Here is a 72089-nt window from a genome sequence, read left to right on the forward strand (position 1 = left end):
CTGCAGATTTACTCCAGCATTTTGTGTCTATCTTCGGTATAAACCAGCATCTGCAGTTCCTTCCTCCACACGTGTTTCTCCAGCACTTTGTTATCGAGTCATACAGCACGGAAACAGGCCCCTCGGCTCTACTTGCCCACACCCGCCAACATTTCCCATCTACACTAGTCTCACCTGCCTGCGTTTGGCCCATATCCCTCTGAAATCTTCCTATCTAAATGTTACTTAAACATTGGGATAGTCCCTGCCTCAACTACCACCTCTGGCAGCTGGTTCCATCCACCCACCACCCTCTGTGTGAAAAAGTTACCCATTAGCTTCGCATTAAATCTTTCCCCTCTCACCTTAAACCTATGTCCTTTCAAAACCTATCTAATGGAGATGATACCCTTTTAAATAAATGGATTAGTAGCAGGATCAAAATAGGAAGCAAGAATTTCTTGCATTGACAATTATCACCAATAATAAGTGTCTTGGCTGATATTTGCTCTGTAAATGAAACAGATTAGCCTGCTGTAACATCGCCTCTAATTGTGGGACCACCCTGTGAGCTATTTATTGCGTAGTTTCCCACTTGTAATCACAAAATGTGCTTCCTTGGCTGGCCGATGCTCTGGGACTTGCTGTTATTTGTGTCAGCAACTTACTCCAGCACTTTGAGTCATTTTTTTGTAAACCAGCCTTTGCAGTTTCTTGTGTCTACATTTTTGCAAGATGCGTTTTATTTTATGCCTTAATGTCTCATTGCACTCGTAAACCTCCCGATGGAACATTCTAGAACAAACTTAAGCTGCTCAGGGTGCAGAGAAGATTTATGAGGATGTTGCCAGGACTTGAGGGCATGAGCTATAGGGAGAGGTTGGAAAAGATAGGAGATTATTCCATGGAGCACAGGAGGCTGAGGGGTGATTTTATAGAAGAGTATAAACTCATGAGGAGAATAGATAGGGTGAATGCAGACTCTTTTACCCAGAGTAGGAGAATCAAGAACCAGAGGACTTAGTTACAGGTGAAGGGGGAAAGAATTTATAGGAATCTGAGGGGTAAATTTTTCACACAGAGGGTGGTGAATGTATGGAACAAGCTGCCAGAGGAGGTAGGTGAGGCTGGGACTATCCCAACGTTTTAAAATACATTTGGACAGGTATGTGTGTGTATAGGAAAGGTTTAGAGGGATGTGGGACTAGTGTAGATGGGGCATGTTGGTCAGCATGGACAAGTAGAATGTATTGTTGTGAGAATAAATCACAGGCATCCTAATAACACAGAGGGTTGTCAAAGTAACGCCAAGTGACGGAATAACTCAGCGGATCTGTGGAGGACATGGACAGGCAGCGGTTCAGGTCGGGTCCCATCTTACATCTGTGGAGGACATGGACAGGCAGCGTTTCAGGTCGAGTCCCATCTTACATCTGTGAAGGACATGGACAGGCAGCGGTTCAGGTCGGGTCCCATCTTACATCTGTGGAGGACATGGACAGGCAGCGTTTCAGGTCGAGTCCCATCTTACATCTGTGGGGGACATGGACAGGCAGCGTTTCAGGTCGAGTCCCATCTTACATCTGTGGAGGACATGGACAGGCAGCGTTTCAGGTCGAGTCCCACCTTACATCTGTGGAGGACATGGACAGGAGACATTTCGGCTCTTACATCTTGAGTGATATGGAGACACAAAGAACTGCAAGAGCTGGAATCCTGTGCAAAACACAAAGTGCTGGAGGAACTCAGTGGGTCAGGCTGTGTCTATGGAGAGAATGGACAGACAATGTGTCAGGTCAGGACCCACATTGATGTATTCCGCACATGGTGTGAGCAGTTGAGTATATTCAACATTTTCTGTTTTATTTCTGTTTTCTCAAACTGGTTTATCTTTGCGTTTGATGGACACAAAATTGTGGAGTAACTCAGCAGGACAGGCAGCATCTGTGGAGAGAATTGAATGGGTGACGTTTCACAGAGTGCTGGAGTAACTCAGCGGGTCAGGCAGCATCTGTGGAGAACATGGATAGGTGACGTTTCACAGAGTGCTGGAGTAACTCAGCGGGTCAGGCAGCATCTGTGGAGAACATGGATAGGTGACGTTTCACAGAGTGCTGGAGTAACTCAGCGGGTCAGGCAGCATCTGTGGAGAACATGGATAGGTGACGTTTCACAGAGTGCTGGAGTAACTCAGCGGGTCAGGCAGCATCTGTGGAGAACATGGATAGGTGACGTTTCACAGAGTGCTGGAGTAACTCAGCGGGTCAGGCAGCATCTGTGGAGAACATGGATAGGTGACGTTTCACAGAGTGCTGGAGTAACTCAGCGGGTCAGGCAGCATCTGTGGAGAGAAGGAATGGGTGACGTTTCGCATCTAGACCCTTCTTCAGACCTCAGACCGCAGCAAGAGAATCTTTGCGTTTCCCTGGTCTGAACCTTAACTGTTTCTCCTTCAACAGAAACTTCCAAACTTGAGAATTTCTCGTCTACTGCTCTTATTTCATTCAATGAAACACCATATATTTTCTATGAATAATATTCATCAATCACTTATCAGTACAATTTCATAAAAATATTCACGTCCCATAACAATGTCCACAAATTGTGCAGCACGGTGGCACAGCGGTAGAGTTGCTGCCTCACCGCATGAGAGACCAGGGTTCGATCCCGGCTATGGGTGCTGTCTGTCTGTATGGAGTTTGTTCGTTCTCCCCGTGATCGCGTGGGTTTTCTCCGACATCTCCGGTTTCCTCCCACACTCCAAAGACGTACAGTTTTGAAGGTTAATTGGTTTGTTATAAATGTTTAAACAAATTGTCCCTCATGTGTGTAGGGTAACGCTAATGTGCAGGGATCACTGGTTGGTGCGGACTTGTTGGGCCGAATGGCCTGTTTCCGCGCTTTCTCTAAACTAAACTAAATTCTCATTCAGAATCTCGACTCTGCCTAGGCGTGGTGTTACACTATCGCAGCAAGATAGAAACTGCTGGAGAACCGGCAGGTCAGGCAGCATCTGTGGAGGCAAAAAGATAATGGGCCTGTCCCACTTACCCGACTTTTTCGGCGACTGCTGGCACCGTCATTGGTCGTCGCAGGTCGGCAAAAATTGCCAACATGTTGAAAATCCAGCGGCGACCAGAAAGACGCTACGACTCTTTGGGCGACTGAGGAGACGACTCACGACCGTACAGGCGACATGTCACGGGGTGAAGCCTGTATGGTCGTGAGTAGTCGCTCAAAGAGTCGTACCTTGTTCTGGTCGCCGCTGGATTTTCAATATGTTGAACATTTTCGGCAACCGGCTGTGACTATGGCGGGTGCCGGCAGTCGCCGAATAAATCGTGTAAGTTGGACAGACCCAGTAGTCGAGGTTGGTGCTGTGGGACAGGATGTGTAGAGGGGAGTGAGCCAGTGAGAGGGGGAGGTGAGGCAGAGAGTGGCAGGTGATCGGTGGAATCAATGCTTTACCGATGATGCCCAGTTTCCCCAGAGTTTTATGTTGATTAATTTTACATTCCTTTGGCAATTTAAGATAATGATTGTGCTTTATCTTCATGACTGATGAAGGCCACATTGTCCTCCATTAGTCAGGGTATTGAGTGTAGAAGATGGGACGTCCCAGGATGCCGGGACTGTCATACGCTGAGAGAATGGAGCGGCTGGGCTTGTATACTCTGGAGCTTAGAAGGATGAGAGGAACTCTTATTGAAACATATAAGATTATTAAGGGTTTGGACACGCTGGAGGCAGGAAACATGTTCCCGATGTTGGGGGAGTCCAGAACCAGGAGCCACAGTTTAAGAATAAGGAGTAAGCCATTTAGAACGGAGATGAGGAAACACTTTTTCTCACAGAGAGTTGTGAGTCTGTGGAATTCTCTGCCTCAGAGGGTGGAGGCCTGTTCTCTGGATACTTTCAAGAGAGAGCTAGATAGGGCTCTTAAAGATAGTGGAGTCCAGGGATATGGGGAGAAGGCAGGAACGGGGTACTGATTGGGGATGATCAGCCATGATCACATTGTATGGCGGTGCTGGCTCGCAGGGCCGAATGGCCTACTCCTGCACCTATTGTCTATTGTCTATTATGTTGCAGTTGTACAAGACATAGATGAGGGCATATTTAGAGTATTGTGCTCAGTTTTTGCCATAGGTAGGGTGTTGTTAAGCTGGTAAGAATGCAGAGAAGGTTGCACAGGTTTCTGCCAGGTGGAGGTTGGGCACGTTGGGACTTTATTTCTTGAAGTGCAGGAGGCTGAGGGGTGAGCTTATACAGGTGAATACAATCATAAAGGGAATAGATAAGGTGAATGTACAGTCTTTTACTCAGAGTAGGGGAGTCAAAAAAACAAAAAGGACATAGTAATAAGGTGAGAGGGGCTTAGGACGAAGCTGAGGGGCAACTCTATCACACAGTTGGGTGTATGGAACGAGCTGCCAGAGGAGGTAGTTGAGGCTGGGACTATAACAGCATTTAAAAGACACTTCGACAGGTACCTGGATAGGAAAGGTTTAGAGGGATATGGGGCAAATACAGCCGGCACTAGTGTAGAATGGGCACCTTGGTTGGCATGGATGAGTTGGGCGGAAAGGCCTGTTTCTGTAGTTTGACCCTGTTAGGATATTAAACTAACTACACCACATCGCTCCAGGGTTAGACAGTGCTAGATGTGCACTGTTTGAGGGTTGAATGAAGCTTGCTGGGTGGGGAAGTGCCAATGCCTCTGAAAGAACACACAGGGACAGTTGCCAGCGTTCTTGAGTCGCAACTACCTGTGGAATGGGATCCTTGCATAGAATCATACAGTGGGGAAACAGGCCCTTCGGCCCAACTTGCCCATACTGGCCAATATGTTCCAGCTACACTCGTCCCATCTGCCTGCATTTGGTCCATATCCCTCTAAACCTGTCCTATCCATGTACCTGTCTAACTTAAACATTCTTAAACATTGGGATAGTCCCAGCCTCAACTACCTCCTCAGGCAGCTTGTTCCACACACCCACCACCCCTTGTGTGAAATAGTTACCGCTCGGATTCCTATTCAATCTTTTCCCCTCCACCTTGAACCTATGTCCTCTGGTCCTCGATTCCCCTACTCTGGGCAAGAGACTCTGTGCATTGACCCCAGCGTTTCTCACCGGAGTTCCCCGGAACGCGAGGGTTCAGCGAGAGGTCGCTAGGGGTTCCGGGAGAAATAGTGATAAATAGGCTAATCATATGTAAATGCATTTTTGAGTCATTTCTGTGTTTAACTCTACCTCCCCCTCCTCTACTCGCCCCCTCTATTCCCCTCCTCCTCACTCTTCCTTTCCCTCTTCACCTACTCTCCCCATCCCTCCCACACCTCTCCTCACCCCTACCCTTAGTCACTCCCTCCCTACTCCCCTCCTCTCCCTCTATCTCCTCCCCTCCCCCAGGATCTCCAGGTTGCCGCTTCTCTTCCTTCTTGCGTTCGTCGGAGGAGCATCAGCCGTCGACGTGGAACCTCGGCTCGGCTCAGGAAGCTCCAGCAGCTACTGCCGTGCCGGCGTGTAGGCGGAGGGAGAGCTCCAAGAAAAGAGGGTATCACGGGGGAGGGGGGCAGGAACCAGCGATGGGGACCAGAGAGGAAGGGGCTGGAGCTGTGGGGCATGGTGATGGTGGTACGTTTGTGACTCACAACGGACGCTGGACGCTCTCCTCCGCGCGGATCAGATTTCCCGTTTTCCCTTTGACGACATCTCCCGCCCCGTGGCGGGCTGCTTCTGGTCCCTCCGAAAATTGTGTCCAGTTGGAGACCTCTGCCAGCCACCTACAGCATCCCACAGCTCCAGTAAAGACTTGATGGCTCAGGAAGGGGCAGACCGTCCCAGGGAGTGACAGGAGAAGAGACTAAATCATGCGGCGCTGACTGGCAGGAGAAGGGATCAATCTGCGCACGCGCGGTATTTACGATGTTTAAACCTCGCTAGCTTTTATAATATACCACCGATTGGAACAAAACATGTTGCACTCGTTGCACAGGAGAACGGTGAGTGAGCTGGCGAAAAATCGTAGCGTTATCATGTACCGTTTTTGCACAAAAAATGCGCAAACTGGAACAGCACAAGATCAGAGTTTTAGTTATGTGTTGATATATAATAAATTTTATCTAGGGGTTCCCTGAGACATGATAATTATTTCAAGGGTTCCGCAAGGGTAAAAAGGTTGAGAAACACTGATCTACCCGATCTATTCTTCTCATGATTTTATACACCCCTCACTCTCCTGTGCTCCAAGGAATACAGTCCTCTCCCTGTAGCTCAGACCCTCGAGTCCTGGCAACATCCTGGTAAATCTTCTCTGTGCCCTTTGCAGCCTGACCACGCTTTCTAAAGGACGAGAATGTCAGGGTGAGGGGCAGGTGATGCTGCCGAACCCACAACACCTTAGCCCACACTCCTGCAGAAAAACTTCCCCGAGTCCACCTTTTTTTTTTCCCGTGAAGTTAAAAGTGGGAGAGTCAGCAGGATTATGTTTTTTTAAGATTTTTTTCAACAGATCTCAGCATTGGGAGACTGTCAGCCTGTGAAATCCGTCCTTAATGCAGTGTAAGATTGGATTGCCACTGCCCCATGACACCAAATGTGCAATTTGCACAATATTCTGAAATATAAGTCTGAAATCTCTTAACTTGATATATTGCCTGTGCTTTCGCCAGCAAACTTTCTCCATCCCCCCGTGTCTTTTGATTTCCATTGAATATTTCAGACTTTTTTTAACCGATTATATATACATTTAAAAACTATCCTGAGTCCCCACTCTGTCAGATCGTGTGGGAAGACCAGCACGCAAGTCAACCTTTGTCCTGTCATTTTGGAGATTCAGGCTGGTGTTACGGTGTACGTTAGCAGATAAAGCTGGACACTTCTTTGTTGAGTCAAGTTTGCAAAATGCACTCTTTTATTCATCAATTTTAGCGTTGGAAGAAGAATGTAGAAGGGTTGTTTGTATCAGGGAAGTGAAGTATTTCTGCAATGAATTGTTTTTTATAAGATGCAGCACGGAAACACACCCTTCAGTCCACCGAGTCCGTGCCGACCAGCGATCACGCGTTCACACTAGTTCTATGTTATCCCACTTTCCCATCCACTCCCTATACCTAGGGGTAATTTACAGAGGCCAATTAACCTACTCCCATCAGGCAAGAGGTACAGAAGTGTGAAAATGCACTCCTCCAGATTCAGGGACAGTTACTTCCCAGCTGTTATCAGGCAACTGAATCGTCCTACAACAATGAGACAGCGGTCCTGAGCAACTCATTGGAGCCCCTCGGACTATCTTTAATCAGATCTTAGTGCACTTTATCTTGCACAAAACATTAGTCCCTTTATCATGTATTTGTACACTGTAAATTGCTGTATTGTAATCATGTATAGTTATAGGATATGCAATGGAAGACATTTAAAGACTGCATGGATGAACTACAAAAATTGTTCATCCCAGTTTGGCAAAAGAATAAATCAGGGAAGGTAGTGCATCCGTGGATAACAAGGGAAATCAGGGATAGTATCAAAGCGAAGGATGATGCGTACAAATTAGCCAGATAAAGCAGCATACCAGAGGACTGGGAGAAATTCAGAGACCAGCAGATGAGGACAAAGGGCTTAATTAGGAAAGGAAAAATAGATTATGAAAGAAAACTGGCAGGGAACATAAAAACTCACTGCAAATGTTTTTATAGATATGTGAAAAGAAAGAGATTAGTTAAAACAAATGTAGGTCCCTTGCAGTCAGAAACAGGTGAGTTGATCATGGGGAACAAGGATATGGCGGACCAATTGAATAACTACTTTGGTTCCGTCTTCACTAAGGAAGACATAAATAATCTGCCGGAAATAACAGGGGACCGCGGGTCAAAGGAGTTGGAGGAATTGAGTGAAATCCAGGTTAGTCGGGAAGTGGTGTTGGGTAAATTGAATGGATTAAAGGCCGATAAATCCCCAGGGCCAGATAGGCTGCATCCCAGAGTACTTAAGGAAGTAGCTCCAGAAATAGTGGATGCATTAGTAATAATCTTTCAAAACTCTTTAGATTCTGGAGTAGTTCCTGAGGATTGGCGGGTAGCAAACGTAACCCCACTTTTTAAGAAGGGAGGGAGAGAGAAAACGGGGAATTACAGACCAGTTAGTCTAACATCGGTAGTGGGGAAACTGCTAGAGTCAGTTATTAAAGATGGGATAGCAGCACATTTGGAAAGTGGTGAAATCATTGGACAAAGTCAGCATGGATTTACAAAAGGTAAATCATGTCTGACGAATCTTATAGAATTTTTCGAGGATGTAACTAGTAGCGTGGATAGGGGAGAACCAGTGGATGTGGTGTATCTGGACTTCCAGAAGGCTTTCGACAAGGTCCCACATAAGAGATTAGTATACAAACTTAAAGCACATGGCATTGGGGGTTCAGTATTGATGTGGATAGAGAACTGGCTGGCAAACAGGAAGCAAAGAGTAGGAGTAAACGGGTCCTTTTCACAATGGTGGGCAGTGACTAGTGGGGTACCGCAAGGCTCAGTGCTGGGACCCCAGCTATTTACAATATATATTAATGATCTGGATGAGGGAATTGAAGGCAATATCTCCAAGTTTGCGGATGACGCTAAGCTGGGGGGCAGTGTTAGCTGTGAGGAGGGTGCTAGGAGGCTGCAAGGTGACTTGGATAGGTTGGGTGAGTGGGCAAATGCATGGCAGATGCAGTATAATGTGGATTAATGTGAGGTTATCCATTTTGGTGGCAAAAACAGGAAAGCAGACTATTATCTAAATGGTGGCCGATTAGGAAAAGCGGAGATGCAGCGAGACCTGGGTGTCATGGTACACCAGTCATTGAAAGTAGGCTTGCAGGTGCAGCAGGCAGTGAAGAAAGCGAATAGTATGTTAGCTTTCATAGCAAAAGGATTTGAGTATAGAACCATATAGGGAGGTTCTACTGCAGTTATACAGGGTCTTGGTGAGACCACACCTGGAGTATTGCGTACAGTTTTGGTCTCCAAATCTGAGGAAGGACATTATTGCCATAGAGGGAGTGCAGAGAAGGTTCACCAGACTGATTCCTGGGATGTCAGGACTGTCTTATGAAGAAAGACTGGATAGAATTTAGAAGATTGAGGGGGGATCTTATAGAAACTTACAAAATTCTTAAGGGGTTGGACAGGCTAGATGCAGGAAGATTGTTCCCGATGTTGGGGAAGTCCAGGACAAGGGGTCACAGCTTAAGGATAAGGGGGAAATCCTTTAAAACCGAGATGAGAAAAACTTTTTTCACACATGGTGAAATGGTGGTGAATCTTTGGAACTCTCTGCCACAGAGGGTAGTTGGGGCCAGTTCATTGGCTATATTTAAGAGTGAGTTAGATGTGGCCCTTGTGGCTAAAGGGATCAGAGGGTATGGAGAGAAGGCAGGTACGGGATACTGAATTGGATGATCAGCCATGATCATATTGAATGGCGGTGCAGGCTCGAAGGGCCGAATGGCCTACTCCTGCACCTAATTTCTATGTTTCTATAGTCTTTCCGCTGACTGGTTAGCACGCAACAAAAGCTGTTCACTGTAAAGTCCTGTATCTCCAAAGTCTACAGTTTAAAGTTGACCGTTGATCACGGCCCCTCACCGAATGTCTATTGCCCTCTTGTGCTTTCATTACTGTGCTTCCCACGTCCGCCATTGTCCCCTCATGTTTCTGCACATGACAATAAACTAAACTACAAACCTGGGATGAAACCAGAGCACCCAGAGGAAACCCACGCAGTCACAGGGAGAACAATGTCCGCATAGACAGCAAAGCTTTTCACTGCAATAAACTGAACTGACCCTGTAGTTAGGATCGGGTCGCTGGCGCTGGGAGGCGGGGCTCTACCCGCTGCGCCACTGTGCTGCCCCTTTTTTTCTTTAATTAGCCTCTTAATTGTTATTTAGCCACAAACCTTGTCAAAGTTAGAGAGATCTCAAAGATTATTACATACCATTATAGCAATCAAACTATACTATCAGTGCTTGGTGGAGACAACAAGGTGGCACAGCAGTAGAATTGCTGCCTCACAGCTCCAGAGACCCGCTCGCGTTCCATCCTGACTACCGGTGCTGTCTGTACGGAGTTTGTACGTTCTCCCCGTGACCTGCGTGGGTTTTCCTCAGGTACTCCGGTTTCTTCCCACATCCCAAAGGCATACAGTTTATAGTTTAATTGGCTCACTCTAAATTGTCCGTATTTTTATTTAGCGAATGCAAAGTCCTTTAGCCAAGCAGTTGCCTCTTGATCTGCTGTATGAAGGGTGACAAGTTCTCCTTTGAGTCTTTGTTGAGGGCATGCTTCAATGATGTGTTGCATTGTTTGCTGCTCTCCACAAGCACACCGTGGGGTTGGGCTGCTGCCCCATTTGTGAAGGCTGGCCAAGCAGGGGCCATGTCCAGTCCTGAATCTATTCAGCATCGTCCACTGCTTCCTTGGGAGATAGGTGCCAGGGACCGGTAGGGTGGGGTCTGACACCAGATGTTTATTTGGGACGTCCTTGCACTCCCATTCCTTTTTCCAAGCTGATTGGATGGTGAAATCAGCTGGTGGTGGGTTCTTCCAAATTGGTCGTCTAGATGGAAGTCGAGCAGTGGGTGGGTTGAAGATGTCCGTGTGAATTGGCAGGTGAGGGGAGTTTTTGGTCTTTTGGAGCATCCTTTGAGTGAGGACTACTCGCCGGATGTGTGGAGGGGCTATGTTGGATAGGACAGGGAGCCAGGGGAGTGGTGTTGAGCGGATTGTTCCTGTGATGATCCTCATTGTTGAGTTCAATTGGGTGTCCACATGGTGTGTGTGGGATGACCTGGACCAAACAGAGGCACAATATTCGGCTGAAGAAAATGCAAGGGCTAGTGCTGAAATGCACAGTGTGGGGGCTGCTGCCCCCCACTTTGAGCCAGCAAGCTTACTGAGGAGATTGCTTCTGGACTTCACCTTAGCTGCTGTTCTTTTGAGATGTTCCTTGAAGGATAGGGTCCTGTCAAGGGTCACTCCGAGGTAGGTTGGAGTGGGGGCATACTTCAGTTTGGTCCTGCTCAGATAGATGTTTGGTTCTCTTGTGGCTTCTGCATTATGGAGGTGGAACACACTGGAGACCGTTTTTGCTGGGCTTGGTTTTAGGCGCCAGGTTTTGCAGTACTCGTCCAGTTTAGCAAGGTCTTCATTGAGCACCTGTTCCAGTGTACCAAAATCTGGTGCTTGGAAGGCCAAACAGATGTCATCTGCATAGATGGATTTGCGGGATTTGGTGGTGGGTATGTCATTTGTGTAAAGGTTGAACAAGGTTGGGGCTAAAACTGACCCTTGCGGGAGCCCATTTGTCTGCGTTCTCCATGCACTCTTGTTCTGTCCAAGGTGAACTCTGAACCTGCGGTTGGAGAGCAGAGATTTGATGGTTTCTGATGCCCAGGCAGGGAGTGCTTTGGTGAGTTTTAGGAGTAGGCCTTTGTGCCACACAGTGTCATAGGCTGCGGTAAGATCAAGGAACACTGCCCCGGTCTTCAGTTTGTTCTCGAAGCCGTTTTCAATGCAGGTGGTTAGGGCCAGAACTTGTTCTCCAGTGCTGCGGTCCTTGCGGAAACCTGCCTGATCCACACTAAGAATCTCTTCTACTCATTGTTCGTATAGAACTAGTGTACAGTGATAGCTGGTTAGCATGGATATGGTGGGCCGAAGGGCCTGTTTCCATATTGTATCTTTAAACGAATGGATGGTTAATTTGAAAAATAATTACCATATTACGTCTTAATCAGCATCTGTGGAGAACATGGATAGGTGACGTTTCACAGAGTCCTGGAGTAACTCACTCACGTCACCTATCCATGTTCTCCACAGATGCTGCCTGACCCGCTGAGTTACTCCAGCACTCTGTGAAACCTCACCTATCCATGTTCTCCACAGATGCTGCCTGACCCGCTGAGTTACTCCAGCACTCTGTGAAACGTCACCTATCCATGTTCTCCACAGATGCTGCCCGACCCGCTGAGTTACTCCAGCACTCTGTGAAACGTCACCTATCCATGTTCTCCACAGATGCTGCCTGACCCGCTGAGTTACTCCAGCACTCTGTGAAACGTCACCTATCCATGTTCTCCACAGATGCTGCCTGACCCGCTGAGTTACTCCAACACTCTGTGAAACATCACCTATCCATGTTCTCCACAGATGCTGCCTGACCCGCTGAGTTACTCCAACACTCTGTGAAACCTCACCTATCCATGTTCTCCACAGATGCTGCCTGACCCGCTGAGTTACTCCAGCACTTTATGTTCTACACAAGATTCCAGCACCTGCAGTTGCTTGTCTCGTTTAGTTTAGTTTAGAGATACAGCACGGAAACAAGCCCCTCCGTCCACCAAGTCCACGCCGGCCAGCGATCTCCGCACACTAACACTATTCTACACACTAGGGACAATTTACAATTAGACCAAGCCAATTAACCTACAACCCTGCACGTTTTTGGATTAGACCTAACACCATCCTGCACATAAGCCAACCTGTAGGATTTTGGATTAGTCCTTCTTGGAATATTTTCCTGCGATATTGTTCAAGACCACACATATTGTGTCAACATGTTACATCAGTGTAGTATGAAACGTTCTGTCAAGCATTTAAAACACATGGGATGGATTAAGTACCTTGTGTAATTACAGCAGTCAAACTAAAGACTTATCAACATGGAACATTTGATGGTGTAGGTGTGAAAGCACTGTGAGAATACTTCCTTGTTGAATCAGAGAGCAGCTAAAGGCTTTGCAGAAACCTGACCAGTAAGCACTAACAAGGTGTTGAATCAAGAATAACAACTCAAATAGGGGCCAGGCCAATCAGTCGGTCAAAGATGTTTAAAAAATGTCCCAATGTATATACATTAAATTTATTCCTAGACTGATATTCAAATCTAAATGTGTTTCACTGCAGTCACACACAGTAAAGAATAATGCAATGAACTGGATTTTATTAGCTGCCGTCCTCTGGGTGAGAGGGGATCATTTTTAACGTTGATGTATTATTTCTGAACTCCCCTGGTGTTTATAACACCTGCCGTGAACAGATATAACAGCAAGAGACGACATCTTTAGCACCAGCAGCATCTTTCAGTAGAGAATAATTTTATATCCCTAACCGATTACGAGGCAGTAATTTTATCCAGGGTTCAGTCCACATCATAATTGGAGAGGTTTAGAACTGGCACCTAAATCCAGCAGGGGGATTACTCTCGGAAATTATCCCAGTTATCTGGGCTTTTTTCCGTGGCGCATGGCGGTGCCTTCCATTCAGTCCCTTTTTGCTGAGGGCTATATTGTCAAGATTAAGGGCTTGGAATTCCACTGATGCTAGGATCTTGCATTTATATAGTGCCTTGCTTGACCCCAGGACACTCTGAAACTGCAGCTACAAAAGTAGTTTTGAAGTTTAATTACCTTTACCACTGAGGACTGCAGCTGCTAACGTACACACGGCAGTCTCACACAAACGGTGACGTGGGAATGGGCAGCTCATCTGCTTTTCATTAAGTAAAGTAAACATTGATCCAGGGTGCCAGGGATAGCTCCTCTAATCTTCTTCTAAACCGTTCCATGGAGTTACAAGGAACTGCAGATGCTGGAATCTTGTGTAAAACTCAAAATGCTGGAGGAACTCAGTGGGTCAGGCAGCGTCTGTGGAGGGAATGGACAGACGACTTTCTGGGTTGGGCCTCTTCTTCAGTCTCCATGGAGCTTACATAGAAAATTAGGTGCAGGAGTAGGCTATTCGGCCCTTCGAGCCAGCACCGCCATTCAAAATGATCATGGTTGATCATCTAAAATCAGTACCCCGTTCCTGCTTTTTCCCCATATCCCTTTTATTACCATATTGCTTTAGGTTTTGGTCGATTATTATTCATGATCATTAGTTATATGAGCAGAAATAGGATATTCAGCCCATCAAGTCTACTCCTCCATCCAATCATGGCTGATCTATCTCTCCCTCTCAACCCCATTCTCCTGCCTTCTCCCCATAACCCCTGACACCCATAATAATCTATCAATCTTCACCTTCAAATCTCCACCACCGTCTGTGGCAAAGAATTCCACAGATTTACCACCCTCTGACTAAAGAAATTCCTCCTCATCTCCTTTCTAAAAGAAAGTCCTTTAATTCTGAGGCTGTGACCTGTGGTCCTAGATCTCCCACTAGTGGAAACATCCTCTCCACATCCACTCTATTGTCACGTGTACCGAGGTACAGTTCATAGCTTTTGTTTGAGTACTATCCAATCAAATTAGATCATACTAGACATGAATACAATCAAGCCAAACTCCAGTACAATATGAAGATCAAACAGAACAATACCAGAATGCAGGATATAGTTCTCAGCGATGTAGTGCAACAGTTCCGGAGACAAAGTCCAATGTCCGCAATGGGGTGGGTTGGAAAATCAGGACAGTCCCCTAGCTTATGGAAGGACCGTTCAGAAGCCTGATAACAGAGGGGAAGAAGCTGTTCCTGAGTCTGGTGGTGCGCGCTTTCAAGCTTCTGTACCTTCTGCCGGACGGGAGCGGGGAGAAGAAGGAATGACCGGGGTGGGACAGGGACAAGTCTTTGATTATGTCAGCGGCTTTCCCGAGGCAGCGTGAAGTGTAGATGGAGTCAGTGGTGGGGAGTGTGGTGTGTGTGTGTGTGTGTGTGATGGACTGGGCTACATCTACAATGGTGGGGAGTGTGCTGTGTGTGGGACTGGGCTACATCTACAATGGTGGGGAGTGTGGTGTGTGTGGGACTGGGCTACATCTACAATGGTGGGGAGTGTGGTGTGTGTGGGACTGGGCTACATCTACAATGGTGGGGAGTGTGGTGTGTGTGGGACTGGGCTACATCTACAGTGGTGGGGGGTGTGGTGTGTGTGGGACTGGGCTACATCTACAGTGGTGGGGAGTGTGGTGTGTGTGGGACTGGGCTACATCTACAATGGTGGGGAGTGTGGTGTGTGTGGGACTGGGCTACATCTACAATGGTGGGGGGTGTGGTGTGTGTGGGACTGGGCTACATCTACAATGGTGGGGAGTGTGGTCTGTGTGTGGGACTGGGCTACATCTACAGTGGTGGGGAGTGTGGTCTGTGTGGGACTGGGCTACATCTACAATGGTGGGGAGTGTGGTGTGTGTGGGACTGGGCTACATCTACAGTGGTGGGGAGTGTGGTGTGTGTGGGACTGGGCTACATCTACAATGGTGGGGAGTGTGGTGTGTGTGGGACTGGGCTACATCTACAATGGTGGGGAGTGTGGTGTGTGTGGGACTGGGCTACATCTACAATGGTGGGGAGTGTGGTCTGTGTGATGGACTGGGCTACATCTACAATGGTGGGGAGTGTGGTGTGTGTGGGACTGGGCTACATCTACAATGGTGGGGAGTGTGGTGTGTGTGGGACTGGGCTACACCTACAATGGTGGGGAGTGTGGTGTGTGTGGGACTGGGCTACATCTACAATGGTGGGGAGTGTGGTGTGTGTGGGACTGGGCTACATCTACAATGGTGGGGAGTGTGGTGTGTGTGGGACTGGGCTACATCTACAATGGTGGGGTGTCTGTCTAAACCTTTCCTCTCCATGTATCTGGCTAAATCTTTCTTAAACGTTTCATTTAACTCGCTCCTCCGGCAGCTTGTTCCATCCACCCTCTGCCATTAGTGTAAAAAAGTTACCCCTCAGGTTCCTATTAAATCTTTCTCCCCTCAGCTCAAACCTATGTCCTCTGGATCTCGATTCCCCTACTATGGGCAAGAGACTGTGCGTTAACCCAATCTATTGCTCTCATGATTTTGTACATAATGTATGATGTAATAGATGAAGGTAGACACAAAATGCTGGAGTAACTCAGCGGGTCAGGCAGCATCTGTAAAGTTACAAAGCACGCCGGCTCCTCCCCCCCCCCCCCCCCCCCCCCCCCTCACCCTCCCACAGCGGATCCTGCATGAAACGTCACCTATCCATGGAGAGAAGGAATGGGTGATGTTTCGGGTCTACACCCTTATTCAATCTCCAGCATTTTACATAGAAACATAGAAAATAGGTGCAGGAGTAGGCCATTCGGCCCTTCGAGCCTGCACCGCCATTCAATATGATCATGGCTGATCATCCAACTCAGTATCCCATCCCTGCCTTCTCTCCATATCCCCTGATCCCCTTAGCCACAAGGGCCACATCTAACTCCCTCTTAAATATAGCCAATGAACTGGCCTCAACTACCTTCTGTGGCAGAGAATTCCACAGATTCACCACTCTCTGTGTGAAAAATGTTTTTCTCATCTTGGTCCTAAAAGCCTTCCCTCTTATCCTTAAACTGTGACCCCTTGTTCTGGACTTCCCCAACATCGGGAACAATCTTCCTGCATCTAGCCTATCCAACCCCTTAAGAATTTTGTACGTTTCTATAAGATTCCCCCTCAATCTCCTACATTCTAGCGAGTACAAGCCGAGTCTATTCAGTCTTTCTTCATATGAAAGTCCTGACATCCCAGGAATCAGTCTGGTGAACCTTCTCTGTACTCCCTCTATGGCAAGAATGTCTTTCCTCAGATTAATAGACCAAAACTGTACGCAATACTCCAGGTGTGGTCTCACTCTCACCAAGACCGTGTACAACTGCAGTAGAACCTCCCTGCTCCTATACTCAAATCCTTTTGCTATGAATGCTAACATACCATTCGCTTTCTTCACTGCCTGCTGCACCTGCATGCCTACTTTCAATGACTGGTGTACCATGACACCCAGGTCTCGTTGCATCTCCCCTTTTCCTAATCGGCCACCATTCAAATAATAGTCTACTTTCCTGTTTTTGCCACCAAAGTGGATAACGTCACATTTATCCACATTATACTGCATCTGCCATGCATTTGCCCACTCACCCAGCCTATCCAAATAATTTTGCAGCCTCCTAGAATCCTCCTCACAGCTAACACTGACCCCCAGCTTCGTGTCATCCGCAAACTTGGTGCGGTCTCACCAAGGCCCTGTACAACTGCAGTAGAACCACCCTTCTCCTATACTCAAATCCTTTTGCTATGAATTTTGTGTCTACCTTTGATTTAAACCGAACTGCAGTTCTTCCCTACACAATGTAATGGACGCGTTGGACTGAAGGGCCTGATTCCGTCCGCACTATATGACTCTATGATTCTAAGCCACATACAAAACCTAGTGCAGATCTGTGAACAATGATGGGTGGTGTGAATTTTAGAAAGAGTACACCCTCGGCTTTCAAGCTGGGGCGGAACCAAACGTTTTTCATTTGTTTGAACAAATCCCTTTTCAATATTCAAGGAATTAACTGGATTTAGTGCCTGCACTTAATGCGTGTTTTAGCACAGTGACACTCCACTTTCTCAGAGCAGTGAAGATTAAATCAAATTACTGCAGCACTTGGTTCACATATGGTTCTTGCCGCTGGTCAGCAAAAATACTCAAAGCATATTTCTTATATTTTTGTCTGACGCAGAAAGAGATTGTTCAGCCCATTGGAACATTCCCAGTAAGCCCACCACCCAAGTTATTTACCTGAAAACTATTCTCTCTCATTGGCCCAACCCCCCGATCTTCCTCCCAGCCACTGAGACCAGGGACAATTTACAGGGACAGTTAGCCTGCTAATACAAGGGGAAAAACAAAGGAATAACTCAGCAGGTCAGGCAACATCCATGGAGAGAAATGGACAGGTGACATTTCAGGTTGGGACCCTTCTTCAGACTGGAGGAAATGTATTCACAGGAGCCATACTATCAGGAGATTGTGTGGTGGAGCAGTAAAATGAGACACAAGGAACTGCAGATGCTGGAATCTTAAGCAAAGCGCAAAGTGCTGGAGGAACTCAGTGGGTTAGGCAGCAACTGTGGTGGGTATGGAAAGATTCAGACATGGACTCGCTGGTCTGCAGAGTCTGTATCTGCGCTGAATCTCCAAACTAACCTAAACCGCCAGCATTTTCCTCTGTCTTAGACCAATTTAGATCATGATTAAAACTTAGTTAAACATCCTCCAACATTTTTCTTCAAAGGGAAATTTAAAGTGCTTTGATGACAAAAAAATATTGTTCATTTGACAAGAATTAAATTAAATGTCAGTGCATCATTGATATTGTAAAATTCCTTCAGAGGGGACAATGAATGTGAGGACATTTAACAAGAAACAGCTTCGATTACCATTTCCTCAGCAAATACTGTCCATTCATCCTGCCTGTGGTACTGAAGGCAATCGTCTTAGTACTGCAGACATCCGTTACACGTACACCTCCTATTGACGTGCATCTCCCAACTAATGACTATCCTTCCCCAAAACACTTCTAGGTCTTTGTTTCTTTTCAGAGAGCCACATCAATAACAGGCCGCATAGTCGAAGACCTCTTGCAATTTCAGTTTTAGTTTTAGAGATACGGCACGGAAATAGAGATGGGAACTGTGTTCCGCTGCTGAGGTGGTGCCTTTCTACAACATGTTTCCATTTTTTAGTTTAGTTTAGTTTAGAGATAATAGACAATAGACAATTGGTGCAGGAGTAGGCCATTCGGCCCTTCGAGCCAGCACCGCCATTCAATGAGATCATGGCTGATCATCCCCAATCAGTGCCCCGTTCCTGCCTTCTCCCCATATCCCCTGACTCCGCTATCTTTAAGAGCCCCATCTAGCTCTCTCTTGAAAGTATCCAGAGAACCGGCCTCCACCGGCAGAGAATTCTGAGGCAGAGAATTCCACAGACTCACAACTCTCTGTGAGAAAAAGTGTTTCCTCGTCTCCGTTCTAAATGGCTTACTCCTTATTCTTAAATACAGATACAGTGTGGAAACAGGCCCTTCGGCCCAGCAAGTCCGCACCGATCAGCGATCCCACATTAACACCAAACTATACTAGGGACAATTTCTACATTCATACCAAGCCAATTTGGAGTTTGTGCGAAAATTGAAGATCCCGGAGAAAACCTACGCAGGTCACGGGGAGAACGTACAAACTCTGTACAGACAGCACCCGTAGTCTCCGGGTCTCTGGCGCTGTAAGCACTGTGAGACAGCAACTCTACCGCTGCACCACCGAGCAGCCCAATATTCTTCATTCCATTGTCATTTGTTCCAAAACAAATATTGCAAATAGATCTAAGAGCCCTCTTTAAAAACACATGCTCCCCCCCCCCCCCAACAAGTTTGGCAACAAAACCATTTTAGTTTCTTTCTCAGCATTATCTTCCAAGTAGGGTTGGAGAGAAATGTTTCCAATAGCATTTTAGATAGAATTATATCTAAAGGAAAGATTTTTACCAAATTAATGAAAAATCAATCCAACCTCAAAACTCCACTAATGTGTGTAATGTATTAGTTAGAGATAGATGCTGCAAAATTCAATACAGTGGACAAAATGCTTGCTTGGCAGGTTGCCCGTTTCAATATAATTCATCCTTCATGTTCATCTAAAATAAGGATTTTAACCCCTTTTTTATGTGAATGACTTAACTCATTCGGGGAAAGGTACATTGCAGTAAAGGAGGTGTAAAGGAGATCTACACGATTGTTGAAACAAAACAAAAATGACACAGAGTGCTGGAGTAACTCAACGGATCAGGCAGCATCCCTGGAGAACACGTCACCTATCCATGTTCTCCACAGATGCTGCCTGACCCACTGAGTTACTCCAGCACTCTGTGAAACGTCACCTATCCATGTTCTCCACAGATGCTGCCTGACCCACTGAGTTACTCCAGCACTCAGTGAAACGTCACCTATCCATGTTCTCCACAGATGCTGCCTGACCCACTGAGTTACTCCAGCACTCTATGAAACGTCACCTATCCATGTTCTCCACAGATGCTGCCTGACCCGCTGAGTTACTCCAGCACTCTGTGAAACGTCACCTATCCATGTTCTCCACAGATGCTGCCTGACCCACTGAGTTACTCCAGCACTCTGTGAAACGTCACCTATCCATGTTCTCCACAGATGCTGCCTGACCCGCTGAGTTACTCCAGCACTCTGTGAAACGTCACCTATCCATGTTCTCCACAGATGCTGCCTGACCCGCTGAGTTACTCCAGCACTCTGTGAAACGTCACCTATCCATGTTCTCCACAGATGCTGCCTGACCCGCTGAGTTACTCCAGCACTCTGTGAAACGTCACCTATCCATGTTCTCCACAGATGCTGCCTGACCCGCTGAGTTACTCCAGCACTCTGTGTCCTTACAGATAAAGGGCTTTAAAATTGATCCATTCCTCGGGAGTCACAAGGAACTGCAAATGCAGGAATCGTGAGGAAAACCCAAACTGCTGGAGGAAGTCGGTGGGTCAGGCAGCATCTGAAAGCACTCTGGCCTTTCTCTCCACAGAAGCTACCTGACCCTGTGAGTTCCTCCAGCACTGTATTTGATAAATTCGACTGTCTCTCTTCACTGGGTGACCTGCTGTGTGTTTTCCTTCAGATTATCAGCATCTGCACTTTGATTTGATTTTGGGAGGGGCTGCCGGGATAATGGATCCAAATTTCCAGCTGAGGTTTGGGGTGAACGAACCAACACTTGGCACTAACACAACGATGATGAGCTCAGAGTGTAACAAGTGAAGCTCAAACCAGAACTGGAGCCAAGCAGGAAGAGAGAAAATGATGCAGCAATCGAATCAATGAAGCATGGAGATAAAGGATTGTTTGGGGAGGCCTTGCTGAGAAATTATCATTTAAATAAGACACCTTAGCTAACCAGGCATCAACTTGTTTACAGAGAGGGAGCTGCTGATATTACAAGCAGCCTTTGAACAATATGATAATTATCAGTGGCTGCTGATCAACTGTTTAGACTTTGGGAGTTACTACGCTGAAACAGGCCCTTCGGCCCACCGAGTCCGTGTCGACCAGTGATCCCCGTACACTAACGCTATCCTACACACTGTTGACAATTTACAATTCTTATCGAAGCCAATTAACCTACAAACCTGCACGTCTTTGGAGTGTGGGAGGAAGCTGGAGATCTTGGGGAAACCCACTCGGTCACAGGGAGAAGGTACAAACTCCGTACAGACAGCACCCGTAGTCAGGATGGAATCTGGGTCTCTACGCTATGAGGCAGCAACTCCTCTGCTGTCCCTCTCACAAAGAGTGTGGCCTCTCCATCATCAGGAGAACAATGATAGTGTTCTTCATAAAGTGAACTCAATCTCTTGTCAGGCTGTAGAATGTAAATATATTAACTGTGAATACATGAACCCATCCACTGCCAAGTACAGTTATTCCCCTCTGTTATCACATCTTATGAAGAGTGCTTCCACAAGCCAGCGTTCATCCCCATTCTCAATGCGGACATAGTTGTAACGCCACAATGCTGAGGAACTATATTCTGCACTCTGTTATTTTCCGCTTTGCACTACCTGTTCTACGAGCTTGGCTTGATTATATTCATGTATAGTATTATCTGATCTGATTGTATAGCATGTAAAACAAAGCTTCTCATTGTACCTCAGTATACATGACAATATAAAACCCCAAACCTAAACATTAAAGACACGGCACGGTGGTGCAGCGGTAGAGTTGCTGCCTCACAGCACCAGAGACCCCGCTTCCATCCTGACTACGGGTGCTGTCTGTACTGAGTTTGTACGTTCTCCCCGTGACCGCGTGGGTTTTCTCCGATATCTTTCGGTTTCCTCCCGTACTCCAAACACGTGCAGGTTTGTAGGTTAGCTGGGTGGCAGTGTGAACTGTGAGGAGGATGCTATGAGAATGCAGGGTGACTTGGACAGGTTGGGTGAGTGGGCAGAGGCATGGCAGATGAAGTTTAAAACGGATAAATGTGAGGTTATCCACTTTGGTAGCGAAAACAGGAAGGCAGATTATTATCTAAATGATGTCAAGTTGGGAAAAGGGAAAATACAACGGGATCTGGAGGTCCTTGTTCATCAGTCAATGAAAGTAAGCATGCAGGTACAGCAGGCAGTGAAGAAAGCGAATTGCATGTTGGCCTTCATAACGAGAGGAGTTGCGTATAGGAGCAAAGAGGTCCTTCTGCAGTTGTACAGGGCCCTAGTGAGACCACACCTGGAGTATTGTGTGCAGTTTTGGTCCCCTAATTTGAGGAAGGACATTCTTGCTATTGAGGGAATGCAGCGGAGGTTTACAAGGTTAATTCCCGGGATGGCGGGACTGTCATATGCTGAGAGAATGGAGCAGCTGGGCTTGTATACTTTGGAGTTTAGAAGGATGAGAGGGCATCTTATTGAAACATAAGATTATTAAGGGTTTGGACAGAGGCAGGAAGGTTTGAGGCTAGAGGCAGGAAACATGTTCCCGATGTTGGGGGAGTACAGAACCAGGGGCCACAGTTTAAGAATAAGGAGTAAGTCATTTAGAACGGAGATAAGGAAACACTTTTTCACACAGTTGTGAGTCTGTGGAATTCTCTGCCTCAGAGGGTGGTGGAGGCCGGCTCTCTGGATGCTTTCAAGAGAGAGCTAGATAGGGCTCTTAAAGACAGCATCTCCAGAGGGAAGGAATGGGCGACGTTTCGGGTCGAGACCCTTCTTTACACTGAGAGTCAGTCAGGGGAGAGGGAAACTGGAGATATTGGAAGGGTTGATAGAGCATGTCAGGTGTGAACACGGCAGGTCACAGCAGAATGTTTAAGAAGGAACTGCAGATGCTGGAAAAATCGAAGGTAGATAAAAATGCTGGAGAACTCAGCGGGACAGGCAGCATCTAAGGAGCGAAGGAACAGGTGACATTTCGGGTCGAGACCCTTCTTCAGACTGATGAAGGAATAGGTGACGTTTCGGGTCCAGACTGCATTCCTACTTTCAATGACTGGTGTACCATGACACCCAGGTCTCGTTGCATCTCCCCTTTTCCTAATCGGCCACCATTCAGATAATAGTCTACTTTCCTGTTTTTGCCACCAAAGTGGATAACCTCACATTTATCCACATTGTTACGGTTACAGTCTATAAGTCATTGGTGAGGCCGCATTTAGAATATTGTGTTCAGTTTTGGTCAAGTTACAGGAAAGATTTATGAGGATGTTGCCAGGACTCGAGGGCCTGAGCTGTAGGGAGAGGTTGGGGCAGGCTAGGGACTTTATTATTTGGAGCGCAGGAGGATGATGGGTGATCTTATGTGTGTAGAATCATAAGAGGCATAGATCGGGTAAATGCATGGTCTTTTACCTAGAGGACAGAGGTTTAAGGTGAGAGGAGAAAGAATTAATAGGAAACTTTTTTACACAAAGGGTGGCGAGTGTATGGGACGAGCTGCCGGAGGAGGTCGTTGAGACAGGGACTATCATAACATTTAAGAGACATTAAAATTGATACATGGATAGGAGAATTTGTAGGGTGTTTAAGAAGGAACTGTAGATGCTGGAAAATCGAAGGTAGACAAAAATGCTGAAGAAACTGAGCGGGTGCAGCAGCATCTATGGAGCGAAAGAAATAGGCAACGTTTCGGGTTATGGGCCAAGCATGGCAAGTGCAGATGGAGGCATGTTAGTCGGTGTGGGCAAGCTGGGTGGAAGGACACTGGGACGCTATGCTCGGCGAGAGAAGTTGTTTGTAACACAGTGTAGAATGCGCGGAGCAGTCACTACCCACAATGTGCTGCAGGCAGTGAAGTTAGTGGCACTCATGGACTAAGTGATGTTTCCTCCCTCACTAGATCTCAGTTTTGCCAGCGCTTGCATGGAGTTCTACATGAGCTCTGACGACACAGAGATGGAGTCCAGCGTGTGTCCAGGCAGCAGCTCGTGGACCGGCAGCCTGAGTAAACGGCAGCATCTCCCCCACAGCGGACACGTCTGTGAGATGGTGGCCCGCAACTTCCGCTTGAGGGACAAGGCCCTGCTCCTCAACACATTTGAACTCCAGCCGTCCAGTTTCAATGGAGTGCGGCCGGATTTTGGCAAGAAGCTGCAACAGTGCGAGTCGGCGTGTTGCCGTGGTTACTACACCGTCACCATTTTAGGTAAGGACAACGTACGTAGCAAGGCTCCAAAATATTCAGAGGATCCTCCCTCAACCTACCCTAACCATGCAGGTACAGCAGGCAGTGAAGAAAGCCAATGGCATGTTGGCCTTTATAACAAGAGGAATCGAATATAGGAGCAAAGAGGTCCTTCTGTAGTTGTACAGAGCCCTAGTGAGACCACACCTGGAGTATTGTGTGCAGTTTTGGTCCCCTAATTTGAGGAAGGACATTCTTGCTATTGAGGGAGTGCAGCGTAGGTTTACAGGGTTAAATCCCGGGATGGCGGGACTGTCATACGCTGAGAGAATGGAGCGGCTGGGCTTGTGCACTCTGGAGTTTAGAAGGATGAGAGGGTATCTTATTGAAACATATGAGATTGTTAAGGGCTTGGACACGTTAGAGGCAGGAAACATGTTCCCGATGTTGGGGGAGTCCAGAACCAGGGGCCACACACAGTTTAAGAATAAGGAGTAAGCCATTTAGAACGGAGACGAGGAAACACTTTTTCTCACAGAGAGTGGTGAGTCTGTGGAATTCTCTGCCTCAGAGGGCGGTGGAGGCCGGTTCTCTGGATACTTTCAAGAGAGAGCTAGATAGGGCTCTTAAAAATAGCAGTCAGGGGATATGGGGAGAAGGCAGGAATGGGGTACTGATTGGGGATGATCAGCCATGATCACATTGAATGGCGGTGCTGGCTCGAAGGGCCGAATGGCCTACTCCTGCACCTATTGTCTATTGTCTATTGTCTAATTGGCTGGGTCTGAATGTAAATTGTCCCTAGTGTGTGTAGGATAGTGTTAGTGTGTGGGGATCGCTGGTCGGCACGGACTCGGTGGGTCGAAGGGCCTGTTTCCACACTGGTTCTCTAAACTACACTGAACAACTGCAGCAACTCTACCACCAAGATATATAGAGAATTAAAGTAGGGTTTAATTGTCTGCATTATCAATATCTGAAGTAGAATGTGGCTGGTTACATGAACACCCAGAATTGTAGCAACATGACCAGACTCTGACTCAAACGCAGCCTTCATTTAAACAGGTTTTTCTTGACTTGATCGCTCAGCAATTTTTGCAGCCAGAAGCTGAACTCTGCAGTTCTGAGAGAAAAAACATCTCCAATCTTGTCTCCGGTAATTGATCCGAGGGCAGAACGAAGGTCTTAGGAAGAAGGGATAAATCGTCACTTGTGTTTCTGGTTCCTGCCTGGTACAGAGCGGCTGGGTGTGGGCAAAATAAATAGAAAGCAACTGCAGGTGCTGCTTTATAGCAAAGATAGACACAGAGTGCTGGAGTAACTCAGCGGGTCAGGCAGCATCTGTGGAGAACATGGATAGGTGACGTTCCATGCGGGATCCGCTGTGGGAGGGTGGGGGGGGGGGGGGGGGGGGAGGAGCTGGCGTGCTTTGTAACTTTACAGATGCTGCCTGACCCGCTGAGTTACTCCAGCACTCTGTGAAACGTCACCTATCCATGTTCTCCACAGATGCTGCCTGACCTGCTGAGTTACTCCAGCACTCTGTGAAACGTCACCTATCCATGTTCCCCACAGATGCTGCCTGACCCGCTGAGTTACTCCAGCACTCTGTGAAACGTCACCTATCCATGTTCTCCACAGATGCTGCCTGACCCGCTGAGTTACTCCAGCACTCTGTGAAACGTCACCTATCCATGTTCTCCACAGATGCTGTCTGACCCGCTGAGTTACTCCAGCGCTTTGTAAACCAGCATCTGCAGTTGCTTGTGTCTCCTTCGTAGCTCACCCACGCACCATAAGAATAAGCCTCACCGCACACCGGGATCTCAGTCCGCTGACAGAAGCAACTCACAAAGAAAGCCTGATCTTTGCAAGATTTTAAGCATAAAAATGTCTTAGTGACTGTCCGTCAGCGTTGCCTTGCCGCACAGATTGGAAGTCAGAGAGTTGCAGCAATCAGTGGTTGGGGATAAAATGGCCATTTATCATCCCCACAGCCTCCATCGACAGGGCTAAAATAAGTCATGGATTTTCCCTCAGGCTCAAATGATTTGCCTGTTAATGTGAAGTGACGGGTGGAGAAAAGCGGAGTTTCACACCTTCTGCCGCTACAATATGAGCTTGGCTTTGGAGAACAGAAGAGCCATTATTTCATAAAAATGCAAATAATGATTAGCTGACGGGTCTTTCTTGCAGGAAAATCTGATCACAGGGCGATAACACAATAATAAGAGACAGTGCTTGTTAGTGCAAGTCATCATTTAACCCCTCAGGGTACAATCCCCACAGCAAAATGCTGACTTCACAACTCTGCATTGCAGAATATCTGCCATTTGATAGTTGAGCCCACTTCTACACAGCAAGAAGCAACCATTCATCAAGCATCCAGCTCTCTCTCTGCCTCCAACGTTTGGAGGAAACTTTAAAACAAGGTTCCGTCTATCTGCCTGTTCAGATGGGTATGTCCCAAAAATAAATATGTCATGGAGTCAGACAGCAGTGAAACAGGCCCTTTGGCCCAACTGTTCCATGCTGACCAAGATGCCCCATCTAAGCTCGTCCCATTTGCCTGCGTTTGGCCCATATCCCTCTGAACTTTGCTATCCATTTACCTGGTCAAATGGGGGTGGGAGATTGCAACCTTCACGTGGTCCGCCCTGTTTCAACGAATGCAATCCACCCGGTGTGCACAATCAAATAACATCAACTAGAACAAGTTGTCCTTCAACTTTAGGCTGTGCACACCGTACGAAAGAAGAAGAAGTACTGGTCAAATGTCCTATAAATGTTGTTATAGTCCCAGCCTCAACTACCTCCCCTGGCAGCTCGTTCCATAACCCACCACCATCTGTGTAAAAAAGTTACCCCTCGGATTCTCATTAAATCTTTCCCCTCTCACCTTAAACCCATGTCCTCTGGTTCTCGATTCCCCTAATCTGGGTAAAAGACTCTGTGCATTCAACCTTATCTGATCCCCTCATGATTTTATACACCTCTATAAGATCACCCCTCACCCTGCTGCGCTCCAAGGAATAAAGCCCTAGCCTTCCCAACCTCTCCCTGTAGGTCGAATCCTTAGTTATAACATATACTATTGGGGGAGTGCAGTGTAGGTTCACCAGGTTAATTCCCGGGATGACGGGATTGACATATGTTGAGAGAATGAGTCAACTGGGCTCGTATTCACTGGAATTTAGAAGGATGAGAGGGCTTCTTATAGAAACATATAACATTCTTAAGGGATTGGATAGGCTAGATGCAGGAAAAATGTTCCCGATGTTGGGGGTGTCCAGAGCCAGGGGTCACAGTTTAAGAATAAGGGGTAGGCCATTTAGGACTGAGACAAGGAAAAACCCAGAGAGTTGTGAATCTGTGGAATTTTCTGCCACAGAAGGCAGTGGAGACCAATTTACTGGATGTTTTCAAGAGAGAGTTAGATTTAGCTCTTAGATCTAAATGAATCAAGGGATATGGGGAGCAGGCAGGAACAGGGTACTGATTTAGGATGATCAGCCATGATCATATTGAATGGCAGTGCTGGCTCGAAGGGCCGAATGGCCTACTGCTGCACCTTTGTCCATGCTTCTAACATGAGATTCCGCCTAAAGTTCTTCCTTCACCTGGAGACGTGCACCTCTCTATTTATCCATTGTTGCTCGCACAGAACAGTCTGTAATTTTCTACAGTGTATAACAAACAATGTGTTTCAGAACTCCATTGCAGGTGATAGACTCCTGACTGATATCCACAATAAACCCACTGACTCCCAAGGCTATCTGGACTACACTTCTTCCCACCCTGCTTCCTGAAAGGACTCCATCCCCTTCTCCCAATTCCTCCGTCTACGCCGCATCTGCTCCCAGGATGAGGTGTTCCACACCAGGGCATCGGAGATGTTCTCATTCTTCATGGAACGGGGGTTCTCCTCTTCTATTATAGATGAGGCTCTCACCAGGGTCTCTTCTGTACCCCGTGACTCTGCTCTCACTCCCCATCCCCCCACTTGTAACAAGGACAGAGTCCCCCTAGTCCTCACCTTCCACCTACAGATAATCCTCCAACATTTTCGCCACCTCCAATGGGATCCCACCACTGGCCACATCTTCCCATCTCCTCCCCTTTCGGCTTTCCGCAGAGACCGCTCCCTCCGTAACTCCCTGGTCAATTCGTCCCTTCCCACCCAAACAACCCTCTCTCCTGGCACTTTCCCCTTGCAACCGCAGGAAATGCAACACTTGTCGCTTTACCTCCCCCCTCGACTCCATTCAAGGACCCAAGCAGTCTTTCCAGGTGTGGCAGAGGTTCACCTGCACCTCCTCCAACCTCATCTATTGCATCCACTGCTCTAGGTGTCAGCTGCTCTACATCGGTGAGACCAAGGGCAGGCTTGGCGATCGCTTCGCCCAACACCGCCGCTCGGTTCACATTAACCAACCTGATCTCCTGGTGGCTCAGCACTTCAACTCCCCCTCCCATTCTGAATCCGACCTTTCTGTCCTGGGCCTCCTCCATGGCCAGAGTGAGGACCACTGTAAATTGGAGGAGCAGCACCTCATATTTTGCTTGGGCAGTTTACACCCCAGCGGTATGAACATTGACTTCTCCAATTTCAGGTAGTCCCTGCTTTCGCCCTCTTTCCCCTCCCATTCCCAGCTCTCCCACAGCCCACTGTCTCCGCCTCTTCCTTTCTTCTTCACGCCCCCCCCCCCCCACCCTCACATCAGTCTGAAGAAGGGTCTCGACCTGAAACGTTGCCTATTTCCTTCGCTCCTTAGATGCTGTCTCACCCGCTGAGTTTCTCCAGCATTTTTGTCTACTTTTGTTTTCAGAACAAGATTGGAAGTGACATATTTTCTATGAAACATATTACAGAATGCCATAAGGTGCTCTACAAGTACAAGCTTTAGTTTATTTATTAGTTTAAGAGCTACTGAACAAGAAATCTAAGTAGGGCATTTTGTTTGTCATACAGATTTCCAGTTAGTCTGGAATCCTGCACAAACATAAGCTGATCCACAATGCTATTGCCCACACCTTAGTCAGCACCCACTTGCCTTCACACTTGGCTATCATTCCACACTCTGTCTCCACCCAAAACATTCATACCTCTAGTTTCCCTCTCCCCTGACTCTCAATCTATAAAGGGTCTCGACCTGAAACCAGAGATGCTGCCTGACCCGCTGAGTTACTCCAGCACTCTGTGAAACGTCACCTATCCATGTTCTCCACAGATGCTGCCTGACCCGCTGAGTTACTCCAGCACTCTGTGAAACGTCACCTATCCATGTTCTCCACAGATGCTGCCTGACCCGCTGAGTTACTCCAGCACTCTGTGAAACGTCACCTATCCATGTTCTCCACAGATGCTGCCTGACCCGCTGAGTTACTCCAGCACTCTGTGAAACGTCACCTATCCATGTTCTCCACAGATGCTGCCTGACCCGCTGAGTTACTCCAGCACTCTGTGTGTGTATGTGTATTAACCAGCACCTTCAGTTCCTTGTTTCCACATTAACACCTACATTCTGAATTTGTCATCTTCCATTTCAAATCGCTCCCGGTCTCCACACAACCTTCTCATGCAGCTTCCTACCACCTGAGTCATTTATTTCTTGCTCTCACAGTTTTAGTCTAGTTTAGTTTATAGAGATACAGCGCGGAAACAGGCCCTTCAGCCCACTGATTCTGCACCGACCAGCGATCCCCGTACACTAACACTATCCTACACACACTAGGGACAATTTACATTTATACCAATTAACTTACAAACCTGTACGTCTTTGGGGTGTGGGAGGAAACCGGAGATCCCGGAGAAAACCCACGTGGTCACGGGGAGAACGTACAAACTCTGCAACGACAGCACCCGTTGCCAGGATCAAACCCGGGTCTCTGGCACTGCAAGCGCTGTACGGCAGCAACTCTACCGTTGTGCCACCATTCCTGAGCATCATTCATTTTCTTTGCCTGGACATTGGTGCCTGTGTCTATGCCTTTAGTAATGGGAAGAGTTTGGGAGATCTGCGCTTGTTTTCTCTGCAGCTGCCCGAGACGGTAAAAGGGAAAATTTCTCCCCAACATTATATTTAGTTAAATGTGAAACATAAACAGAACTAAAGAGATTTATAATCCAGAATGACACGGCTGAATTTAGTTGTATTTCCCCATCTACAACAATAATGAATATTAGCACAAGGAACTGCAGGTGCTGGAATATTGAGCAAAACACAAAGTGCTGGAGGAACTCAGCGGACTTAATGGACAGACATAGAAACATAGAAAATAGGTGCAGGAGTAGGCCATTCGGCCCTTCGAGCCTGCACCACCATTCAATATGATCATGGCTGATCATCCAACTCGGTATCCTATACCTGCCTTCTCTCCATACCTCTTGACCCCTTTAGCCACAAGGGCCACATCTAACTCTCTCTTAGACATGAAAACAATTAGTAGGTTATATAGTCATAGAGTGATACAACGCAGAAACAGGCCTTTCGGCTCAACTTGCCCACACCGGCCAACAATGTCCCAGCTACACTAGTCCCACCTGCCCGCGTTTGGTCCATATCCCATCCAAACCTGTCCTATCCATGTACCTGTCTAACTGTTTCTCTAACGTTGGGATAGTCCCAGCATCAACTACCTCCTCTGGCAGCTTATTCCATACACCCACCACCCTCTGTGTGAAAAAGTTACCTCTTGGATTCCAATTAAATCTTTTCCCCTTCACCTTAAAAGTTCCTGAATGAGTATGGGATAATGTGCCTCCTTTCAGGCATCTGTGTCTAATCATTTAATGAGCACGCTGACAGAAAGCACAGGGTGAAGTCTCCCTGTAATATTTGCAGCAGTACCTCCTGTGGCAGTACAAAGCCTGGTTTCAGTGGGGTTATTGATAGGGAACATTCCCCCACACACATTACTTTTCTCATCGTGTGGATCGTCAATGAGCCATTCAGCGACATGGCTTCATTACTCTTGATAACGATCTGATGCTCACTGCATTAGAGAATCACTTTAGTTCATGGCTGATCTTTATAACATTGCAGTTCACAATCCATTGAATGATACACTTGATTTAAAAAGGCAATTACAATATTAATATAATTGGTTACTTCGCACCTTCCAATATATTTAACAAGTCAATCGTTACGTTCAATATTGTCTTGTAGATGCATGGAGACAGAGGGAAAAAGAGATCCGATTGAGATGCACAAGTGCCAATCAACTTGTTTTAGGTGTAAGGGCAATTAGTTCCTTGCATCAAAGGATTAGACACAGGATACAGAAGTGATTTGTCTGCTACAATTAATCAGCTAAATGCATGTTGCAACAGCTTTCCAAGCGTTAAAATAATCAACATTTTGTGCAACTTCTCAAACACTTCCAGAGAGACGTCCTCGAGTGATTCAGTGAAAAGTGGACGTGGATGGGGCCATGATTGCTTGGATTAGACCAGGGGTTGGTGAGGTGGGGATTAGACCAGGAGTTGGTGAGGTGGGATTAGACCAGGAGTTGGTGAGGTGGGATTAGACCAGGAGTTGGTGAGGTGGGATTAGACCAGGAGTTGGTGAGGTGGGATTAGACCAGGAGTTGGTGAGGTGGGGATTAGACCAGGAGTTGGTGAGGTGGGATTTGACCAGGAGTTGGTGAGGTGGGGATTAGACCAGGAGTTGGTGAGGTGGGATTAGACCAGGAGTTGGTGAGGTGGGGATTAGACCAGGAGTTGGTGAGGTGGGATTAGACCAGGAGTTGGTGAGGTGGGGATTAGACCAGGAGTTGGTGAGGTGGGATTAGACCAGGAGTTGGTGAGGTGGGATTAGACCAGGATTTGGTGAGGTGGGATTAGACCAGGACTTGGTGAGGTGGGATTAGACCAGGACTTGGTGAGGTGGGATTAGACCAGGAGTTGGTGAGTGGGGATTAGACTAGGAGTTGGTGAGTGAGTGGGTGCAGGGAATGGGAACATTGACCATGTACACAAATTGGAAGCTTGTGACACATGGAGCCCCAAAGGGATAGGTCCGAGAGACATCATTTTTAGAGTCATAGAGTGATACAGCGTGGACAGAGGCCCTTCGACCCAACTTGCCAACATGCCCCAGCTACACTAGGCCCACCTGCCTGCATTTGGTCCATATCCAAACCTAACCTATCCATGTACCTGTGTAAATGTTTCTTAAATGTTACGATAGTCTCTGCCTCAACTACCTCCTCTGGCAGCTCGTTCCATACACCCACCACCTTCTGTGTAAAAAAGCTACCCCTCAGTTTCCTATTAAATCTTTCTCCCCTCACCTTAAACCTATGTCCTCTGGTTCTCGATTCACCTACTCTGGGCAAGAGACTCAGTACCTCTGCCTGATTTATTCCTCTCATGACTTGGTACACCTCCATAAGGTACACCTCCATAAGGCCACCCCTCATCCTCCTGAGCTCCAAGGAATAAAGCCCCAGCCTGCTCAACCTTTCCCTAAACCTCAGGCTCTCGAGTCCTGACAACATCCTTGTAAAATTCTCTCTGTTTTTATGAAGTGATGCAGTGAGATGGTGCTGTACTTGCTGCCAAAATTACGTTGGGTGGCAGAGAAAGCGATGTAAATGAAAGAAATATGTTGACAAATAAACTTGAACCTTGATAAATGAAGTGAGTTCACCAAACTGTGGAGGGCTGGAGTTGAGGGTGGGGATCGTTGAGGCTGTTCACCTCAACCTAGAAAGATAAATGGGAGTATTTACCACAGAGCGGGGAGCTGTAATGTGCAGACGGACTGTGAGATTTAGGGCTCCCAGTACAGAAATCACTAAAAGCTAGTGGGTAGGCACAAAAAAATAATTAAAGGCTAATGGAATATTGACCTTTATCTCAAGGGGCTGGGAAGAAAAGGAGAATAATTTACATTGCATCAGGTTAGGTGCGGAGTGCTGAATCAGTGTGGGGGTTTGGACCGTGAGTTTCAGAATGGCACACGGAATAAACAGGTTGATTATGAGGGTAAATGACAATATAAAAGATAAAGATGATCTAGCCACCCTGATTAAAGGATTGCTTTTCATGGAGGAATCCAGGCCTTTCCTCAGATTGTACCTCTTCCTTACGCAGTATGGGGATCATTTACAGTGCTATGTTAACCTATAAACCCGCACGTCGCTGGGAATCGTGCGTAAGTCATAGGAGCAGCAGTAGGCCATACGGCCCATTGAGTCCACTCCGCCATATGAAAGGAAACTGGAGCATCCAGAGGTAAGTCAGACAATCACAGAGAGAACTTGCAAACTCCACAAAGAAAGCATCCGAGGTCAGGACTAATCCCAAGTCACGGAAGCTGTGTGGCAGCAACTCTAGAAGCTATTGTACCAGGCAGGTGGAATAGGGAAGAAGATATCTCGTTGAGTCACCACACTCTGTATCAAGTGATACTGATAGCCAGCCTTATCAGGTAAGGTTCCATTACATCTGCTTGTTATTTATATCCCCTGTATCACGGGACAGAACCTGCATGTCAGTCATGTGTGGTGACTCCACTCAAGGTGCCCGCTTTCACATTTTTAAGTTGATGGTGAAGGAAAATGAAAGCAAATTGTTGGCTGTGAGGAAGGGTTCAAATACAAATGGAGCTGGAAAGGGTGGGGAGAGGATGTAATACCATATTGCCAGGGTTGAATGGCTTGGGCTCTTTGGAGAGGTTGTGCAGGCTAGGAGTTAATTCCATGGAGCGCAGGAAACTGAGGGGTGATCTTATAGAGGTGTACAAAATCACCAGCGGAACAGAGAGAGGGTCAATGCACACAATCTTTTACCCAAAGTAGGAGAACCAAGAACCAGAGGACATAGGTTTAAGGTGAGAGGAGAAAGAATGACCCCTCAGCAGAAGTGTCCACGTGGCAGGGCTGGAAACTGGAAGTATCCTGAGCTAATTCTGCTACCACCATCATCTATTGCAACAAGTGATGGCTCCCACTGATTGTCGCCGGAAGCCTGTGTCCTTGACAGCGAGGCCAACATTTGTCACAAGACGGATACGAAAGGAGAGGAAAAATAATTAATAGGAACCTGAGGGGCAACGTTTCAACACAGTAAATGGAACGAGCTGCCAGAGGAGGTAGTTGCGACAGGCACGAAAACAACATTGAAAAGACATTTGGACAGGTACATGGATAGGAAAGGTTTAGAAGGATATGAGCCAAACGCAGGCAAATGGGACTAGTGTAGATGGGGCATCTTGGTTTGGACGAGCTCACTGTGCTGTTGCATGTGTTACAAATAAACCACAATTGACTATTGAAGGCTGTCAGAGACATTGTTTTTCAGGGAAAAAGATTGAGAGATACGGTGGGTAACTGAACAACTGGTGAAGAGTTTTAGTCTAATCAGGTTGTCCAAAAGCTCAAAACCCACATCTAGTAGCCCAGAAGGTACTGGAATACTCAACAACTCTGCATGTTTCTGTGAAGAGCAAAAACACAGGCTTCTCGGTAACTAGTGATCAGAAATAGAATGCTTCCAGGATAAAGTCAGATAAACCGCTTTAGTTCAGTTTGGTTTAGTTTAGAGTTACAGTGTGGAAACAGGCCCTTCAGCCCACCTAGTCCGCATTGACAAGCACTCACCCCGTACACTAACACATTTGGGACCATTTACAATTCTTACTGAAGCTAATTAACCTACAAACCTGGCCATCTGTGGAGCGTGAGAGGAAACCAGAGATCCAGACACCAGAGATCTTGGAGAAAACTCACGCAGGTCACGGGGAGAACGTACAAACTCTGTACAGACAGCACCCGTAGTCAAGATGGAACCCGGGTCTCTGGCGCTGTTGGACAGCACCTCTACCAATACACCATTGTGCTGCCCTGAATCTAAAACCAGAGGACATTCGTTTAAGGTGGGAGGGGAAAGATTCAATAAGGACCCTAACAGTAGGTTGTAAAATGTAGAGGAGGGATGGGGAGAATGAAAGGGGTCAGGGGTTATGGGGAGAAGGCAGGAGAATGGGGTTAGGAGGGAGAGATAGATCAGCCATGATTGGATGGCGGAGTAGACTTGATGGGCCGAATGGCCTAGTTCTGCTCCTATCACTTATGAAAGGAGCAGTCAGTGATGTGATGGAATGCGGAGGGAAGGTTGACGGACAAGGGTGTGATGGAGCTGGGTACAAGGGCCAGTGAACAATGACAGGCATATCGGAGGAGTAGGAGGGGGTCAAGCGGTGAGGAAGATGCGGTGAGGACAGGAGTATTGTGTGCAGTTTTGGTTCCCTAATCTGAGGAAGGACATTCTTGTTATTGAGGAAGTGCAGCGTAGGTTCACAAGGTTAATTCCCGGGAGAGTGGGACTGTCATATGCTGAGAGAATGGAGCAGCTGGGCTTGTACACTCTGGAGTTTAGAAGGATGAGAGGATATCTTATTGAAACATATGATTATTAAGGGTTGGTTTGGACACGCTAGAGGCAGGAAACATGTTTCCGATGTTGGGGGAGTCCAGAACCAGGGGCCACAGTGTAAGTCTAACTGTTACTTAAATGTGTAAGAAGGAACTGCAGATCCTGATTTAAGAATAAGGGGTAAGCCATTTAGAACGGAGACGAGGAAACACTTTTTCTCACAGAGAGTGGTGAGTCTGTGGAATTCTCTGCCTCAGAGGGCGGTGGAGGCCGGTTCTCTGGATACTTTCAAGAGAGAGCTAGATAGGGCTCTTAAAGATAGCGGAGTCAGGGGATATGGGGAGAAGGCAGGAACGGGGTACTGATTGTGGATGATCAGCCATGATCACATTGAAGGCTCGAAGGGCCGAATGGCCTACTCCTGCACCTATTGTCTATTGTCTGTTGTCTAGGAGCTGGACATAAATAGGAGTCGCCAAATAAAACCTGGTTATTCTGAGAAAACAATGCTGAGGCCTGGAAACGTGGGATACGTACATGGATGGAATGAAATTGTTGAATTAAATGTGAGATGCAGAATGGTTGAAGGTGTGAAGTTATAAGTGAGGTGTTGTAAGTTGTCAACGAGCTTCGCTGAACAGATGGCCAAGCACACTGGGACTTGGATAGAGAAGTAAAGTAACAGGCAATTGGTGGCTCGTCATCACACTTGTGGATTTAACAGATTTGTTATTCAAAGCTGTCACATCAACTACATTTGGTGTCCTCAAGGGGACCATAGTGTTCACTAAGGGGCAGAAGGTTCTGGTTAAATTACTGCTCTGCCTGGTTAGTGTTTGGGACCCTAGATAACAGGTTGGGATGCATCACAGCTTGGTTTAGGAACAGATCCATCCAAGGCTGCTGGAAATTGCAGCGAATTGTGGTCGGAGCCCAGACCATCACACAAACCGACCTCCCTTCCATTGACTCCATCTACACCTCACGCTGCCTCGGCAAGGCCAGCAGCATCATCAAGGACCAGTCGCACCCCGGCCACTCCCTCTTCTCCCCTCTCCCATCGGGCAAGAGGTACAGAAGTGTGAAAACGCACACTTCCAGATTCAGGGACAGTTTCTTCCCAGCTGAGAGGCAACTGAACCATCCTACCACAACCAGAGAGCAGTCCTGAACTACTATCTACCTCATTGGTGACCCTCGGACTATCTTTGATCGGACTTTGCTAGCTTTACCTTGCACTAAACGTTATTCTCTTATCATGTATCTGTGCACTGTGAATGGATCGATTGTAATCATGTATTGTCTTTCCGTTGACTGGTTAGCACGCAACAAAAGCTTTTCACTTACGCTTATGTCTCAGTACATGTGACAATAAATGAAATGAGGTAGCAAGGTGGTAAAAGGATTGGTGTTACGTTGCCAGTGGTTGCCCAGGGAGGTCCATCTGAAGTGGAGTGGGCATTAGTAAATATAGGAGAGTGTACCAGAGCATCCTGGAGGGAACGGTCCCATCAGGATGCTGAATGGGAAAGATGTCCCTGATGGTGCGATCATTCTGAAGGAGCTAGAACAGTGTGGAGGATCATCCATTAAATGTTAAGACCTGTGAGGAGGGAGATATGAGCACAAGTAAAGCGCTGGAATTTAATACAGAGAAGTGTGAGGCATTGCATTTTGGGACATCAAACAAGGGCAGGACCTACACAGTGAATGGTAGGCCTCTGGGTAGTGTTGTAGAGCAGAGGGATCTAGGAGTACAGGTGCATGGTTCCTTGAAGGTTGAGTCGCAGGTAGATAAGGTGGTCAAAAAGGCTTTTGGCACTCTGGCCTTCATCAGTCAGAGTATTGAGTATAGATGTTGTGAGGTCATGCTGCAGTTGTATAAGACGTTGGTGAGACCGCATTTAGAGTATTGTGTTCTGTTCTGGGCACCATGTTATAAGAAAGATTTTGTCAAGATTGAAAGAGTTCAGAAAAGATTTACGAGGATGTTGCCAGAACTAGAGGACATGAGCTATAGGGAGAGGTTGAGTAGGCTGGGCCTCTATTCTATGGAGTGCAGGAGGATGAGAACTGATCTTATAGAGGTGTATATAATCATGAGAGGAATAGATCGGGTATATGCACGGAGTCTCTTACCCAGAGTAGGGGAATCGAGGACCAGAGGACATCGGTTCAAGGTGAAGGGGAAAAGATTTAATAGGAATCTGAGGGGTAATGTTTTCACACAAAGGGTGGTGGGTGTATGGAACAAGCTGCCGGAGGAGGTAGTTGAGGCTGGGGCTATCCCAACGTTTAAGAAACAGTTAGACAATTACATGGATAGGACAGGGTTGGAGGGATACGACAGGTGGGACTGGTGTAGCTGGGACATGTTGGCCCCTGTATGCACGTTGGGCTGAAGGGCCTGTTCCCACACTGTATCACTCTATGACTCTAAAACCCTGGTGTTGGTCCAGTGAGGAGGGAGAGAAAGAGGGTGGCAGCAGAAATGCAGGAATCAAATAAACATGTTGAGGATAGACACACAAAATGCTGGAGTAGCTCAGCAGGTCAGGCAGCATCTGTGGTGGTGGGAGCCTGGAACACACTGATGGTGGTGGTGGTAGAGGCAGATACGATAGTGGTGTTTAAAATACTCTGAGATAGGCACCTAGAACTGCAGGGATTAGAGGGATATGGATCATGCACAGGCAGATGAGATCATATTTGACACAAACACTGTGGGCAGAAGGGTTCGTTTCTGTGTTGCACTAAACATCCTTTGGAATATCAACCAATATCCATTTGTTTCGTTCTAGCAATTCGAAGCTCATGAGTACTTCAATTCCTCCCTCTGGTCGAGTAATACTTACTAGCGATCGCCACATACACTAGCTCTATACTACACACTGGGGACGGTTTACAGAGGCCAATTGACCTATAGACCCACACATCTTTGGAGTGTGGGAGGAAACCAGAGCACCCGGAGGAAACCCACACGGTCACAGGGAGAACGTGCAAACTCCACACTCACACAGCACCCGAAGTCAGGATGGAACCCAGGTCTCTGGCTGGGCCACTGTGCTGTGGAGGAGTGCACAAAGTGGGCCAAATGCGGGCAGGTGGGACTACCGTAGATGGGGCATCTTGGTTGGCGTGGATAAGTTGGGCTGAAGGGCCTGTTTCCGTGCTGTGTGACTCTTTGACCTGCGAGGTCTCCAAGTTGCATGTCACAGACCAGTGGTCTAACTGTTTGTCCCAAAGACTTCATAACATGCTGAGACCAGGAATGCTGTACCCGTTGCTGTGATTAGTTACAGGACTAGGATTCTGCTGTGCCCGATACTTGCTCTTCCAGAACGTGGAGCCCTCTTGAGATGTCCAGATTACACAGAGGGCATAATCAGAAAATGTACAATGGATTCAGTGAAAGTGAAGATGGTTGTCACTGGAGGTGAGTCTCTTTACAAAGCATGTTTCCAAAGCATCCTAAAATGTTCAAGTTAAATTGACTCCATTTTAAAATTTGACAGACCATTCTTCAGCATCTTGAACATGCTTCCTGGGGTGATGGTTGGAGGCAAATACGATAGTGGATATGATTTTTGGAAAGGCACATGGATATGCAGGGACATGGATTGATATGGATCATGTCAAGTGTTGGTCTTGGCATCATGTCCGCCACAGATATTGTGGGCTGAAGGGCCTGTTCCTATACTGGACTATTCTATGTTCTTTATCCCCCTTACTGCTGTCAGCTAGCACATAATGCACAGAAGATATGAACACTGCCCAGGCCATCATGGGCTCTGACCTCCCCACCATTGAAGGGATTTACCGTAATCGCTGCCTCAAAAAGGCAGCCAGCATCATCTTGCAGTCTTTTGCAGTCTTTTCTGCTCCTGGGTGTTCAAGTTGCCGAACCAGGCCACGATGCAACCAGTCAGCATGCTCTCTACTGTACACCTGTAGAAGTTCGAGAGAGTCCTCCTTGACATACCGACTCTCCGTAACCTTCTCAAGAAGTAGAGGCGCTGATGTGCTTTCTTGATAATTGCATCAGTGTGCTGGGTTCCTACACTGTACAAATGCTAGAAGCAAATAAAGCAGCTTTGGTGGTCTCTCATTGTTTTCCACCACGCTATCCAGTGGCCCACACAGTGAGTCAGTACAAACAGTCACGCAGGCTGCTCCAGAAGATTAAGGTGCATTCCATCTTGAGTTGGTCGAGTGGATTCAAAATGGGCTTGGTCTAGAAAACAGAGGGTGCTGGAGGGGTGACTGCGTTGACCAGTGGTGTTCATCGGATAATGGGATGATGTTTCTGCTCTTTAGTTTAGTTTAGTTTAGAGATATAGTGTGGAAACAGGCCCTTCGGCCCACTGATTCCACACTGACCAGCGATCCCCGCACATTAACACTATCCTACACACACTGAGGACAATTTACACATACACCAAGCCATTTAACCTACAAACCTGCAAGTCTTTGGAGTGTGGGAGGAAACCGAAGATCTCGGCGAAAACCCACAAGGTCAATAGACAATAGACAATAGGTGCAGGAGGAGGCCACCCGGCCCTTTGAGCCAGCACCGCCATTCAATGTGATCATGGCTGATCATCCACAATCAGTACCCTGTTCCTGCCTTCTCCCCATATCCCGACTCCGCTATCTTTAAGAGCTCTATTGGGGGGAGAACATACACCCTCCGTACAGACAGCACCTGTAGTCAGAATCAAACCCGTATCTCTGGTGCTGCAAGGCAGCAACTCTACCGCTGCGCCATCGTGGCAGCTCTGTGAATGTTAAATGACTTGCCATTTTACATTGAGAAAGCAATGAGTGCAAGCATGGCAGGACCTAAAACATGGAGGGACAAGACATGCAGAGTCTGAAAATACAAAATGTAGACATGAAGAATTAGAAGGTAGTTATTAGATGGTAAGTATGAGTTCTAAATGACTATATCTGGTTGTGAACGGTTGTGAACACAAAGAGACTGAAGAGAGCCTGCCCCGCAGAGTTACTCCAGCATTTTGTGTCTATCACAAAGAGAGGTGCTTTCCAAACAGTCCAAAGACGTACAGGTTTGTAGGCTAATTCACTTAGTAAAAAAATTATAAGTTGTCCCTAGTGTGTGTAGCATAGTGTTAGTGTGCGATGATCGCTGGTCGGCACGGACTCAGTGGGCCGAAGGGCCTGTTTCTGTGACTAATCTCTAAACTATATTAAATTAAGAGAGGTGAAGGCTTCTGTAATTTTGGGGTTTTGGGATCGCAGAATCTGTTACGATGCGTTCCAACTATACCCGACCTTACTCTAATAAAATCTTGCCAAATGGTGGCCAACCTCTGTGTGCTGGTCCCAGAAGTAGATCTGCAATCAGGCATTACAATCCCTCCACTCTTTTAGACCTCTGCTCCCACAGCAGCTGTAGACAGCTTGAGTGTGATCCTGGACAGTCATTCTGCTTTTAGATTAGTTTAGTTTAGAGATACAGCAGGTACATGTGACAATAAACTAAACTTGACTAAACTAAACTAAACTGAAACTGAAGGCTGTGAACATCCTGCTCCCACCCTTAGGTGTGTAGAATGGTTGCTGCTTCTGTGCTGGAAGGGATCGTCTCAAACCACGGGTGGTCTTTCATCAGGACACATGAGGGGATAAAGTATGGGTGAAGGGGATGTATAAAGTAGCATCGCACACACGGGTAACAGCCTTTCATTTACAATTTCATTCACCGAGGGAAAGATGGCGATTGTCACCTGACCACTCCAAGCCGCGGGAGTTTCGACTGCCCCTACGCGGGAGTTTCGAATTCCCCGACGCAGGAGTTTCGATTGCCCCGACGCGGGAGTTTCGACTGCCCCGACGCGGGAGTTTCGAATTCCCCGACGCGGGAGTTTCGACTGCCCCGACGCGGGAGTTTCGACTGTCCCGACGCGGGAGTTTCGATCGCCCCCACGCGGGAGTTTCGACTGCCCCGACACGGGAGTTTCGACTGCCCCGACGTGGGAGTTTCGACTGCCCCGACACGGGAGTTTCGATCGCCCCGACGCGGGAGTTTCGACTGCCCCGACGTGGGAGTTTCGACTGCCCCGACACGGGAGTTTCGATCGCCCCGACGCGGGAGTTTCGATCGCCCCGACGTGGGCGCTTTGACCGCTGGCTGCGGGAGCTTTGATCGCCCCGACTGCAGATGGTTCGACTCCTGATCGTGGGAGAATAAAAAGGGAAGAAGTTTGGACTTTTCTGTCTTCCATCACAGTGAGGATTGTGGGGAATCCGCTGTGGTGGATGTTTATGTTAATTTTTATATAGTTGTGTGTCTTGTTGCTTTTTGCTGTATGGCTGTATGGTAATTCGCACATCACTGTACCTTAATTGGTGCACCTGACAATAAACAGACCTTTGAAACCTTTGAGTCTCATGGGCTTGAGATGATGACACTGTACTTTCCAGCTTCAATATCCATTAGTTTTGAGAATGGTTCTACGTTGGATGATTTTTCTCCCTCCCTTCCCCTGCCCTCACCACAGGTTCTGCTGACAGCAGCGTTTTGTGACAAAGATTTATACGGGGTCATTTGCAGGATTTCAGACGATTGGGAGGTGGGATTTCTCCTGCTGACTAGGCTGACGTGAGCTGCAGTGTGGGACAAGTGGTGGGCCCCACTGCATTAACCCTTCCCCCTCACCCTACAACTAGATTTTTATTTCATTTAAACATCATGAGATTATTTTTTAAATGAGTTGAATTTGGATTTGTAAAGCCACAGGACTGACCAGAGACAAGGGGAGCTGATGGCCTGAGAATGATGTTGCCATGAGTTTCGTTCTGAAGTTAAAGTTAAAATGCAAGGAATCTGAACTTAGTTTTAATTTTAGAGATACAGCGTGGTAACAGGCCCTTCGGCCCACCGAGCCCGCACCGACCAGTAATCTCCTGTACACTAATTCTACCTTGCACACTAGGTGCAATTTACAGAAGCCAATTAACCTACAAACCTGCAGGTCTTTGGAGTGTGGGAGGAAACCGGAGAAAACCCACGCAGGTCACAGGGATAAACGTACAAACTCCGTACAGACAGTACCCGTAGTCAGGAATAAACCCGAGTCTCTGGTGTTGTAAGGCAGCAACTCTACTGCTGAGCCACTACACTGCCACTGTTGAATTTTCCAACATACATCATGTTTTTTGTGCATGCTGTAAACACTATCCAGGCTGTCATTTCACAGCGTGTGGATGTTCAGGAAATATACAGGCAGCCTGCAGCCTGATTCACTGACAATAGAAGGATATCTACACTGGGAACGGAACCTATCGCTTCCACTCATCAACCCCAACTGTGCGATCTGATCCATGTCTACCTGATTAATGTTCTGCTGTCCTTCTGCAGACTCCAACTTTAACCCCACACCTGGACAGTGAGAGAGGTCACCAGACACAAGCAGGTGGCAGCTATATTCAATGGGCAGATCAGCATCTAACCCGAGCCCTAACCCTGAGTGTAACTTACTGTTCATAGGTGAAACGGGTAACAGTTCAGAGTCAGGCTGACAGGACACCTCAGCAACATCACAAGGGGAGACCAGTCCATACACATTAGCAGACACTTCCAGCAACACGGGATCCAGTCCCTATAGGTCGTGGGCCTAGAAACAAACATAAGTTCAAGTTCAAGTTTAAGATTCAAGAGAGTTTATTGTCATGTATCCCTGATAGGAAAATGATATTCTTGCTTTGCTTCAGCACAACAGAACATAGTAGGCATGACTACAGGACAGATCAGTGTGTCCATATACCATTATATAAATATATACACACATGAATAAATAAACTGATAAAGTGCAAATAAACAGATAATGGGTTATTAATGTTCAGAGTTTTGTCCGAGCCAGGTTTAATAGCCTGATGGCTGTGGGGAAGTAGCTATTCCTGTACCTGGTTGTTGCAGTCTTCAGGCTTCTGGTAGGTAGCAGGGAGATGAGTGTGTGACCAGGATGGTGTGGGACTTTGATGATACTGCCAGCCTTTTTGAGGCAGCGACTTTGATAAATCCCCTCGATGGAAGGGAGGTCAGAGCCGATGATGGACTGGGCAGTGTTTACTACTTTTTGTAGTCTTTTCTTCTCCTGGGCGCTCAAGTTGCCGAACCAAGCCACGATGCAACCGGTCAGCATGCTCTCTACTGTGCACCTGTAGAAGTTAGAGAGAGTCCTCCTTGACAAACCGACTCTCCGTAATCGTCTCAGGAAGTAGAGGCGCTGATGAGCTTTCTTGATAATTGCATTAGTGTTCTCGGACCAGGAAAGATCTTCAGAGATGTGCACGCCCAGGAATTTGAAGCTCTTGGCCCTTTCAACCATCGACCCGTTGATATAAACGGGGTTGTGGGTCCCCATTCTACTCCTCCCAAAGGACATAAATTGTGACATAAGTGACATAAATTGGTCAACCAGGCGTAGGAAGAGAGCAGAGAGGAAATAAATTGAAGCATTACAGACGCGAAAGCCCAACGGCCTTATCCGAGCATAAGATCAAACCTAGGGTGGACCCTGACTGAATCCTACAAATCTACAGAAGGGCAAGTGTAAAAGCGAGTAGATTTGGACGAAGGTAATGAAACCGTGGTCCAAACCAAAGTGGCAGTACATGGTGAAAAGGAATCTCCAGGGAGAGATAAGAGGCCCTTTTGCCCCACTGTCCAATAAATGATAATCTAACCCTACTGACACTGACTATGACTCTAAACCCCCAGAATTCATCCCAGTATGGAAGAAGGCCAAGACAAGACAGGAGACAATCTCAGGGGAAAAAAGGGAAGGGAATTTGATGGAGTCAATGGAAGGGAGGTTGGTTTGTGTGATGGTCTGGGCTGCGTCCACAATTCTCTGCAATTTCTTGCGATCTTGGATGGAGCTGTTCCCAAACCAAGCTGTGATGCATCCCGATAAAATGCTTTCTATTGCGCATCTGTAGAAGTTGGTGAGAGTTGTAGGGGACATGCCAAACTTCCTAAGCTTTCTAAGGAAGTAGAGGCATTGGTGTGCTTTCTTGACCATAGCTTTGATATGGGTGATCCAGGACAAGTTGCTGGTGATGCATCCCGATCAAATGGTTTGGGTCGAGATCCTTCTTATCGACCCAAAACGTCACCTATTCCTTCTCTCCAGAGATGTTGCCTGTCCCGCTGAGTTACATTTTGTGTCTATCTTTGGTGTAAAACAGCATCTGCAGTTCCTTCCTACACCGATAAAATGCTTTCTATGGCGCATCTATAGAAGTCGTCTGATAGACACAAAAAGCTGCAGTAACTCAGCGGTTCAGACAGCATCGCTGGAGAAATCTCTGGGCTTGTACACTCTGGAGTTTAGAAGGATGAGAGGGCATCTTATTGAAACATATAAGATTGTTAAGGGTTTGGACACGCTAGAGGCAGGAAACATGTTCCCGATGTTGGGGGAGTCCAGAACCAGGGGCCACAGTTTAAGAATAAGGGGTAAGCCATTTATAATGGAGAAGAGGAAACACTTTTTCAGACAATGGTGAGTCTGTGGAATTCTCTGCCTCAGAGGGCGGTGGAGGTCGGTTCTCTGGATGCTTTCAAGAGAGAGCTAGATAGGGCTCTTAAAGATAGCGGAGTCAGGGGATATGGGGAGAAGGCAGGAACGGGGTACTGATTGGGGATGATCAGCCATGATCACATTGAATGGCGGAGCTGGCTCGAAAGGCCGAATGGCCTACTCCTGCACCTATTGCCTATTGTCTATTGAAAAGGAATAGGTGAGGTTTCGGGTTGAGACCTTGCTTCAGACTGAAGTTGCCTGTCCATTCCCTCCACAGATGCTGCCTGACATGCTGAGTTCTTTCAGCACTTTCAGGCGTTTGACTCAAGATTCCGGCATCTGCAGTTCCTTGTGTCTCCTCCAGCACTTTTGCGTTTTACATAAATAAATGTTCAAATGTTCAAGTGCCTAGGGGCTGAATTCACAATTATTTTATGTTGTACAACTGCTGCCTAGGTTACAATCAGGGCTATTGATTCTTGTAGCAGCAGAGCAGCATGTTGAGAATATCTTCCTCAGCATATAACGGAGTCTCTGTCACCGACCGTCCTAATTAGTTCTTACTAAATGGGGGAGTGTTTTATAAAGTGGAAGCCTAACAATTGGCATTCCTGTCAAACGTGAGATCTCCCTGTCAGAACCTCTTTTAGTCAGAAGCTGCCCTAATGACGCCAATGTGGTTGATGTTGAGTGAATTAACTTTAAAAAAATGGTTGACAAAGTGCCCACAAAATAAGCTTGTCAGCAAGATTGAAACCCACAAATGTAATGGGTCGGTGATATGGTGACTGATCAAGCCACAGCCAACCCCATGAGCTGATGTGTGCAGAGACTACCTCAGTAATGCCAGATGCAAATCTGAAAATTGGGAAGCACTACGATGCAGCGGTTCTTACTGCTGCCTCACACCTCCAGTGAGCGCAGGTTCCATTCTGACCTCGGATACTGTCAGAGTGGAGTGTGCACGCTCTCCTGTAGTATCAAGGGTTTTGACTGGTTCTCTGGCTTCCTCCCACGTCCTAAAGATGTGCTGGTAGAATTATTCATCACTGTACATAGAGCATGGAAACAGGCCCTTCGGCTCAATTTGCCCACGTCCACCAACATGTCCTATCTACATTAGTCCCACCTGCCTGCTTTTGGCCCATATCCATCTAAACCTAGCCTACCCATGTACTCCTTGAAATGTTTCTTAAACATTGTGAGTACCTGCCTCAACTACCTCCTCTTTTGGCAGCTTGTTCCATACATGTGTGAAAACGTTACCCTTCAGTTTCCTATTAAATCTTTCTCCCCTCACCTTAAACCTGTTGCCTACATTACACTTTCAAAGCAGCCATCTCTGTGAGGCAAAGTGGCCATCTCTGTGTGGCAAGGTGGCCATCTCTGTGTGGCAAGGTGGCCATCTCTGTGTGGCAAGGTGGCCATCTCTGTGTGGCAAAGTGGCCATCTCTGTGTGGCAAAGTGGCCATCTCTGTGTGGCAAAGTGGCCATCTCTGTGTGGCAAAGCAGCCATCTCTGTGAGACAAAGTGGCCATCTCTGTGTGGCAAGGTGGCCATCTCTGTGTGGCAAGGTGGCCATCTCTGTGTGGCAAGGTGGCCATCTCTGTGAGACAAAGTGGCCATCTCTGTGTGGCAAGGTGGCCATCTCTGTGTGGCAAAGTGGCCATCTCTGTGTGCAGCCACAGGACACATGCAAGGTACTCAGTTTAATATTTCTCCTCTGCTTTTACCACGGAGAAAAACATGAAGGTCACAGAACTTGGCAGTTAATGGGCATGGTTTGTGAACAGGCCGTGTTATGTTCAAGGAGGCACTGGACATCCGAGGGTGCTCAAAGGTAGATAAATCACCCGGGCCTGATCAGATATATCCAAGGACTCTATGAGAAGCTAGAGTAGAAATTACAGGAGCCCTGGCTGAGATATACGTATGGATCATCATTAGACACAGGTGAGGTGACGAGAGGGTGAATAATATTGTGCCTCTATTTGAGAAGGGCTGCAAGGAAAAGCCTGGGAACTACAGACCAGTGAGCCTAACATCAAGGTGGGTAAGTTACTGGAGAGGATTCTGATGGATAAGATATATACGCATTTGGAGAGACAAGCTGATTAGGGATAATCAGCATGATTTTGTACATGGGAGGCCGTCTCTTACAAATCTGATTGAGTTTTTTAGAGTTAACCAAAAGCCTTATTTGTTGCCGATATAAACTTCTACAAGTCCTTTGATAAAGTTCCGCATTGTAGGCTGCTCTGGAAAGTTAAATTGCCTAGTATACAGGGAGTTACAATGTGTTGCAGAAAACATTTTATAGGGATGTATCACAGCATAGCTCAATCCAAGACCACAAGAAACTGCAGAGAATTGTGGACATAGCCCAGACCATCACACAAACCAACCAACTAATCTGAGGACACTGTGGGAAGCTAGAATACTGGATGTTGTTAAGCTAGAAAGAGGACTGAGAGGATTTACAACTAACTGGGTACTGATTGGGGATGATCAGCTATGGTCACATTGAATGGCGGTGCTGGCTCGAAGGGCCGAATGGCCTACTCCTGCACCTATTGTCTATTGTCTAAACTTTCCTGCAGTAGGAACTTTTCCTTCTAAACCCATCTTATTCATATACCTGTCTCATGTTTCTTAAATGTTGCCATATTCCCAGCCTCAACTATCTCCTCCAGCAGCTCGTTCTATACCTCTGTGTGAAAAAGTTACCTCTCAGGTTCCTATTAAATCTTTCTGCCCTCACCTTAAACCCATGTCCTCTGCTTCAGAATTCCCCTACTCTGAGTAAAAGACATCTATCCTGCCTGTTCCTTTCATGACTTTGGACACCTCTATAAGATCACCCCTCATCCTCCTGCCTGAAGCATAACTGTTGGATCCTCCCCCTCCCCAGCCTAGAGGAGAGGTCCTCGACCCTGACCTGGGCAGCTACACAAGCCTTTGGTTCTCCTCAACACAGCAGAACATTGCAAGAGTCCACCCACTATGGCTACGTTGTCATCTCACTTCCTCCTGGCCCATGGTGCTATGGACAGTTTACACATCCTCCCCACAGTCTCCAGCCTCATGGAAACAAGCAGCAAGATTGCCACATCTATTGGACAAGGCTCTGATTTAAGTGACAAGTGATGTGTTGAAAGAGCTGGAAAGAGTACAGTTACAAGGATGTTGCCAGGACATGAGGGCCTGAGCTGTAGGAAGAGGTTGGGCAGGCTTGGACTCTAAGGAATAGAGTACAGAGCAAGGGTTCCCAACCTGGGGTAAATTTACCCCCAAGGGGGTAAACTTCGCTGACCCAGGGGGTAAATGTGTTGATTCTGGATTTGTACATATTTTTTCTCATTGTCTGACTGTGTTTGGTTCTGGTATACCGGTATCTGTTCATCATTAGTTGTTCATAAATAAGTGAATGAACATTGTTATGTGCTATTAAAGTTGCCTGGGGTAAGCGGGATGAAAAAGGTTGGAAACCCCTGGTACAGAGAAATGAGGGGTGATCTTATAGAGATGTGTAAAATCATGAAGGGAATAGATAGGGTAAATACACAGTGTCTATTTACCCAGGGTAGGGGCATCAAGAACCGGGGAACATAGGTTTAAGATGAGAGGGGAATGATCTAATAGGAACCTGAGGGGCAGCTTTTTCACACAATGGATGGTGGGTGTATGGAACGAGCTGCCAGAGGAAGTAGTTGAGTTTTGGACCTCTACATGGATTGGAAAGGCTTAGAGGGGCCAAACACGGGCAGGTGGGCCTAGTGTAGATCTTTGTCAGCATTGGTAGGTTGGGCCGAAGGGCCTGTTTCCGTGCTGCATGACGCTACATGGAGAAATCTGGGAAAACAGGGACAAGGATTGCTGGGGCCACACAATGAAAGCATCCACATAATCTTCCACATTCTTTACGAGAATCTTAATCTTGAGAATTCTTTATGAGCTCCCACATTCTTTAAGAGAATTATCCCAGGAATGAGTGGGTTTAACATATGATGAGCATTTGTCGGCACTGGGCCAGTACTCACTGAAGGATGAGGGGCGAACCTCATTGAAACTTACAGAATAGTGAAAGGCCTGGATAGAGCGGATGTTTCCACTAGTGGGAGAGTCTAGGACTAGAGGACTAAAGCCTCAGAATATAAGGACGTCCTTTGGGAAGGAGATGAGGATAGTCAGAGGGTGGTGAATCCATGGAATTCTTTGCCACGGCTGTGGAGGCCAAGTCAATGGATATTTTTAAGGCAGAGATAGATAGATTCTTGATTAGTACGGGTGTCAGGGTTTATGGGGAGAAGGCAGGAGAATGGGGTTGAGAGGGAAAGATAGACAGCCATGATTGAATTGCGGAGTAGACTTGATGGGCCGAATGGCCAAATTCTGCTCCGATTGCATGAATAATTTTCCGGATGGCAATCAAAGTGCATTGCTATTCTAACATATTCGTCATTTGTTGCAGTTTAATGTAATTGGCCTGGGGATTGGATTATGGTTTGGTCTTTCTGTTAGTTTGAGTGACCCAAGCTGCTGAAATGCAACCTACATTGCGCCTGGATTCTGCTGACACAGGCACTGGAATATGTGCAGCTTGGAGTGTGGGTTTGGCTGAGATCAGCAGTGGCTTGCAGTCTGCCCAACATGAATGATTAACAAGCATTCAGGACGACTTGCGCTAGCTTTAGAGAGAGGATGATAAATGCACCGCTGTTCGGCATTGATTTGAATGAAGATTGATCTGCTTTGGGGAGTGGGTGATTCCGTGGCTTTCACTTCTGGGATCTGGGTTCAAAACAAGTCCACGCTGAAGAGAAGAAACTTCCTCTGCAATTTATAAAGTTCCCATATGAAGCGAGTTTATACAGTGTTCATACAATTCTTCATAGACATGCACCCACAGTGTCAAAATATTTTACAGCATGGGCGGCAGGTGACACAGCGGTAGAGTTGCTGCCGAACAGCTCCAGAGACCTGGATTTGATCCTGGCTACAGGTGCTGTCTGTATGGAGTTTGTACGTTCTCCCTGGGACCTGCGTGGGTTTTCACCGGGTGCTCCGGTTTCCTCCCATACTCCAAAGATGCCAGGTTTGTCGATTAATTGGATTCGGTAAAAACTGTAGATTGATCCTAGCGTGTAGGATAGTGCTAGTGTACAAGGTGAATGCTGGTTGGCGCAGACTCGGTGGGCCTGTTTCTACACTGTATCTCTAAAGTCTAAAGTGCTGGAGTAACTCAGCAGGTCATGCAGCATCCCTGGAGAACTTGATAGGTGACGTTTCAGATCGGGAACCTTCTTCAGATCCAACACGAAACGCCACCTATCCATGTCCTCCAGAGATGCTGTCTGACACCCTGAGTTACTCCAGCACTTTCTCATAAACCAGCAACTGTTTTTAAAAACATCTTTAACTTGGCACAAACTAGCATTCTTAATCTACTTCAGTTGATTAATTTATTGTCATGTGTACCGAGGTATAGTTGTTGTTGCGTGCTATCCAGTCTGCGGAAAGACGATACATGATTACAACTGAGGCGGCCACAGTATGGATACAGGATAAAGGGAATACCATTTAGTGCAAGACAAAGTCCAGTAAAGTCTGATTAATGATAGTCTGGGTTGGCGGCGCGACCGACGTCGCAGCGGCCTCTGCAGTCCGTCTGTCTTTTTTTATTTTATTGTCCTGTAGAGTGTAAAGTTTGTGGAGGGTTTTTGACTGTGTATGTGTGGGGGGGGGCGGGGGGTGGGTGGGGGAAACATTTAGATCTCTTCCCTGTACGGGGACCCGACCTTTTCCCTGTCGGGTCTCCGTTGTCGTTGAGGCCTAGCACCGTGGAACGGCCTCCAACCGGAACGACTGCTCAAGTCACGGAGCCTGCGGAGCTGCGGAGCAGCAGACCTACCATCGTGGAGCTGGCCGGCTTCGGAGCGTGGAGAGCTGTGGTGGCTCGCTGCTGCGACCCGACTCCGGAGGATGGTGACACCGGGAGCTCGCAGGTCCCCGGTGGGAGACCGCTTTGATGGCCACCGGCAACGGCGACTTCTCCCGCTCGAATTGCGGGGTTGAGAGTGACCTGGAGTGGGGCCTTACATCGCCCAGCGCGGCTTTAAATGGCCGCGGGACTTGTTAGCGCCCGCCGGGGGCTCCAACATCAAGACCCAGAGCAGGGCCTTACATCTTCCTGCGCGGCTTTAAGTGGCCGTGGGACTTGCTAGCGCCCGCCGGGGGCTTTGACTTTGACTTCTGGAGAGGAATGGAGAGCAGGGGAGAGACAAGACTTTGCCTTCCATCACAGTGAGGAGGAGATTCACTGTGATGGATGTTTGTGTAAATTGTGTTGGTGTGTGTCTTGGTTCTTTTCTTGTATGGCTGCAGAAACCAAATTTCGTTTGAACTTCATGTGAGGTTCAAATGACAAATAAACGGTATTGTATTGTATTGTATTGTATTGTATATTGTATTGTCTGAGGGTCTCCAGGGAGGTAGGAGGTAGCTCAGGACCGTTCTCTAGTTGGTGGTTGGATGGTTCAGTTGCCTGATGACAGCTGAGAAGAAGCTGTCCCTGAATCTAGTGGTATAATTTCACAGGGATGTGAGATCTGCTCCTTACAGTCAGCCTTGGGGCTTTAGGGATCTCCACATCATTGGGGATGATCAGCCATGATCACATTGAATGGCAGTGCTGGCTCGAAGGGCCGAATGGCCTCCTCCTGCACCTATTGTCTATTGCCTATATCACCACCCATGAACTCTCCCTAAACTCCAGTCACCCTCAAACAACGACACAAATCCCATCTCATTGGTGTAGGAAAGAACTGCAGATGCTGGTTTAAATCGAAGACATAGAATGCTGGAGTAACTCAGCGGGACAGGCAACATCACTGGAGAGAAGAAATGGGTGACGTTCCGGGTCGAGACCTTTCTTCAGACTGATCTCATTGGTGTTCGCTCAGACACATGCTTCTACTTTGACCAGTTTTCCAGAAAGGTTTTAGAAATAAATTGAGTAAAATTTACACAGGTTTAATCTTTTTTTTGTTGCAGCCATATGTAACACGTTCACTATCAGTGCTGGAGAAGCTCAGCGGGTGAGGCAACATCTATGGAGCGAAGGAAATAGGCGACGTTTTGGGCCTGAAACGTTGCCTATTTCCTTCGCTCCATTGATGTTGCCTCACCCGCTGGGTTTTTCCAGCACTTTTGTCTACCTTCAATTTTCCAGCATCTGCAGTTCCTTCTTAAACATAGTTCACTATCAGCCCTAGTGCAATAATACAAAGATTTTCAAGATTGAGAAAAGTTACCTTGTTCAAGAGTCAAGAGTGTTTTACTGTCATATGTCCCGAAATGGAACAATGACATTCTTACTTGCTGCAACACAACAGATTCTGTATGTAAACATAGGAAAATTAAAAACCATAATAAACAGCAAAAAAAAGTTCAGTGTATATAAAAAAAACAGACAAAGAAATAGACAATAGTAGTGCAAAGTCAAAATTAGCTTGGAGGCTGATTGCCTGATGACTGTGGGGAAGGAGCTATTCCTGAGCCTGGACGTTACAGTTTTCAGGCTCCTGTACCTTCTTCCCAATGTCAAGAGTGAGATGAGAGTGTGGCCAGGGTGGTGGGGTTCTCTGATGATGCTGCCTGCCTTTTTGAGTCAGCGACTCCTGTAGATCTCTTTGATGGAGGGGAGGTCAGTACCCTTGATGGACCAGGCAGTGTTCATGGCTTTTTGCAATCTTCTTCACTCCTGAGCACTCCTTGTTTTGTTTTGCAAAGATCCAGATCTATTGTCAATAGGAATAAGGGTGGCACGGTGGCGCAGCGGTAGAGTTGCTGCCTCACAGTGCCAGCGACCCAGGGTCGATCCTGACTACGGGTGCTGTCTGTACGGAGTTTATACATTCTCCTCGTGACCACGTGGGTTTTCTCCGAGATCTTCGGTTTCCTCCCCCACTCCAAAGACATACAGGATTGTTGGCTAATTGGCTTAGTATAATTGTAAATTGTCCCTAGTGTGCAGGATAGTGTAAGTGTGCAGGGATCACTGGTCAGCATGGACTCAGTGGGCTAATGGGCCTGTTTCCGCATCGTATCTCTAAACTAAACTCAACTAATCGGAACTCACCAGGGACATTCACTGAGGCACAGTTCTGATATTGGGGGAATTTACTCCGTTTTATCGGCAGATCCGCTGGTGATGGACTGAACGTGGAAAATGTCCGAGGGACAGCTGCTCGATTCCTGCAGTCAGAGGTGACATCGATGCTAAGATAATCCATGTTCATGGTCAATTGTAATGATGTGCTGAGGGAACACTATAAAAGGCCTGGGCAATATACTAACGGAATTGTATAAGTATTGGCTTATTTCAATGCTAGAGTTACCAAAAGAAAACATTAGTAAAGCAACCAGAAGTATGAGCAAAGCAGAATATTGCTTTTATCATTGACAGTGAGCAACTTTTAACTGCAAGTGAAGTGAGCTTTGATATGACTGTCACTCTGTGTTTAAGTATGTTGTAAAATACCTGAATAATTTACATTGCAGCTCTGCTACAAAAGACACATTAGCATGTCATAGGCCAGCACAGTGGTACAGCAGTAGAGTTGCTGCCTCACAGCGCCAGAGACCCGGGTTCCATCCCGACTACGGGTGCTGTCTGTACGGAGTTTGCACGTTCTCCCCGTGACCTGCGTGGGTTTTCTCCGAGACCTCCGGTTTCCTCCCACACTCCAAAGACGTGCAGGTTTGCAGGTTAATTGACTTCTGTAACTTGCCCCTAGCATGTAGGATGTGAAACTGGGATAACTAAGAGTTAGTGTATGGGTGATTGTAGGTCTGTGCGGACTCGCTGGGCCGAAGGGCCCGTTTCCATGCTGTATCCCTTCAACTAAACTAATCATAGAGTTATTCAGCAAGGAAATAGGCCCTTCGGCCCACCTTGCCCATGCCAACCATGTTGCCTGCATTTGCCCTGTAGCCCTCTGAACCCTTCCTATCCATGTGTTTGATAATTACAATATCCAATTCAGTTATGGAGAGGGAGCATGATTATCATAGCTGGATATTGCATTTACATTGGATCAGATATTGGTCACAGAACTATTACAGCTGCTTTTATTGCCTCCCCTCGCAGTGCACCTATCACTCTATGTGTAAAAATTGTGCTTCCTTTACATTTTCCCCTTTCATCTTAAACCTATGCCTTTAGTATTTAACACTGTGAAAAAGACTCTTACTATCTGCCTATCTATGTATTTAGACTTTAGACATTAGAGATAGAGATACAGAGCGGAAAGAGGCTCTTTGGCCCACCGTGTCCATGCCGACCAGCGATCCCCGCAAACTAACACAGGGACAATTTACAAATTTACCGAAGCCAATTAACATACAAACCTGCTCGTCTTGTGGCGCGTGGGAGGAAACCGGGGCACCCGGACAAAACGCACATGGTCACATGGAGAACGTGCAAACTCATTACAGACGGCAGCATCTGTAGTCAGGATCGAACCCAGATCTCTGGCGCTGTGAGGCAGCAGCTCAATTCTACACCACTGTTCCGCCTCTTATCTATCTATAGGGACGACAGATGGCACAATGGGCTAAGTGTTCGGCTGGCAACCGGAAGGTAGCCGGTTCGAATCCCGCTTGGAGTGCATACTGTCGTTGTGTCCTTGGGCAAGACACTTCACCCACCTTTGCCTGTGTGTGAGTGATTGGTGGTGGTCGGAGGGGCCGTAGGCGCAGATTGGCAGCCACGCTTCCGTCAGTCTGCCCCAGGGCAGCTGTGGCTACAGAAGTAGCTTACCACCACCGAGTGTGACTGAGGAGTGAATGAATAATGCGATGTAAAGCGCCTTGAGTATTAGAAAGGCGCTATATAAATCCCATCCATTATTATTATTATTATACATAACTAAAACTAGCAATGTTACAAAATTTTGAGATTTAAAAAATCAAGGCTTTAATTTATCCCATCAGATAAAGCATAGAAATAAGTTTAATTTGACACCTCGGGGGATGTTCCTGTCATCTAAAAATGCTACAAATCCTTTTGGATCCCCTTTTCCGCTTTTGTACCGAAGTTTGGTCATCTGCAGAATGGCATTTACTGCGAGACACTCTTTCCCAAACAAGAATTGTCCTCCGGATTGTTTCTGCATTTTCAGGGCTGAGCGAACTGATGTTGCAATGGAGTCAAGATGTAAGATATAAGTGGCAGTAGAGCACGTTCAAAGATTTACCCCACTCACTACTCACAATCCTAATAACAGCATGATTTGCTGCACACCGGTCACTCATTGTGTTTGAAATGTTGGCGATTATCTTTTGTCTGGTATCTTGAAAATCTGCTTGCTCATTGAAATAAGTGTAAGTTTGACACAAATTGTCAACTGTTTCGCAATTATGTTGTGCATAGTCCTCAGCAGTCCCACCAGCCAATTCAGCGACTGCTGCAGAGAGACATTTGTCTGTGGTGGTGAAGTGTACACTGTTAATGTGGGTGTCTTCCTGGGTGGTTGCATCAAAACCCACAGTCAAACCCTTTGTTGCTAGGAGCATCTCTGCTGTTTGTAACTCAGCAAGAGCTCCCAATTCCATAATTTCAACTGCACTGCGTCGAGGAACATGATCCAGATGAAGTCCACTCCGCTTGTAGAACTGGCTTATCAGGATTGGAATGTTTGCTGTGGGAGTTTTGTTTACAATACAGTCAAACACACGCATCCTTATTGTTGAGGAGCAAGTTTTCTGGCCCACATTTGACTTGACAATACAGGTGCACAACCTTTTATCCGGAGTTCCGGAAACCGAAAAGCTCCGAAAACCGGACATTTTTCCCAGGATGTCGTCTGCACACCAAAGCTCGCGTTTGGCGCCAAACTTGACCCGAAACGACCCACGGTCAACCCAGGTCTGTACTACTGTAGCGGCTGCCTCCTCCCCGGAGACCGGGGAGACACTTAAACATCTGTAAATCATTGCTTAAATGTTAGTCAGTTAGTTTGGAGGGCTTTTATGTGAAGGGGGGGGGGGGGGTGGACTTTAATTCTTAGTCCCCTACCTGGTCGGAGAGGCGGGGAGCGGGCAATGCCTTACCGGGTCGCCATGCAGTAAGCTCCGGATCGCTGTGGCCGCCGACTCCCAACATCGCGGAGCTGGGGCTGCGGGCGTCCGGCCGCGGGCGGCGCCGGTTGGAGCTCCGACCCCGTCAACTCTACCCCTGGCTGCGCGGCGCTCCAAATCCAGCGCCGCCCGCGGCCGGACGCCCGCAGCCCCAGCTCCGCGATGTTGGGAGTCGGCGGCCACAGTGCTCCGGAGCTTACCGCACGGCGACCCGGTAAGGCATTGCCCGCTCCCCGCTGATATCCCAGCGCTGTGGCCGCCGACTCCCAACATCGCGGAGCTGGGGCTGCGGGCGTCCGGCCGCGGGCCGCGCTGGATTTGGAACGCCGCGCAGCCAGGGGTAGAGTTGCCGGGGTCGGAGCTCAAACCGGCGCCGCCCACGGCCGGACGCCCGCAGCCCCAGCTCGGCGATGTTGGGAGTCGGCGGCCACAGCGCTCCGGAGCTTACTGCACGGCGACCCGGTAAGGCATTGCTCGCTCCCCGCCTCTCCGACCAGGTAGGGGACTAAGAATTAAAGTTTCCCCCTTCACCCCCCCCACCACATAAAATCTCTCCAAACTAACTGACTAACATTTAAGCAATGATTTACAATGATTCCCCGGTCTCCGGGGAGGAGGCAGCCGCTCCAGACTTTTCAAGCCGCCCGCGCTACCTACCTAATCTACGCTAAAAATCTTCCATTTCGAAATCGGAAAAATTCCGAAATCCGAGAAGTGTCTGGACCCAAGGCTTTCGGATAAAAGGTTGTGCACCTGTACTGGCAGCCTGCAGAGTTTCCATTGTTTCTTTGAGGACAAGATTGTCAAATTAGAGGCGTCTCACATCCTCTTCCCTGTCCTTTAAATTTTCATGAACTTTTCTATACTGGTGAATTGAAACAGTTTTCCACTTTTTCTTACTGCCACGAAACATCAGCAATTGTCTGTGTGCTTTTTTAAGTCTCAAAAGCTCTGCCTTGGTTTCAGCAAGCTCTCGTGCAAAAGTTTTCCCACGTAATTTGGTTTTGAATTCCTGAATCTTTCTGTCCTTTAAATCTATTTGGTTTTGCTTTCTCTTTAAGGCTTGATTAACTACACGTTTGGGAGTTTTCAACCGTGCCCTAAGTTCACTGATCTTTGTGTGATACTTTATTGTAAGAGCAGCCCTGGATTTGGACAGAATGTTTAGTTTTTTCTTCAATTTCTGTTTCCTTGGTGAAAGACTTAAGGGCCTGTCCCACCAGCTTGCGTTAGCATGCGTCTAGCGCGACCAAACGTGGTCACTTGCGGCGTACGGCCTCGCGAGGCGGGTCCCGCTTCGATCGACGGAGGCATACGGAGTTGTGCGGGGCTGGTCCCGACATCGTACGGGGCTCCAAAAATCTTGCCCTGTCCGAAAATCCCGCGCGACAACGGCCTGTCGGCCCGCAGCCGCATTGAGGCCGTACGCAGTGCCTAAACAGGTGTACGCAGCGTCTTGACGTCGTACGCTGCGCCTTGACGGCGTACGCCTAGCGCGTGGCGTTGCGCGATGACGTCACCGCCCGGCGTGCCGTAGCGTGATGACGTCACCGCCCAACGCCGTGCGATGTCCAAATTCAATCGGCCCACCTCCTGCCCAGCTGATTGGTGAGTATTGTGTCGGGACCAGCCCCGCTCAATTCCATACGCCTCCGCGGTTCGAATTGGGACAGGCCCCGCAAGGCCGTACGCCTCAAGCGACCACGTTTGGTCGCACTAGACGCATGCAATCGCATGCTGGTGGGACAGGCCCTTTAGAAATTCTCTGCTACATCTTGTTGAAACACTAGATGTCGATGGCATTGGTTCAGGCGAGGCAGCAGCTGTCATTGGCGTTGCTAGATTCAATGGAGGATGCAGACTATGACATTTTAATCCCGCCCCCCTCCCTCTCAAAGGCACCAAAGTCGCGCACACGGCCAGTGGCAGAACTGCAGCGCCGCTGAAGGTAAGTTTTGTAACATCACTATAAGGTGGTCAAAAAGGCTTTTGGCACTTAGGCCTTCATCAGTCAGAGTATTGAGTATAGAAGTTGGGAAGTCATGTTGCAGTTGTATAACACGTTGGTGAGGCTGCATTTAGAATATTGTGTTCAGTTCTGGGCACCATGTTATAGGAAAGATATTGTCAAGTTTGACAGGGTTCAGAAAAGGTTTACGAGGATGTTGCCAGGACTAGAGGGTGTGAGCTATAGGGAGAGGTTGAGGAGGCTGGGTCTCTATTCCATGGAGCGCACGAGGATGAAGGGAGATCTTATAGAGGTGTATAAAATCATGAGAGGAATAGATCGGGTAGATCCACAGAGTCTCTCGCCCAGAGTATGGGAATCGAGGACCAGAGGACATAGGTTCAAGGTGAAGTGAAAATGAGTCAATAGGAATCTGAGGGGTACATTTTTCACACAGAGGGTGGTGGGTGTATGGAACACGCTGCCAGAGGAGGTAGTTGAGGCTGGGACTATCCCAACGTTTAAGAAAAGGTTTGACAGGTACATGGATAGGACAGGTTTGGAGGGATATGGACCAAGCGCAGACAGGTGGGACTCCTGTAGCTGGGACATGTTGACCGGAGTGGGCAAGTGGGGCCGAAGAGCCTGTTTTCACATTGTATCACTCTGTAACTGTATGACTATGAAAGCAGAGCATCCGGAGAAAACCCACACATGGAGAACGTGCAAACCCCACACAGACAGCACCCGAGGTCAGGATCAAACCTGGGTCTCTGGCGTTGTGAGGCAGCGGCTCTACCCGCTGCGCCACTGTGCCATATCATTAATCCACATTGCAAACAAAGGTCCTTGTGGAACAACATTAGTCACAGATTACCAGCCAGAAAAGCAGCAGCCAAGTGCAGAAGATATAGATAAACAAAGGCTGTAGTGGCCATTTGGCCTGTTTTGCATGTCATTGATGGTGGCATGTGCCTTTGAATTTTAGACTGTCCATTATGTTGTGGGTGGGATTTGTGTTGTGGGTGGGATTTGTGTTGTGGGTGGGATTTGTGTTTTTGGGCGTGTTTGGAGCTTAGATGCTTGCGCAGAAGTTTAGTTTTTAGATTCGTTTGGAGAGACCATGGGGAAGGTTAACCCTTCGACCATGCGGGGTCCATGCGAGATCTAAAGGAGATCATGCTATTGTTACGGAGACACGAGGAGTTTTCTAATGTTTAAAGTAATAAGCTGGAGTTCGATGAAGATTGTAGTAACGAGACGTAAGAAATGTGGATGTATCTTACTGTTTTCTATCAACAATAAAGCATTTATTCATCAAAAGACTGTGTTTTGAAGCCATATCTGTGATGAAGCTCTGAAGGTCTCTGTGAGTGAGCTTGCATGCGTTTGGAAGACACCCCCTTCAACCATTCTCATCCATTTAGCGGCTAGGGTGCTAATTTCCTGAAAGATATGTAAATCTGCCGCTACAAAGCCCACATGTAAAGTTGTGAAATGGGAAAGGTGTTATGGTGTGTATTTTTCGGAGACATTTTATTATCTTTGATGTTAGCGTTATTTGATTTTCGTTATCCTACAGATGAGCCTGAGCACAATTGCACAGTTGACGTGCTTCCCATTGAGCGGGGAAAGATGCGACTGATGTGCTACTGGGATTACTGCAACGGGGTGGCACGGTGGCGCAGCGGTAGAGTTGCTGCCTTACAGCGCTTGCAGCACCAGAGACCCGGGTTCGAACCTGACTGCGGGTGCTGTCTGTACGGGGTTTGCACGTTCTCCGTGACCTCCGTGGATTTTCTCCGAGATCTTCGATTTGCTCCCACACTCCAAAGACGTACAGGTTTGTAGATTAATTGGCTCGGTATAAATGTAAATTGTCTCCAGTGTGTGTAGGATAGTGTTAATGTTCAGTTCATTGTCACGTGTACTGAGGTACAGTGAAAAGCTTTTAGTTACGTGCTAACCAATGTGCGGGGATCGCTGGTCGTCAGGGACTCGATGGGCTGAAGGGCCTGTTTCTGCACTGCGCTCTAAAAGTAAACTAAAAATGAAACGCCTGAGCATTTCGACATTGCTCTTAGGGCTCTTAAGGCTAAAGGAATCAAGAGATATGTGGAAAAAGCAGGAACGGGGTACTGATTACCCTTCGGTCATGGCTGGCCATGGGTGTCTCCAGGGTGATATTCCCTATATGGAGGATGCCTGTGCGTGACTTTGTTTAACGTGGGGAGAGTGGTGCAGACAGCCACCCCACGGTCCTTGACAGTACTGGGTCAGGATCCAGTGGCATGGAGTCCAAGAGACCGGAGACCCTTTTCTGCTGCAGCCTTCATCCGCCTTCCCAGCCGTTGTGACGCTCCACTAAGGTCAGCCATCGTCCTCCGCCTGTTCCACCGTTGAGGTCTTGGTTGGATTGCTCTTTGTCAGAGACCTCCCCTTCGACCTTACCGCCATGGGTGGCCCTACCAGGAGCAGAGCTCCAGACGGCATCGCTCTCAGGACCACATAAGCTTCTCCACCACGACAAAGTGACAATCCACAGAGAAGATAATCGGCCATGATCATATTAAATAGCGGTGCTGGCTCGAAGGGCCGAATGGCCTACTCCTGCACCTATTGTCTATGTTTCTACAACATGTGTCCCATTGTGTGGGGAATGATGCTGCTGATGTGTCTGCTGCTGAGATTACTACAAGCCTCACCACACTTCAGCTGGAAAGCTTGCTGTCAGCAATGATATCACTGAGCCTCACATCGCAGCAGATAAATACTTGGGGGAACAGCACTCGCTATTATCTTAAGCAGAATCTGTGAACTCTGGAATGTTTTTCAGCAATCTGCAATGAGCTGTGAAACTGCCCCATCAGGTCTCCTGATACCAGCCGAGGTTTCTGCCAGCATAGACACAAATTGCTGGGCCCAGAAGACAAGAAGACACAGGGACAGAATTAGGCCATTCGGCCCATAGGGATTTACGAGGTTGCCAGGCCTCGAGGGCCTGACCTATTGGGAGAGGTTGAATAGGCTAGGACTTTATTTCTTGGAGTGCAGGAGGATGAGGGGTGATCTTATAGAGGTGTACAAAATCATGAGAGGAATAGATCCGGTAGTCTCTTGCCCAGAGGAGGGGAATCGATAACCAAAGGGCAGAGGTTTAAGGTGAGGGGGAGTTGGGGGGTGCCGGAGATTTATTAGAAACATGAAGTGTAACTTTTTTACACAAAGGGTGGTGGGTATGTGGAACGAGTTGCCGGAGGAGGTAGTTGTGGCCTAATTCTGCTGGTGCATCTTATGGTCTTATATATTAGGTATTTTGAAAGCGGAGATTGATAGGTTCTTGATTAACATCATAGGTTATGGGGACGAGGCAGAAGAATGGGGTTGAGAGGGGAAAATAGGTCAGCCATGGTCTGATCGAATGGTGGAGTAGTCTCGTAGTCATAGATAGATACAGCATGGAAATAAACCCTTCGGCCCAACTTGCCCACACCAACCAACATGTCCCATCTACACTAGTCCCGACCAGACCAGGATGGAAACATAGAACATAGAAGTGATAGACACAAAATGCTGGAGTAGCTCAGTGGATCATGCTGCTTGGACCCACGGAGTTACTCCTGCATTTTGTGTCTATCTTTGGTGTAAACCAGTATCTGCAGTTCCTTCCTACACATAGAACAGTAGTTTAGTTTAGAGATACAGTGTGGAAACAGGCCCTTCGGCCCACAAAGTCCACACCGACCAGCGATCCCCACACACTAAAGCTATCCTACACACACTAGGGACAATTTTACCTACAAACCTGCACGTCTTTGGATTGCGGGAGGAAACTGGAGCACCCGGGAAAAACCCACGCGATCACGGGGAGAACGTACAAACTCCGTACAGTCAGCACCCGTAGTCAGGATTGAACTCGGGTCTCCAGCGCTGTGAGGCAGCAACTCTACCGCCACAGTGGCGCAGTGGTAATACAACACAGGAAGGGCCCTTCGGCCCACAAAGTTTGTGCTGAACATGGTGAAGTTTAAGTGTAGATAGATACAAAAAGCTGGTGTAACTCAGCGGGATGTTTAAGTGTAACCTGGTAACAATATTTATAGTTTGAAAACCCACACCATTTAAAATCTACCATGAGGCAGGCAGGCAGCCGCTGGTGACAGCATGAGCTTTTAAGTTCCTGGATTCCTCAACACTATTGCTTCACGACACCTCTGCTTTGCCTTGACAAATGACTTACTTGTGGAGAACAAATTGCTAACAGCTTGGCTTCACATACATCACAGTATCAGGGTCTAAATGGAGCTCTTCCACGGCCCCCATGCCTGTCATTTGTAACAGAGGATATTTTCTTTCAACTTGTCTTTGCTCGGACACCACGAGTGCATTCATCACTTGTACACACTCTTTCTGTCAACACGGATAGCAACAGAACACACGGCACAACTGGCAAACTACAGATGACAAAGCAGGGCCAGAGGATTGGCTGTTCCATACAGAGTAAAAGATTAAATTGTAAAATCCTGAAGGCAGTGGGATGAATCTGAACAATTACTGCTAACACGAAGCACCTGCTGACTAAGATGGATGGCTTCTGTCTGAGCAGAAAGCTGGGATCTGATGTTTATACACGGTTATCGCCCGCCAACTACCTCACACAGGCAGTGGCAATGGTTGCATTTCATTCACACAATGCTGACGTGACGTTTTTTTTACTCCAGCTGCCTGATTAGTGTGGATAGTTATCACCAATCACGGCCTTGATTATTAATGCCGGACAGTATTTTCTCTCCCGCAGCTCGCTCGCTCTCTCTCTCTCTCTCTCTCTCTCTCTCTCGCTCTCTCTCTCGCAACGCGTTTAGTTTATTTACCCGGGTCCTGCTAATCTCTCCGTTCTCCCCGTTTTCTCTGGGTGCTCCGGTTTCCTCCCACACTCCAAAGCCATATAGGTTAGGAGGTTAATTGGCATGGTATAAATGTAAATTGTCCCTAGTGTGTAGGATAATGTTAGCGTACGGGGATCGCTGGTCGGAGTGGACTCAGTTAGGTGTCCTAATGGACCACACCTAACCATGTGGTCCTACAGTACGGTTACTTGCTTTTCTGTAGTTTGACCACAGTGTTTCCACGCTGTAAATCTAAACTAAACTAATTCTCAATTATATAAACACTTGTGTGGATCTACCAATTGGTCTCAGCATCTTGGAGAGAAATTCTCCCTCCTGCACTTGGGTTTTCAATGCCACACTGGTGAGAACGGCAAGGCAGCACCTTTACCATCTCAGGCAGCTGAGGAAATTCAGAGTCTTTCAGAGGATCCTTCAGTGCTTCTACTCTGGGGCTGTAGAAAGCATCCTGTCCGGTAACATCACAAACTGGTTTGGGAACAGCTCTGCCCAGGACAGGAAAGCTCTGCAGAGAGTAGTTCGTTCGGCTGAACGCACTATGAGAACTACACTCGCCCCCCTGCAGGACCTATACACCAGGAGGTGCAGATCCAGAGCCAGCAACATTATGGGGGACCCCTACCACCCCAGCAACGGACTGTTCCAGCTGATACGGTCAGGCAAACGCCTCCGCTGTCACGCTGCGAAAACAGAGAGGATGAGACGGAGTTGCTTCCCACAGGCCATCAGGACTGTAAACTCTGATCTCACCAGGGACTAATCTACTGTTGTGTCTTTTTTTTTCTAAAATGTAAATACTGGTTCTGTTCTGTTGTTTTTGCACAATCCGCAGGCATCGCCACGTTCATTTCACTGCACATCTTGTATGTGCATGTGACAAATAAAGTTGACTTGACTTGACCCTGCAGGAAGTATCTGTGTTAACATCTGATGAGGGCATTTATAGCCTCGCTGTGGTACTTGACCAAGCTGACTCATTTGCCATGTTTAGGAAAGAACAGTAGATGGACACAAAATGCTGGAGTAACTCAGGCAGCATCTCTGGAGAGAAGGAATGGGTGACGTTTCAGATCGAGTTTGAAGAAGGGTCTCGACCTGAAACGTCACCCATTCCTTCGCTCCAGAGATGCTGCCTGTCCCGCTGAGTTACTCCAGCATTCATTTGTGATTATTAATAATCCAACAGAAGTAAGTTTGGTTTGGTTTAATTTATTATTGCCACCTGTACTGAGGTACAGTGAAAATCTTTTGTTTGCATGCTATCCAGTGAAAGAAAAGTCAAAACATGAACATAATCAAGCCGTTCGTTGTGCACAGATAATGGAGAAATGGTACAACACTTAGTGTAAAGGTGTAACATTGAAGTCCGATAAAATCCAATGAAAGATCATTCAAAGCTCTTCAATGAGGGAGATGGGATGTCAGGGCCGCACTCTAGCTGGTGAGAGGACGGTGTAGTTGCCTGATCCTGTCACCATTAGAACAGCCAACGAGAGGATCAGAGTAAACATTCTTCTTCTTGCTGGGCCATCAGTCAGGATTGAGGATGACTAGTTTCTGTTCTGGTTGATGAGGCTCGTGTGGAAGCAGCAGATGGCTGAATGGATACTTTGTGAAGCCAGGTTCTACTTCTGCCACGTTCCCCCCCGAACGTACTCAACACCATCCCGAGTGGTCCTCCTCTCCTTTGTACAGTCATGGGCCTGGTATTCCCAGGAAATCTTTGTAATGAATACCTGAAGTGATCTTTCTCTGTGAGTGTCAAAGTATCCTTTCTGGAGAAAAGAGGAGAAAAGAGGGAGGGTGGTGCAGCGGGTAGAGTTGCTGCCTCACAGTTCCATCCCGACTACGGGTGCTGTCTGTACGGAGTTTGTACGTTCTCCCCGTGACCTGCGTGGGTTTTCTCTGAGTTCTTCGCTTTGCTCCCACACTGCAAAGACGTGCAGGTTTGTACGTTAATTGGCTTGGTGCATTATGTGAAGTTGTCCCTTGTGTGTGTAGGATGATGTTGGTGTGCGGGGATCGCTGGTCGGTGGGCTGAAGAGCCTGTTTCCACGCTGTATCTCCAAAACTAAAACAAAAAAATCCATCCTGAGTGGGCCTCCTCCATTTTGTGCTATCATGGGACTGGTATTGCCAGGAATCCTTTGTCATGAATATCTGAAGTGATCTTTCTCTGAGTGTCAAAATATCCTTTCTGGAGACCGGCGGCTTTTACAAGAAGATCAGTTGCTTCTCATATACCAAACGCTGTCCAGAGTTCGAAGGGCATCGTATTTGGATACCCCTTATCGTGGAGTGTCCATAAACATTGAATCCCAGACGAGCTGGTTTAGACAATCAGTGACTTGTTATTACAGAGGAGGAGGATGCTTAGCCTATCAATTCCTTGTCAAGTTTACCTGCCTTCAAGAAATATCCCAACCCTCATTTCCAATACAGGAGCCAGACTATTGCACAAACAGGTACATGTATAGGGCAGGTTTAGAGCGGTACTGGGCCTGTACGTACTGGAGTTTAGAAGGATACCGAATAGTGAAAGGCCTGGATAGAGTGAATGTGGAGAGGATGTGATTTTCTTGATTAGTACGGGTGTCAGGGGTTATAGGGAGAAGGCAGGAGAATGGGGCTAAGAGGGAAAGATAGATCAGCCATGATTGAATGGCAGAGTAGACGTGATGGGCCGAATGGCCGAATTCCACTCCCGTCACTTATGAAGTGAAAAGCAGCAGGTGGAATGTGTGTCGATGGGACATGTTGGTCGCTGTGGGCAATTTGAGCTGAAGTGCCTGTTTCCACGCTGTATCACTAACCGCTCTGCACCTTGAAGTTTCACATGATATAAATCTGTGGCTTCAACCACAAACACAGTAAGTCTGCTTCAACTTGCACTTAATGGGCTGAGAAATCAGTTATTTTGTCTCTTGCTTGTTTCTTTGCTTGCGTGCGCGCACTTGCAGGCTGCCAGTCGCGTGATTTACGCACGACTCTATCAGCACAGTCCAGTCAATATCCAGAGATGTTTAATTAATGCAAATCCAGAGTGCAGCATGCAAGAGGGCAAATGATTCCGCTGAGGTGCACTCCTTGTCATCGCCAATTACCTAGTAATTACCTCACAAACTAACATTTTTAGTAATCAGCTTAATAAAAGCTGGTGGGGAAACATGCTGATGAGAGTCAAATTTGAAAGCAGGCAGTAAAACAGGATTTGTTTGCAGCATGAAATGAAAGTGCCTATTGATAAAAATTAATTAAACTGTAATGAAAGTGTTTGCGCGTGTGCATGGGTGTGGGGGTCGGGGGAGAGAGGGGGTTCTGCAGCTACTTCACGTACAAGTAGTTGTGTGGCCTGCTGCAATCTGCCACACTTATGTTGCCATGCTGGTTCCACAGGGATAGAGCACTGTAATCATATAACCCTTCAAGAAATAGGGAGGCTCCAGTACTTCAACATGTAGGTAGTCAAAAGTGCTGGAGAAACTCAGCGGGTGCAGCAGTATCTATGGAGTGAAGGAAATAGGCAACATTTCGGGCCGAAACCCTTTTTCAGACTGAAGAAGGGTTTCGGCCCGAAACTTTGCCTATTTCCTTCGTTCCTTAGATGCTGCTGCACCCGCTGAGTTTCTCCAGCACTTTTGTCTATCTTCAATTTTCCAGCATCTGCAGTTCCTTCTTTTTTTATTTTATTTTTATTTAACCTTTATTTAACCAGGCGAAGTCTCATTGAGATTAAACACTTCCAACATGTAGACTTTATTGAAAGGGTCTGAAGAAGGATCACAACCTGAAACATCACCCATTTCTTCTCTCCAGAGATGCTGCCTGTCCCGCTGAGTTACTCCAGCATTTTGTGTGTACCTTGGATTTTATTGATTACAGTTTACAGTTTAGTTTATTGTCACGTGTACCGAGGTACAGTGAAAAGATTTTGTTGCGTGCTAACCAGTCAGCAGAAAGACAATACATGATTACAATTGAGCCAATTACGGTGTACATGATACATGATAAGGGAATAACGTTTAGTGCAAGGTAAAGATTAGTACGGGTGTCAAAGGTTATGGGCAGAAGGCAGGAGAATGGGGTTAGAAGGATAGATCAGCCATGATTGAATGGCGGAGTAGACTTGATGGGCCGAATGGCCTAATACTGCTCCTATCACTTATGACCTTGTGAACATGACTTGGATGTGCATTTCTTTCATTTGTAAACAGCACCAAAATATGGAGATTGTGCATTTGTGGTTGTGCAAAAGAATTTCATTGTGTTGTGTATAGGTGATAATAAAGAACCATTGAGTTGTAATTCCCTGCTTTGTCATCCTGTGTATTCCACAATTGTGTGTATGTCTGTAGGAAATTGTCTTTGTTTGTATGGCTGTGGAAACGGAGTTTTGTTTGAGCCTCACTGAGGCTCAAATGACAATAAATGGTATTGTATTGTATTGTAACATCACGGAAACAGGCTCTTCGGCCCATTGAGTCTACGCTAGTCGACCAGAGTAGCCCACATGTGGAATTCTCTGCCACAGAAGGCAGTGGAGGCCAATTCACTGCCTGTGCCACAATCTCTTGTTGCCCAGGTGACTGCTATTGATTGATTGATTGTTAAGAACAAAAACCTTTGTTGTATGACTTGTTCAAGGACCCAATTCAACCTTACAATTAAGTTTTCAGTGACATATATAACCATATAACAATTACAGCTTGGAAACAGGCCATCTCGGCCATTCTAGTCCGTGCCGAACACGTATTCGCGGATGACACAACAGTGGTGGGACTCATCAGCGGAGATGACGAATCAATGTACAGGGAGGAAGTAAAACAACTAGTGGACTGGTGCGGCAAAAATAATCTCAAATTAAATGTCGACAAAACGAAGGAGATGGTTGTCGACTTCAGGAGGGGGCAGCCAAAGCATACACCCCTCAACATCAGTGGCACTACAGTGGAGAGAGTGGAGAGCATAAAGTTCCTCGGTGTGCAAATTACAGACAGTCTCACCTGGTCCAGGAACACCACTGGGACCGTCAAACGGGCCCATCAGCGACTGCACTTCCTGAGGAAACTAAAACAGGCCTCACTCCCCACCAACATCCTCAGGACTTTCTACAGGGGTACGGTGGAGTCTGTACTCACGTATTGCATAAATATGTTGTACTCCACCTGCAACTGCTCGGACAGGAAGGCTCTGCAGAGGGTAGTGAGGGGAGCAGAGAGGATCATTGGCATCTCCCTACCCTCGGTACAAGAACTGTTCCAGAGCCGCTGTCTGAAAAAAGCTCAGAGAATAGCTAAGGACAAACTGCACCCCCTCCACATACACCTGGATCTCCTGCCATCAGGCAAGAGATATCGAAGCATCAAAGCCCGGACTACAAGACTGCTAAACAGCTTCCTACCACAGGCTGTGAGGCTGCTAAACAGTCACTCTGTACTCACAGTCACTTGATTCTGCGGCTGGCACGGACACTTTAATAACTGGCACTGGCCACTCAAATCAGCTGCCCCGGACATTTTATGATTGGTTAATTGTATTTTAACGTTGTGTTTTACCTGCTTTTAACTATTTATACTGTTGCATCAGGGACTGGATTGTTTTTAGTGTTATTATGTGTGAAATGTTTAAGTTTCATGTGCGATGCTCCGCTATTCCCTGGGAAACGTCTTTTCATTTTGCACTGTACAACTGTTGCTTGCAAGATGACAATAAAGGTTGATTGATTGATAGTCCCATCTACCTGCACTCAGACCATAATCCTCCATTCCTTTCCCGTCTATATACCTATCCAATTTATTTTTAAATGATAAAATCGAACCTGCCTCCACCACCTTCACTGGAAGCTCATTCCACACAGCTACCACTCTCTGAGTAAAGAAGTTCCCCCTCATGTTACCCCTAAACTTCTGTCCCTTAATTCTCAAGTCATGTCCTCTTGTTTGAATCTTCCCTACTCTCAGTGGGAAAAGCTTATCCACGTCAACTCTGTCTATCCCTCTCATCATTTTAAAGACCTCTATCAAGTCCCCCCTTAACCTTCTGCGCTCCAAAGAATAAAGCCCTAACTTGTTCAACCTTTCTCTGTAACTTAGTTGCTGAAAGCCAGGCAACAGACATGATAGGTTCTGACGCACAATAGCTCTCATGTTGGGTAGTTTTAACAATAGCTGCATAGTAACTTAGCCTTCATAGAACACAGAACAGTACGGTTCAGGAACAGGCCCTTCGGCCCACAATGTCCATGCCGAACATACTGCCAAGTTAAACCAATCTCTTCTGTCTGCACATGTTCCATTTCCTTCAATTCCCTGCATATCCATGTGCCTATCCAAAAGCCTGATAAACACCACTATCGTATCTGCCTCCACCATCACCCCTGGCAACACATTCCAGGCACCCACCACCTTCTGGGTAAAAAGGATTTGCCCCGCACATCTCCTGTAAACTTTGCCCCTCTCAGCTTAAAGCTGTGCCCTTCAGTCTTTGAGAATTCCACCTGGGAAAAAGGTTCTGACTGTCTACCCTATCTATGCTGCTCATCATTTCATAAACTTCCCTAAAACATTGTGCCTCATTTTCCTTCTCATTAACCTCTGTGGAAAAGAGTATCAGGCGTGGTAAGTAATTTAGCCCATTTTTGATTATTGTTAAAGATTAAAGTTGTCCCCAGTATTATGCTGACTCGTGTAATTGCTGCCAAGAGAAGGCTAGGAAGTTCATTACAATAATAATTCAATTAAAGACATTCTGTTTGGAAAATTACATTTTCGGTGGAGGCTTCAGATGCCTCCATCTTAGACAATAGACAATAGGTGCAGGAGTAGGCCATTCGGCCCTTCGAGCCAGCACCGCCATTCAATGTGATCATGGCTGATCATCCCCTATCAGTACCCCGTTCCTGCCTTCTCCCCATATCCCCTGACTCCACTATCTTTAAGAGCCCTATCTAGCTCTCTCTTGAAAGTGTCCAGAGAACCTGCCTCCACCGCCCTCTGAGGCAGAGAATTCCACAGACTCGCCACTCTCTGTGTGAAAAAGTGTTTCCTCGTCTCCGTTCTAAATGTCTTACTCCTTATTATTAAACTGTGGCCCTGGTTCTGGACTCCCCCAACATTGGGAACATGTTTCCTGCCTCTCGCCTGTCCAAACCCTTAACAATCTTATATGTTTCAATGAGATACCCTCTCATCCTTCTAAAGTGTACAAGCCCAGCTGCTCCATTCTCTCAGCATATGACAGTCCCGCCATCCCGGGAATTAACCTTGTAAACCTACACTGCACTCCCTCAATAGCAAGAATGTCCCTCTTCAAATTAGGGGACCGAAACTGCACACAATACTCCAGGTGTAGTCTCACTAGGGCTCTGTACAACTGCAGAAGGACCTCTTTGCTCCTATATTCGATTCCTCTTGTTATAAAGGCCAACATGCCATTCGCTTTCTTCACTGCCTGCTGTACCTGCATGCTTACTTTCATAGACTGATGTACAAGGACCCCCAGATCCCGTTGTACTTCCCCTTTTCCTAACGTGACACCATTTATATAATAATCTGCCTTCCTGTTTTTGCTACCAAAGTGGATAACCTCACATTCATCCGCATTAAACTTCATCTGCCTTGCATCTGCCCACTCCCCCAACCTGACCAAGTCACCCTGTATTCTCATAGCATCCTCCTCACAGTTCACACTGCCACCCAGCTTTGTGTCATCTGCAAATTTGCTAATGTTACTTTGAATCCCTTCATCCAAATCATTGATGTATATTGTAAATAGCTGCAGTCCCAGCACCTATAATTTGCAGGATGTTAGGACAGTATTAACAGCCGAGGTGCTTCGTTTTAGTGATTGCCAAAATGGGTGTGGAAATGAAGCGACCATGTTGCTGAGTCACCCACTTTTCCTGATGGGATGCACAGCTTTCCCCAATGTGTTAGCACATGATATACTGTCATTTGACAACGTGGAAGAGCCGCAACCTCACTGCGCCAGAGACCCGGCTCACCTTCAGGTTAGTTTATTGACACGTGTACCGAGGTACAGTGTAATCATGTATAGTCTTTCTGCTGACTGGATAGCTTTTCACTGTACTTCAGTAAGGTGAGAGGAGCAAAGTTTACAGGAGATGTGTGGTGCAAGTTGTTTACCCAGAGGGTGGTGGGTGCCTGGAATGTGTTGCCAGGGGTGGTGGTGGAGGCAGATACGATAGTGGTGTTTATCAGGCTTTTGGAGAGGCACATGGATATGCAGGGAATGGAAGGAAATGGAACATGTGCAGGCAGAAGAGATGACTTTAACTTGGCAGTGTAGGAAATGATCAGACTCACACATAGTCAATACAATTCATAGTCTTTTATTAGCAACTCTGCGGAGGAAACACAAGGTGCTTACGTCGCCATGCATTCAGCTAGCCTATCTGGGGGGGGGGGGAGAGAGAGAAAAAGAGAGAGAAAGAGAGAGTGGGGGAGAGGGAGAGGGGGAGGGGAGATGGAGAGGGAGTAGTGAGAGGGAGAGGGAGTGAGGGAGTGAGGGAGAGAGAGAGGGAGGGAGAGGGGGAGGGAGGGGGAGGGAGAGGGTGCGGGGGAGGGGGGGAGAGAGGGGGGGGGAGGGGGGGAGGGGGGGGGGGGGGGGGGTGGGGGGGGGGGGGGAGGGGGAGGGGAGGGGGAGAGGGAGAGGGAGGGGGGAGAGAGGGGAGAGGGAGAGGGAGAGGGAGGGGGGAGAGAGGGGAGAGGGAGAGGGAGAGGGAGAGGGAGAGGGAGAGGGAGAGGGAGAGGGAGAGGGAGAGGGAGAGGGAGAGGGAGAGGGAGAGGGAGAGGGAGAGGGAGAGGGAGAGGGAGAGGGAGAGGGAGAGGGAGAGGGAGAGGGAGAGGGAGAGGGAGGGGGAGGGGGAGGGAGAGAGAGCTCGAGCTCACTAAGAAGCCTGTGGGCCAACCAGTATTATGAGTGACATAAGGAATGTGCAGCAAGCATAATCTGTATGGTAACATGTATATAGTATTGACACAGTAATCTAGAGGCAGTATGTTCGGCACAGACATTGTGGGCCAAAGGACTTGTTCCTGAACTGTGCTGTTCTGTGCAGCTATTGTTAAAGCTACCCAACATGAGAACAATTAAGGGTCAGAACCTATCATGTCGCTGAAGATTTAATTGTCACGTTGAAGAGCTGGGTCCTTGAACAAGTAATACGACAAAGGTTTTTGTTCTTAACAA

The 72089-nt window shown here is 47.3% G+C and overlaps 1 long non-coding RNA gene across 1 annotated transcript; it reads left to right on the forward strand.

Annotated features, from left to right (window-relative positions):
* The first annotated feature begins 23547 nt into the window (after positions 1–23547).
* On the forward strand, positions 23548–32699 carry LOC116971763. The gene is made up of 3 exons (XR_004411620.1): positions 23548–23966; positions 32612–32618; positions 32689–32699. It is a non-coding gene; the product is annotated as an uncharacterized LOC116971763 (long non-coding RNA).
* The last annotated feature ends 39390 nt before the right edge of the window (positions 32700–72089 follow it).

This window comes from Amblyraja radiata, chromosome 4 (assembly GCF_010909765.2).
Source record: "Amblyraja radiata isolate CabotCenter1 chromosome 4, sAmbRad1.1.pri, whole genome shotgun sequence".
In the NCBI taxonomy this organism is placed as follows: domain Eukaryota; kingdom Metazoa; phylum Chordata; class Chondrichthyes; order Rajiformes; family Rajidae; genus Amblyraja; species Amblyraja radiata.